The sequence below is a fragment of the Schistocerca serialis genome, chromosome 5 (genome assembly GCF_023864345.2).
Source record: "Schistocerca serialis cubense isolate TAMUIC-IGC-003099 chromosome 5, iqSchSeri2.2, whole genome shotgun sequence".
NCBI lineage: Eukaryota > Metazoa > Arthropoda > Insecta > Orthoptera > Acrididae > Schistocerca > Schistocerca serialis.
The window spans coordinates 700,811,536-700,883,624 of NC_064642.1; the positions used below are offsets into that span (position 1 = coordinate 700,811,536).

Consider the following 72,089-nt stretch of genomic DNA (forward strand, 5'->3'; position numbering starts at 1 on the left):
TGACACACACACACACACACACACACACACACACACACACACACACAACTCACACACACATGACCACAGTCTCTGGCAGCTGGAGAGAGACTGTAGTTGTGTGCAAGAGTTGTGTGTGTGTGTGTGTGTGTGTGTGTGTGTGTGTGTGTGTCGTCTATTTTTGACAAAGGCCTTGTTGGCTGAAAGTTTATTTTGTGACAGCCTTATTATTGCACCTACCTACAACTCAGCATCTCTACTATATGGTGAGTTGCAGCTCTCCTTTCACAATATTGTTACATTCCATCCTGGATTTTCCATTGTTGGATTTAAAACTTAGATATGCAAAGCAAAATAATAATCATAATGATAACAATAATTTTTGAAATCAATAATTTGAAGTGTATCTCTTGTTAAATAGTTCTCTGTTTATTCAAATGCTAAGGCATATAAATGTGTAAAATATCTTTCAACCACTCAGCACCTTACCACCACCAGCTCCATGGTCCCTGCCATTTCAGGAATACTGAAATATTTAATGGTTTTAGTGTTGTTTCATTTCTATTTTGTTGCTCTTTCATGTTTTTAAGGAGGTGATCAATTGTGGATGGTGTATACCCATGGAGTTTTAATCACCAAATTCATGCTATGCTATTGGATGTTCACTGTCCTATTATGTAATGAAATTAGAATTATATTTTAATACCTTCAGCTGCTACCGGGTGTTGATATATATCAACGGGGACAGGTGAAAATGTGTGCCCGACGAGGACTCGAATCCGGGATCTCCTGCTTATGTGGCAGATGCTCTATCCATCTGAGCGACCGAGGGCACAGAGGATAGCGCAACTGCAGGGACTCTCTCGCGCACACCTCCCACGAGACCCACATTCTCACCTTGTAGGTCTGCACACTACATTCGTAGTGTCCCACCCCAGCACACTCATTATTCGTGGAAGACATTTTTACCAAGTCCCGTAAGAATTCGGGGAATATGTGTGCATCTGCACAGAGGAAGGTCATGGTCGGTGTTACCAGAACCATATACTTACATAGATATGGTGTCTGTTCTTTCGGACATCTCTGAAAGAACAGACACCATACCCGTATAAGTACATATTATGCAATGGGTCATACTTTGTAAATCATCTTTTTACTTTTATTCTTTTGACTACAGAACCAATGGTAGTTTTATATTTCTGTGTGCAGTAGCCACCAGAAAGATCATGGGAGGCGTACATCGGCATGGCGCGTCACGGACAGTAGTTGGCACAAGTAAAGTCCCATCCACCAGAAGGCATGCGAGAATTCGCGTGACCTCTGCCAGCAGAACAACAACAACTCAGGCAGCATGGGCCGTGCCCGGTCAGTTCACATCGGGCATGCCTATCAGACAGTTCCCGGTGTACACTATGTGAAGTGCGACAGAAATGTGAATCGTGTTACTACACTATGTTACACTGGTATATATTTGAGACCCACATAAAAGTAACTGCACAGTCCAAACCGTACGATGGTGTATGGCAGATTGTTATCATTCAGAAAACAACACAGCATTGCCAGCACGATGTTATTAAATACTGTCATGGAACAGTGTGTGTTTCTGAAGCAATACATTTGCAGCATAACACTGTATGGCAATGAAATGTGGACTGTGTAAGCACCGTAGCATGTGATGCTTAAGAAAGTGTTAAAGAATAGGTGGACAGATATAATGTCATAATTCTGTTCGGTTAATGCGGTACTATCGTTAGAATTCAGCACCATTTCCAGATTACTCAGAAACTAAGGGTTTTCCAGCGTTAAGTTCCTCTTTTGTCTGTGTGCTCTTAGGGGCAGCTTAGCAGTTTGTGTCAAAAACAAATCAGTGTAAAGATGGCAGTAATATGAAGTTAGAGCCATTCTATACATGCTAAGTGTGTGTTTATCTACAGTACATTTATTAACAGTGATATGTGTGTGTATTGTATGAAAAACTCACTCATTCAACCATTGATGAACTTTATTGAATATGGTCACAGGAGAAACAGAGAAGAAATATAACTCTCCTGAGACTACAATTCGTAAGGTAATCTGCCAGGAACAGAACATTCAAGCAATCCTGTAACTAGAACTAAAGGCTAGGCACAGAAGATACAAAAACATTAAAAATGTGTAAATCAGAGATTGAACAAAACCAAAACACACAAACACTGAAGAGCCAAAGAAACTGGTACAACTGGCTAATCTAGTGTAGGGCCACTGTTAGCACACAGAAGTGCCGCAACACGATGTGGCATGGACTTGACCAATGTGTGAAGTAGTGCTGGAGGGAACTGACACCATGAATCCTGCATTGCTGTCCATAAATCCATAGGAGTACGAGGGGGAGTGGGGGGTTGTCTCTTCTGAACAGCATATTGCAAGGAATCCCAGATATGCTCAATAATGTGCATGTCTGGGGAGCTTGGTGGCCAATGTAAGTGTGTAAACTCACAGGGGTGTTTCTGGAGTCACTCTGTAGCAATTCTAGACATGTGGGGTGTCGCATTGTCCTGCTAGAATTGCCAAATTCCATCAGAATGCACACTGGACATGAATGGATGCAGGTGATCAGACAGGATGCTAACATCTGTGTCACCTGTCAGAATCATATCTAGACATATCAGGGGTCCCATATAACATCAAATGAGCATGCCCCACATAATTACAGAGCCCTCGCCACCTTGAACAGTCCTCTGATGACATGCTGGGTCCATGGGTTCATGAGGTTGTCTCCATACCTGTACATGTCCATGCACTCAATATATAATTTGAAATGGCAACATGTTTCCAGTCACCATGTTGACAGGTCCAGGCGAGGCGTAAAGCTTTGTGTCTTGCAGTCATCAGGGGTACGTAAGTGGGTCTTCAGCTTCGAAAGCCCATATTGATGAAGTTTTGTTGAACGTTTCAGTGCTGACACTTGCTGATGGCCAAGCACTGAAATCTGTGACAATTTATGGAAGAGTTGCAATTCTGTCACGCTGAATGATTCTCTTTGGTCGTTGTTGGTCCCATTCTTGGAGGATCTTTTTCCGGCCACAGCGATGTCAGAGATCTAATTTTTTACCGGGTTCCTGATATTCCCGGTACACTCATAAAATGGTCATACAGGAAAAGCACCTCTTCATCGCTGCCTCGGAGATGCTTGTGTACTAACTGTAACTCCATGTTCAAACTCATTTGGATCTCAATAACCTGTCATTGTAGCAGCAGTAACAATTGTGCCACACATTTGTTGTCTTATATAGGTGTTGCCGACCGCATCGCCATATTCTGCCTGTTTACAAAATGGTTCAAATGGCTCTGAGCACTATGGGATTTAACATCTATGGTCATCAGTCCCCTAGAACTTAGAACTACTTAAACCTAACTAACCTAAGGACATCACACAACACCCAGTCATCACGAGGCAGAGAAAATCCCTAACCCCGCCGGGAATCGAACCCGGGAAGCCTGTTTACATATCTCTGTATTATACACATGCCTATACCAGTTTTCTTTGGCATTCAGTGTAATACAGCTACCTATCCTTATCCACATCTCAATATGAGTCACACACTTTAAAATTACGACAGGTTATGGCCACAGTGCTTTAACATTATGAGTGTGAGAGTTCAACGGTACACTAAGTGTCAGAAATACCTTATGTTCTACAACAGTCAATGAAGGAGAAAACAATTCTGAATGATGGAACCATCTATGAAAATTGATTGCCTGCATAGCAATAACTATTTTGCATGGTTGATCCATATTCATTCACTGATACAACATTGAGAGGCAAGAGATATCTTAGAACAAAGGTTTGGAACATGTTATGATGAACTGGATGCAGAAAAAAGGAACAAAAATAAGAGAGCCTTGTTCATCATTTTCATGCTGGTTGAAGGCAGCTATCTAGAGACAACTGGTACTCTTAAACTAGCAAAGAAAGTGTGAGAGAAGCTCAAGAAGATACACTGCAACAATGGCATACTCCACACTATATACAAGAAGAGAGACTTGGTAAATTTGAAGATGGAAGAAGATGCGACTATGGATGACTATGTGATGAAGATGCTGGCTGCCAACAGGTTAGTATAGTGAGGGAGCTTCACATTTGATGATGAAACATGCTTCTTGAGCTGCCTCTGCAGAAGAATGAAGGGCACATTGCAAGTTTAGAATGAGACGAAGATGGATTGACCACTGACATTATCAACAACAGGTTACAAGAGAAATATCTCTCTCTCTCTCTCTCTCTCTCTCTCTCTCTCTCTCTCTCTCTCTCTGTGTGTGTGTGTGTGTGTGTGTGTGTGTGTGTGTGTGTTTATTGTCAGATATATCCAACAAAACGGGTATCACACATACATATATCGTAATATCTATGAGCATAGATGGCTCTTGACCTGTCAGCTATATATGATAGAATGGACACCACACATATATCTACGAGCATGCGCACTACACTCAAACTCCTATGGAACTCACAAAAAAGATGCGAGCAAAGGGTTAATGGACAGTGGACGCTACAAGAGTGTGACAATTTGAGAATTTGGGTAAGATGGAAAGCATATCTGGATGGCCGAGGTAGCTAAGGTGACGCTAGCATAAAGCAGGAAATCCGAATTCACGTCCCAATCCAGCACAAATTTTCACTTGCCACCACTGAATTTACGTCAGCACCCAATTGCGCATGATGTATTCATTTCTCTTAAAAACTTGTATAAGAGAAGTGCCTGAAACTAGAGTCCAAACCCACCAAAAGTCGTGAAGAAGGCAAAGTATATGCATCACAACGTAGAAGTCAGAAACAACATAAGTTTGTGAGGAGCCATAACAAACATCACAAACAAAACCAAGAAGATGAAAATAACACATTCAGCAGAACCAGACTCTCTTCTTCCTATGGTGAAGTGGACCACATCGCCAGAGAGTGCCCACAGTTCTGTGTAAAAGAAGCTAAGGCTGTGCTGAGCAAGCAGAATTTTCCCGAGAACCCACACGAGTGCAAGCTCAATAGTGCTAAAAGTGATACATACATTGAAAACTGACCAAGTGCAAGTGCGATGGACAATGATGGAAATAGTGGCTATGACAATGTCCAAACGTGGAGGAGATGCTAATGGAAAGGTGTTGGTTCTGGATTCAGGAGCATCTCAAGAGATACTACAGGACTTAGAGATGGGTAACTTTAGAGAAGTAAAACTGGCCCATGGGGAAGTTACTATAGCGACTGGTAAGAGAAGAGTTATCAAGAAAGCAGTAAAATCATGTCATTGTAAGTCAATCCAATTAACAATGTGCTTCTGGTGAAAGAACTTGATGGGAACTTGTCTGTTAAACAGATGGGCAAGAAAGGAATGTGTATTAGATTCAAAAACAGTGACATTAGTGTGCCTATTGGTCACACGGAAGTACTGAAATGGTGATGATAAAGCAGTGATGTCTATTTAGTGCACTGTAAATATTACAACGTGAATAATAGTACAGTGGTGCCCCAGAGTCACAAAAACCATGAATAAGTGGAAAATGAAGCCACAGCCAGATAGGCACAAGTTTTTTGGCACCACAGACTTGGACACAGAGAACCTTTACCCAAATCCTGTGGACGACTAGGTATGAAGAAAAATGTGTAGTGTGTGTGCAAGGAAAGGCCCAGAGACAGCATTTCAAACCAAGCCACGCTACAAGTAAACATGTTCTAGAACTGGTAAATAAGATACAGGTTATATTACACAGACTTCCTTGGTTGGAGCACATTATTATCCTACTTACCTGGATAACTCAAGATATCACGAGTGAAAGCGTTAAAGCAGAAAACTGATGTGTCTGAGTCTATACATGAGATTCAGGTACATGCAAAGTTTCCAACAGGAGAATGAGACCAAAGACATTAACAGCAAATTTGAAGAGTTGTTCAAGGAAGAGGGCATATCACATCAGAAAAGCACAGTTTACTCCAGCATGAGGTATTCCAAGGTGGTGTGCCCAACACATGCTACATCTGAAATAGACACCCAACAAGATTACTTGCTGTAAAAATCCCATATGAAGTCTGGAAGCAGAAAGAACGTGTTAAAGAAGATTTGAAAACACTCAGAGTGTTTGGCTACGCAGCCTGGACAAGTGTATCAAAATCTGATAGACTCGGGGACTGAGCATAAGAATGTGTGTATCTTTTCGAGTGGAAGCAGGATCAAAATAATATCATCTGTAGAGCCTTGGACAGAGAAAAATCCTTTTGAGAAGATATGTCATTTTTTACAATAGAGTATCCCCTCTGAAGGCTACGGTAAGCAAAGAACTGTGTCTTCCTGGGGAAGTAAACATGAAGCAGAGTACAATAGCTGAGCCACAAAGCAATGACGTGAAACAACACAGCATGTATGCAGTGCAGTTCAGCTTTTCAGTTCTATCAAAAGATGGTGACAACACACTTCCAAGGAACACAGAACCAGTAGCAGATGATGCAGCTGAGTCAACAACTGTTCAAGGAGACCCAATCTGAGATGTTGGGTACTCTGTCTCATGACTGTTACTATGATTTCCACTTCCGTTTCGTGCTGGGCACTCCATAATCGGTCGGCGCTGTGTCGTGTGTTCCGTCTGCGGACCGCGCCCGCCAGACGCGGCTACGTTGGCCCTCTCTGGTCGCTGGTGCTCCGACTGCCGTCAGTGCCCAGCCTGGCTGTCTTCTGAAGTCTAGTTCATGATCTGGGGTGTGTCAGATCTGGTCTCTAATGTCCGACACATCTGAATTCGTTCAACTGCTGCTCCAGGTAAATGCTGACAAACACAGGTGCCACTAAGGTAACCAAGAAAAAAGGTGTGTCAGAAAGTACCCAACATTTCTGGGTCAGTCAGACTGTCAGGCAGATTGTCTTAGATGGCTTTCTTAAGTGTGTGTCAACTGATGACAATGTAGCAGACATTTTAACTAAAGATCTCAGCAGTATTAAAACCGAGAGATTCAGAGACTTGTGAGGACTGAAGTATGTGTTACTTCCCATTGGACTACCTGCCACTTTAGTTTTGCATGATTTGTGTTCTTAGTTTTAGTGCTGGAATTTAGCAGAGTAAAACTATTAAGTTATTCTCTTCAGATGTCCACCGAGGAGAAGTGTGGCAATTCCATTTGATTAATGCAGTGACCATCATTTGAATTCAGCACTGTTTCTAGAGCACTCAGAAACCATGGGATTTCCAGCTGATATATCACTTTCTGCGTGTGTTCATTGGGACAGCTTAGTAGTTTGTCTCAAAAATATCTCAATGTAAAGACGATGATATGACATTAGGGCCTTTCTATAAACTGTAAGTGTGGGTTTATCTGCAATACATTTATTAACAGTGGTGATACGAGTGTTATAAACAAACCACCTATCATCATTCATGTCTTAATACACATTGGGCACTTTCAAATTACAACATAAATATGAAATTAAGAGAAACTAGAAGTTAAAATACGGAAACAAATTTACAGGATTCTTGCTGTAAGAAAAGACAAGTTAATGCGACATGTTAAGCATACCATGATAAGTTAACTGACGTGAGCAATAGTGAGGAAAAATTGTAGAACAGACATAGACAATACATTGACCAGAGTAAATACATGATGGGTATAAAATGTATTTGGAGATGAAACTTAAGCATACTTCAAAAATTGTATAAAACCAATCAAAACACAAATTACATGTGAAAGCTGAGAGAGCTTTTAATAAATTGTTGGCTTCAGACCATGTGTTATGTACAGAGAGATGATGATATTTCATATCCGCAACTGTTTTTCTCAGTTAAAGGAGTTACCATCAACATTTTCTTTTCTAATCTTAGGTAAATTTAAAAAGAAGTATACACAAAACAGCAAAACCCAACATTATTCATCTCAGTTCCAACTGTTATAAAAACTTCCCGACATGATGTGCCCTTCTTGGGAGTTTCTGAAATATTCATTTTCCATGGGAAAATTTCCACTCACATCAGCAATAAATTTATCAGTTTTGATGTATACAGCCTACTAAAAGTTAAATCCATCAATTTAGTACTTTTCATTAACACAAGGACGTGCATTTCATTTCATAAAAATGTTTTACCAAAATACTTTCTCACACAATTACAGTGCCATAGAGTCTCTCAGAGACAGTGGTTTGTGTGTGTGTGTGTGTGTGTGTGTGTGTGTGTGTGTGTGTAAGCATGTCCTCCAAATGGTGAGTGGCCATCTTTCCTTTTCATAACAATGTTGTCAAAAATGTTCAAACAGAGACATGATACATTGTTCCTGAAATTTTGATGCTGCTCCCAGATTCTATCCTCATTACATAGCTTTTGATAAACATGCAGCCAACACACAAATAGTTGGGGAGGTCCTCCAAAGACGAAGTGATATGAGCACAAAGATCTGTTAACGTAAGTACAGTAAAATCAACAACATTGTACATCAAATTTAATGTCCCCCTCACCCCCCCCCCCCCATCTATAATTTTCCTTTAAAACATATAACAACATAATAGCCTGTCAAAATTGTCATCAAATTCCGCCATCTCCTATAACCAAAATTAGCTTTTGTTGTGGCGTAATGTTTGTAGATGAATGTCAGTAGAAGTCACACTAAATGAATTTCAATTCTAGAGATAAGGAGCTCAAAGACACATCATTTTTCATGTAGAACTCTATGGTTCATGTTGATAACAGATGTGCAGTTACTATTTATCACTGCAGTTAATCTACCATTGTCCACCACAGATGTAAATTACTAAGCACTAAACAAAACTCTTCACATTGCAATATAATAACTTCAGCAAACACCTGTGTAGCCTACAGTATCCTGTTCTTGGATCTATTTCTTCTCCTCAATAAATCACACATAGATACTCAGTAAAATATGAATGATAATTTAATCTGTCAGTACATTGCTTTCTTGACCATCCAGTGAATAATGCTTGCAAAGATATTGCATAAATTTTGTGAAATAATTTAATTACCTGACATAATTATTTCCAATGAAATTACCAGTTTCAGCCAGCATCAGCAATACTCAGATCAAAAAATACAGGATGGAAGATGTCAGCTGAAACTAGCAATTTCATTGCAAATAAATGTGATTGTGCCAGATAATTAAATCATATTCAAAACAATCACCTTGGTCTCCAACTTGACAGCAACACTGTTATTTCTTTTAAGTAGGTGCATCATATTCTATCAACAAGATAGCTACAATTGACAGAGCGCTTTCAGAGTACAGCTGTCTATAGGGTTCTTACTAATCAACCATGGGAGTATTATTCTTGAATTCTTTTTTATTTACATAGCAGATCATACCACATAAAATTTGGAAGCAGCAAAAATGCTGGCTGCAGGGGTAAGTATATTACATTCCCTGTTCGAATGTTTCTGCTTTCTTAATCCATCATTGCATTTCACTTCAATCTAGTCAGCAGAAATCAACAGAATATTTGCTACAGCATCTCCTCACCGATTCATGAAATCCCACAATCCTGGGATCTAAATAGCAGCAACAACTCCACTGTCAAACATAATCAAACTGTTTATGTGGCAGCTGCATGAATCAAGTACGCCGTTCCCACAAAAACCAAGTTAGTGATAGATGTCTGCTTGAGAGCAGTCATTTTCTTAAGATGCTATGTGGATAATATGACACTGCTGAAATGACATGGACAATAGCAGATTTTTACAGGCACGGTATGAGGGAATGGCTGCTTATTGTAGTCAGAAGATAGGAACACAAGGGTTACGAGAACTCACGTACCTCTCCCAATTCATTCTCAACCTGTCTCTTCCTCTTTTCCCAGTCAGCTTTTGCATCACCTCTTGCCTGCACTCTTGGAGAAGGCCTACCTTGCTGCCCTCTTGGTATGACTCTGCTCCCTTTTTAAATTGCTTTACATTCAAAATCTGCTACAAGCTAAATCGTCATAATTCTCCATTCCACTACACCTAAACTAAACAGTTGTCACCAATTCTATGGGAGTCTCTCCCTTACAGCCTCGCCACCTGTGGATGCCGCAGCTGCAGTGGAAAGCAGGAATTGCCAAAATATGCCAATAACTTTACCCGAGCCTTTACTGACAGACAATATCCTGTCCTGCTCATCCTTAAACAGATCTCCAATGCCATCTCTTTCAATGACGCCAGTAAAACTGTTAACCAGCCACTGACCAGCTCTCCTCTAATCACCCAGTATAACCCTGGCCTTGAAAAACTGAACCACAACCTTCAGCAACGCTTCCAATACATCTCCCTATGCCCTAAGATGAGAAACATTCTTCCCAAAATTCTACCTGTATCAGCCAAAGCAGTGTTTTGCTGCCCACCCAATCTACAGAATATTCTTGTTCATCCCCATTCCAATCCTGCTCCCAGTCCTGCACCACATGGGTCATTCCCTTGAGGATGACCCAGGTGCAAAACCTGTCCCACACTCACATCAAACATCTCTTACCACAGTCCAGCCACAGGCATTTCCTACCCATTAAAAGACAGAGATGAAAGCAGCCATATTATGCATCAGCTAAGCTGTAATTACTGCGCAGCATTCTATGTGGCCATAACAGGTACCCAACTGTTTACTCGCATGAATGTCCAGAACCAAACCATGGAAAACTGCAAACTTGACCATCCAGTTGCCAAACATGTTGCACACGACCAAAGTCTGTCAACCTGGCACATGGGTACATTTTGCGTAATGTGTAACTTCTTGCCAAATATGTGCTCACTTTCTGACACTGCAAAAATGGGTCATTACATGGCAGACATGTTTTTTTTTCCAACAACAAAAAAATAGTTTACCCTGCTTACATTATGTAGCTCAAGTGTCTCTTCAGGGAGACAGCCACAATCAATGAGAAAGTACTCATAGCAATGAATAATTACACAAAGCAAGCATACTAATAGCCATAAAATTAACAATAGCCTCTGAAGATTTCACACTTGTCACTAATCTGCAAGTTGCTTAGCTTACACTCCCTCCATTACTCACTTTAAGCACAAATTTATTTATGGGGCAAAATAAAAACCATTTAAGAAGTCTTCTTTGTATTTAAAAGTGAAACAGTGTATTTAAAAACAGAATATTACTAAGTATTATTACAGAGCCAGATACATTGTTTAATTTACATTCCAAATCAGCTCATGGAAAGACGACAATTTTACTGTTCCAGACAGCCAGTTTTGCACCCGATATGCGACCTGCACACATCAGTTTTTACTGTGATTGAAAGACTCTGAAACAAACCAGAAGAAGGGGTAAATGGTGTAACAATGATTATCTGTCATAACTGTGGAAGAATTAGTTTAAGTTTTCTACAAATAATTAGATTCCAGCAGGATGAATATGTTATAAATATTTCAACACAACACTTTTTGAACACCCCCAAGTTTCTACTTCAGATATGATTAACTTTATCACATTTTCAACCAAAAGAATAATTACCTGCAATAGTTTCACTTAATAGAACAATGCTGCTTTTCCTCAGAATACAGCAGCTATGTTTCACTGTCCTCTGATTCATCATTACATCCACTCACTGACTCATTTTCTTCACATTCCTCTTCTTCCATGACTTCCCAGATGCCTTCTTCAAGGAACTTAATGTACACATCTTTTCCAGATGCTGGTACATAATGACCACCAGAATGCACCATTTTTATCGGATTTAAGTAGTAAGATGTCAGTTCCTCACTCATTTCTTGTAAAACAGAGGAAAGTTTAACATTACTTATTCAATAAAAGTGAAATTAAGTTGTTATTGAACACAATAAAACAATTTTAACAGAGAAAAATTTTAATCCAACCTTGTTGCAAGGAAAAAAAAACAATAAGAGTGATGAAAGAGCATAGAAAACTGAAAAATAGTTGAGACTTTCAAATTAACCAAGCCATGGCAGTGAATTTCATTTTTGGTTCGCAGGTCAGAGACCTGTATAATAGGACAAACATCTAACTTTAAAAAAAGGAAAAATGAAATGCAAAGATTTCTAAAATTTTAGACAGGTAACATTGCTTTGGCCCAGCTGTAAATAGTCAGTCTGTTGTGGTGCAACAAGTCAAATTGTCTTTAAATAATTTGCTCACACGTGCATTTCTGAAGAAATTTTTGTATGTAAGGCATAAAATGTCTAAAAGAAGGAAACCGTTTCTGTTGCCAGACACCCCATAATGGTCACATCAATGAGCAAGAATGCTGTGACCTTATTCCAAGAGTAGATGTATATTACCCTCAAGCAAAGGCAGCTCGTATGTGGTAACTGTGCACATGTTGCTTGCCTCACAATCAAGACAAGTTATTTTAACTTATGACACAAAGTCGCACAGGAAACCTACGGCATTTATGTAATACTGAACACATCATTACTGCTTTTTGGTCTCGAATAATAAAGTCCACTTCTCATAAAATTGTTGTAAACATGTAAATAAAGTTTAAACAAGAGAAATATGATTATTATTTGCCAAAGACATATGTTCAGTATTTATGACGAGTTACACTTGGGACAGACTGAATGCTTGTATACATGATATCCCAGACATCAAGGGCAAAACTATACAAGCAGGAGAGGATAATAAAATAAAATATTTTGGGATCAAGAACCAATGGTCATATACAGAAATTTCGTGCAGTATGGTGGGATTTTATGAGCAATAGTGTGAGGCATGTTGTTAAGAATTGTTTATATTTCATAGAAGACAAATGACTATCATATCAATGCTGGTGACAAAATAATGAAAAACAATACCTATTCATCTGTGATGTGTCCAATGTAGAATTTACCATTGTTTACTGCCCATCACAGTTTGTAAAAGATAGAACATTACTTGTAACAAGAACTTGCAGACACACAAGTAATATGTGGGAGCAGCAAAATATAAAACCTGGAAAGCTGAATGAATGCGCAAAGAGAGGTTCACAAAGGGAGCACCCAGGCTGGAAGAAATTTATCATCCCAGATCAGGCACAGCCCATAGGTAAAGGCTCTGAGGCACAGCTGCCACAAAGGTATATTAAATAACATATAATAAAGTAAAACAATGTATAACAGAATTTAAGTTATTCGGATGCATTTGGAATATTTGCCACATGAATTTAAATGACAGTCAACACTTTTCGGACTGTCGACAATGAGTGATGTTTTTCAAACATGTAGTAGCTAATATTCAGCTTGTACTTTGAAATGTCAGTTAGCTCTATGCAGCAGAGGAGTGGGGAATGGCTTCTACAGTGTACAGTTCTATGAGCTTGCTAAAGGCTCTGTTCATTCAGCCTAAGAGACTTCTACCAATTGTCGCATGAATTTTCACATTCCACTGCTTACAACAAAAGGAACTCAACAAAGCAGCTGAACCTTTGCTTTCAAATTCCTGTCTCTGTATGTATTTATTACACTTTTAAGGGTCAGTAATCAACAATTTTAATATTTTTAGAGCATTTTAAAGACAGTATTTTGTTTCTGGCACTGGTAATTCTATCCACTGAAGGAAAGGCATGCAAATTTTGTAAATTTCTCACTAGAATACAACTACATAAGTGGCACCACTTAGCAAGCATTTGAAGAATGATTAGAGGAAATAAACACATGAAACATGTCCATTACCTTTAATTGCTAAGTATTTCATTGCCTGACGATGGCTTTTGTGACATAATGTATGTTATTAGCAAAGTTTTTTTCTTTAGTGAATTGTGCTCAAGTTCCTGGGTGTTTTATTTCTTGTGAATAACTGTAGCATACCTGAGTCTGAAAACAGCACAATACGAATCCAGTGTGCAATTTGTTAAGAAAAACTCTGGAACATGAGCTTAGGGTGAAGTAGAGTAACCTGGTTTGCCCAGGTCTAACCTGAATATCAATCAAAAACAGAACTAGTGAGGATCCAAAATCAGAATAAACAGAGATACTTCAATCAGTAAAAATACAACTTCCACCTTTCTCTGTTAATGTTCCTTTACTATCAAACAGCAAAATAAAAAGAATTAAAAATAAATGTTTTACAATGTGGTTGTGCTGAGCCTCAAGCACACATACTACCTGTTTTACATCATTGTACTTAAGTAACTGCAGATATTTAACCACTCATATGTAATATGTGTAATGGGACACCAGGAACTTAAAATCAATGTGAGGATACAGTAGTCAGTAATAGATGGGCTCTGTAGATATATCATTCACTGTAAGTCCCCCGATCTTGTTACTGGTGCTGTATACTTTGTTTCTAGAGAGACTGGACTCACTGAGCACCCGTAGACATGACTTCCTTCTAGGCTCACTCTGACAAAGGTCAGCCATCACAGAAATTTGGGATTCATAATGCAAAAAGCAGTGGGAAATGCCCTCTGCCTGACCAACTGAAGGAACAGAGAGAAAACTTAAAAATTCCGTCAAAGAAACCAAAAGTTCATTGATAACCCACACTTGCATATTCTTTCAAGAAACATTCTGTATGGTCAAGCACAGAGGTTGAGATAGTGTAAAACAAGGTATGGGGTTTATAAATGCCAGACAACAACTTCTTACTGAGGTGCCATTAGTGCCTCTCGCCATACATCATCAATCTGAGGTGTCACTTTATTTCCAACATTCATCCTGGGTAATGTACCTTGACTTACATGAGTACAAAGTTTGCAGTCTGTCAAACAGGTGACAGTGAAAGGTACTATGTACACAAGAGCACAAGCACTGAAGTCTATTTCTCTATTGGAATTAAACAATGGAAAATTGCTACTCATTATATAGTGGGGATGTTGAGTCGCAGACAGGCACAACAAAAAGACTGTGAAACAAAGCTTTCAGCCAAGCAGGCCTTCATCAGAATAGACAATATACACACAACACACTCACGCAAACATAATCAGAGTTTATGTCTTGCCTTGGCTGCCAGACTGTGGTTTTTTGTGTGTGTATGTGTGTGTGTGTGTGTGTGTGTGTGTGTGTGTGTGTGAGAGAGAGAGAGAGAGAGAGAGAGAGAGAGAGAGAGAGAGAGAGAGAAAGAGAGATAGTTGCATTTTTGTGGGGGCGTGTGTGCATATGTTGTCTATTCTGATGAAGACCTGTTTAGCTGAAAGCTTTGTTTGACTGTCTGTGCCTATCTGCAACTCAGCATCTCCACTACATGGTGAGTGGCAACTATCCTTTTCATAGTATTGTCTCCATTGAAATTCCTACCCTGATAACAGACCTCAACCAGTCACAGTTTAACATGACAATTATGTATAGAGCTCTGTAACTGTTCACACATATTTTGTTGTTATTTATTAAATATTTTTTATTTTCTATTTTAATGTAACATCATGAAATAAAATGCTGGACGACAAATAAAATAAATCTTTTATAGTCTTTCAAGACAAATAATCCAGTTTACATCATTTTCCAACCCTATAAATGATTTCCAGGCCATTTCAGTTAATTTTAAACTAATAAGCAGGGAATTTGCTTTACCAGTTCCATATTAACTTTTTATAAAATAAAAGTCATTCAACCTTCATACAGAAAGTATGTGAAAGTAGTGTTTTCGATCAGAAATTCAAATACAATTTGAATCCCATATAATGTGTTCCACATTGTGAACAGTGTTTTGTGTGTGTGAAACAGAGGTTCTTTATAGGAAAGAATGTAAAAGAGTTTGCAGGTACACAAGAGAACTGCAATGCAACGCAGAGAAAAACATGAATGGATATCATGTTGAAGACAATCTGGGCTTTATGCAAAACATGTAAATAATGGTATAATTTTGTACTTTTGAACTCTGTGAAGAAATCATCAAAGGGAAATGCATATTTTACTGAATAAAACTTCTCTTAAGCCATTGCGCTACAAAAGACTCTGTGAACATTATGAAGCAAATTTTGATACAGACAGCAGCACTGGACTTCAATCAGTGTCTCTTTGTCCATATCAAATGAATCTGTTTGTTTACGAAACTGAAAGAAAACTTTACAAACTGTTATGTTTCACAACCACTTCCCCGAGTGCTCAATTTACAACGAGTAGTCTCTAATCCATGTTTCTAGCTGTGAACTTAAGCATCACTATAATCTTCCAAGGGAGCAAGTAAAGTATAGAATAAACAATGTGGTGTATAGACTGACATGAAATTCCCAACTTGGCATTGATTGTACACTTTTAAAAGAGGAGGAGTCAAAGCCACTGATATGGTTTAAACATTTTCTGGCAATGCAAACATTTGCAACACTTAGCAATTATTCACCAAAATAGACAATTTGCATTCAAATTGATGATGTAGACTTAGTACTGTGCTCATTAACCCCACCATGTAGCTGAGTGAGTACTGAGATATATCTGCAATACTTCCCCATTTTGTGCAACAGTCTACATTCTTTCATCCAACATTATTCCAATGTATTTGGTTGTGCTCTTAACGCTATATGACATAATTTTCACTATGAATACAATGTGAAAAATAATATACAAGTATATGAATAAAATGAAATAAGACGGCATCTCTTATGCCACCCTGGGAGTGTAATTGTCAACCTAAGACAGATTCACAAACTATGCAAAGAAAAATTAAAAGTCAAACTGGCAATTTAATACACTTGATGATGGAATATCTGCAAAGGGCAGTCAAATTAAAATGAGACAAATTGAAAAAAAAGTAATTAAGCCATTTATTATTTCAAAAGTGATCACTACAACCGTTAATACACTTATCCCACTGTAAGATAAGATGGTCAGTGTCTTTTTGGATAAATATTTGAGGTTGCCTAAAGGGACTATGATCGTACTTATGCCTGGCCACATGCCGCCAACAGACCACACTACAGAAGTTCTGCTGGGAAGCCCTTACACATCCTCTGTACCAGGGCCGGCCATGGTATGCGAAACTTCATGTGTGCCAAGTGTGCAGGCCACATGTGGGCCAAGGCTCTGTCTGTCTCCGCTTTGCTCGTTCCTTCCCAGAATTATTTGGTACAGTGTGACATTTCATTTGTATAGTGGTGTGGCATTTGTAAGCTAGCATCACTCAGTTCAGTTTGGCAGAATCATGGAGTCTGAACTGTTAACCCTTTGCTATTTGTTCATTGATTGAATGTTCACAGATCCAGTGGCTTTTTGCAAAAAAAGAAGCAGTCTAGCAATCTGCCATCAACAGCCTTTAAAAATGAATAGGAATGACAGAAGAGAGGGATGAGAATTCTCAGTATATGTTATGCAATCGCATAAGCGATGAATATTGCAAATTTGCTATGAAATGGTATTACAAAATCACACATGAAGAATTTAAAAAATTTAGTTGACAACGAAAGTGCAAAAAATTACAGTGATCGACAGACAGGATTCATTGTTCTGTACATGAAGAAGCACTTTGAGCTAAATTTGTAGGCACACAGAATGTGAAGGAATTGGTGGTAAGAACAACAAAATTTCTGAACTCGCACACTTTTTTTTCCTGTCAGTTGCAACTGTTTTCAATGGAACTGAATGAAGAGTATTACTGCAAAGTATGTTAGTTAAGTCAAGCAGCATGGTTGGAATTATGGTTTGTTTTAAAATTCACTATTGTTGAATATATGAAGGAAATAGGAGAGAAGGAATTAAATGAAGTAAATCTGGAATGGATTGCAGACCTCACATTTCAAGTGGACTTGATTGCACATTGCCCAATGTAAGACACTGCTAAGTGAGGAACAATTAATTTCTGATTTCCAGAATGAGATTTTTCACTCTGCAGCGGAGTGTGTGCTTTTATGAAACTTCCTGGCAGATTAAAACTGTGTGCCGGATCGAGACTCGAACTCGGGACCTTTGCCTTTTGCAGGCAGCAAGTGCTCTACCAACTGAACTACCCAAACCCGACTCAAAACCCGTCCTCACAGCTTTAATTCCGCCAGTACCTCATCTTCTACCTTCAAAACTTCACAGAAGCTCTCCTGCATACCTTGCAAAACTCCTGGAAGAAAGGATATTGCGGGGACACGGCTTAGCCACAGCCTGGGGGATGTTTCCAGAATGAGATTTTCACTCACCACTGGAGTGTGCGCTGATATGAAACTTCTTGGCACATTAAAACTTTGAGCTGGACCGAGACTTGAACTCAGGACCTCTGCCTTTTGCGGGCAAGTGCTCTACCAACTGAGCTACCCAAGCATGACTCACATGTGCAAAGGTCCCTAGTTCAAGTCTCTGTGCGGCAGACAGTTTCAATCGGCCAGAAAGTTTAATTTCTGATTTGTTGTAAATGAATTTAAAAAGAAATTTGCATTGTGCAAGGGGCAAATTCTGACAAAAAAACTACGTCCATTTCCCTAATCTCACAGCCATTAAAGAAAACACCAGGTTTGAAAAATTCATTGTTGCTTTCAAAGAATTGCGTGGATAATCTCGTAAATGTTTTGAGGATACTGCAATGTTACAACCATTTCTGAGTTGTTTTCGCGACTGTTTGCCATTTCAGTTGGAAGGGCCCCTGTGGAAGTGCAAACGTAACTAAATTACCTGCGAGGTAATTCCCGTTTCAATGACAAATCCTTTTCTGTTAAACTGTCCAGGACATCTACGTTGCTTTCCTCAAGTACAGCTTCCACGTCTCTGTACTGAAGGTTGCAAAAGTGCCACAATATTTCAATTGATGCATTTCTGTGAAAGACCTTTTTTGAAAACTAAATAAGTCATAATTACTTGGCAACCTGAACATGAAAATCTATTACACTGTTTGTACCTGTCGTATGCTGACAGTTTGAACCTGATAAAAATTATATTATGTATTCAGTGCACCAAACATTATTAAATAATACTGAAAATTTATTTATTTGTGATCTATGTTGTTGGGAAATGTAAATCATAAAACCAAGATGTATGCAGTGCAACTGCACTACCATTTAAATGTGGCATGTTCACAGTTTTCCACTGACTTCCTCCTTGCACTCAGACAGTGTAGTGTGGCAGTGGGGGAAATGTGCAGCAAGGCTGAGCACTATGGCAATCGTGCCCAGGCAGGACTCATGAGCCAAATTTTTGGCCCCCTTGCTCTGTGCAGTCTCAATCTCTCTCCACGTGATTTTTCATATTTTTGGAGCCCAGAAGAAAAATTTTCGTAGCTGTCAATTTGTTTTGGACGAAGAGGTGCCTGGGTAAAACCGTGGTTCCATAGGCAACTGCAAACATTTTTCCGTGAAGACACTGACCATCTTGTCTCACAGTGGAATAAGTGTATTAACAGTTGTGGCAATTACTTACAAAATAATAAACAGTTTACTTACCATTTTTTTATGTCTGTCTCATTTTCATTCAACCTCCCCTTATAAATTCAGAAGGAAATGCTAATAAAATGAAATACAGAACAACAATAAATTAATCACACATTCAACAGCACAATTACCTTTTGGAATTATCTGATCCGTTTCACCATACACATGTAAAGTAGGGATCTTCACTGTCTTCAGGTAGTTCTTGTAGTGAGGAGAACACAATGATCTGAAGCCCGCTATCAAAATCGCAAATTTGAAAGAAAATGACAAACCTGTAAAGAAAATGAAAACAAAATGAGTTATATTAGTAACTAAAGATTCCATTTGCCTGCTTTGTTTAACTCAAGATTATTTTCTTACTAATACAACACAATCTTAGTAATTTACAGTTTCTACAGCTACCACAAAAATAATAAATGGAGTAAAGCTGACCAACATGCATATAAATGTATATTGTTAAAAAGATTCTATAATTGAATCCCCAGCTTCTGGAATATTTAAAAATTCTGAAAGACAGAAATCGAATTGTCTTTTTGCTTTACTTCATGAATTGTCGGTCCAGGTCTGCTTATCCCTTCACTAGCAGCTGATAAAAAGACGTCCACAATGGTTTTAAAATTCATGTTTCCACTTTCATTTCCTACTAGATGTAAACTTGTTAAGTCATATGAATAAACATAGTTTATAGTCACTGCATCCACTGAAATTGTGCCTCGAGAAAGCCACAGTCTGCACTGGAGCACATTAACACATATAAATACAAAAAAATGAGTTCATTCAAATGATGAGAACTTGACAGTTAAAACAAATACATTCTGAATTTGTATCATCTGCGAATTAAATTCATTCACATTTATGCAGAGAAAGTAACTACTTAAAATGGGTAACACACAAGACTAGAATCCAAGTACCAGTCAGTCACTGATGTAACTACGGCAGAGCAGACAGGGATATGAAAGTATTAGGAAACAGCTTATCCTACAATGAGAGAGATAGAAATACGGAAAGGAAAAAGGAAAAGTTTTAGAAAAAAGAAAAGGAAGCACACATAACAGTGGAGAAGAAGTCAGTCACGTAAGTGACACAAAGAATAAAGTTACAAGCAAGCATGGAGCATAATTTTTCTTTGTATTATCATTTCAGAAACAAAGTCGCATAAATAAGTTTCCATGGAAAGGATATACTGCTACTCGCTTTGAAGATGACACATTGAGTTGCAGACAGGCCAAACGAAAAAACTGTTACGCATTAAGCTTTCATCCAAAGCCTTCTTCAGAGAAAAAGGAAAGAAACACACACACACACACACACACACACACACACACACACACACACACACACACACACACAAGTAAGCACACCTAACACACACGACTTGTAACACAGACACTATGGCCAGAAAACAATTGAGTCGCATAGAGCAGAAAAAGAATAACATGTGCGTTCATATTTGAAGGGAAAGTACACAAACAGATCTGCGGCACAGCAATGAGCACCTGAATGACACCCCCCTATGCCAACCCATTTATGGACTATCTAGAGGAAACCCTCCTAGCTTCCCAAATCCCTAAATCCTTAATCTGGTTCAGATTTCCTGTACTGTATCCCTACACATCCCCAATCCTCCCACCACTTCCAAGAAGTTGCAACAAAGGAGTGCCCCCTTTGTCACCCATTACTACCCCTGACTGGAATAGCTGACCCACATCCTTTGCAGGCCTTTGAGTATCTATCATTGTGCTGTTAAATGAGGGAAATTCTGTCCAAGATCCTTCCCACCACTCCTAAAGAGGTATTACATCGCCCACCCAGTCCCTACAACATCCTAGCCCACCCTATGCCACTCCCAATCCCAACCGCTAATCACAGGTATCATGTCCCTGTGGAAGATCCATTTGCAAGACCTGCCAATCAACCCTCCCAGCACTTCCCATTCCTGTCCTGTCACAGGCTTATCCTACCCAATCAGCAGCCAGGCCAATTGTGAAAGCAACCAGGTCATATACCAGCCCTGCTGCAATGATTGCACAGCTTATGATACTGGTACGACTACCAACCAGCTGTCTGCCAGGATGAATAGCTATCGCCAAACTGTGGCCAAGAGCAAATTGCACCACCCTGTGGCACAACATGCAGCTGCACATAACGTGCCTGATTTCAATGGCTGCTTCACAACCCGGTCCATCAGAATCTGATGATGGTCATTATAGACCAAAACTGGTAATCTGTTAACAAAAAGTTTGTGACCATAGACATAAAGTAAAGGAAACTTATTGCATATATGGGTCACTGTTTTATTCGCGATAATGTCGTAGCTTGTGAAATAAATGTATCATTTCATTCATACTGAAATGGTGGCTGACCACCTAGAGCTGAAGTATCAGTGGTCATAAAAGTTGCATGTCTTCATAGCATTTCATGGAAAGGAAAAAAAGGAAACAATGTTCTGAAAAATTCTTTTAGGCCTGCACATTCAACTACATCCCATTAAGACACATACTTTGAATTAATTATAAATTCTAGTATCATGCTTGGAGGAATTACAGCTATCAGTTGTGCACTGATGAGAAGGGCAGGTTTCAGGACTAACGTGTACATAAAAAACATCACAATCCTCTCAAGAACGATATTTTCTTTTCGGAAAACATGCACACTTTTTCTTTGGCATAGGAAGATATAGAGTAGAGAAAATGAAGTAAGGAAGTTTCTACTCACACCAAGATTGTCATAGGGAATGTTACTGAGTGGAGAATATAAACTCCTCTCATGCAATGCTGGCATCAAGAGAAATGTCTAGTGTATGGCACCTACAACTGTTAACACTGTCAAAAAGAACTAAGGACTAAAGAGACCAGATAATAATCCAGTAAATTAAAAAAGATAGGACAAGGGGCTCACTATTTAGTTTGGGAGGAATTGAGAAAACTTTCACACAAGAGCTGTAAATATTTATGTAGCAAAGATCATAAAAGTGTACACAGTGATGGTGCAAAAACTGAATGGACATCTCAAGCTCGAGGATTTTCTTTCCATTTGCAAAGACTGGCGATACTTGCTTCAAAAAACAAGGCTGATTTATTTATTTATCTATTTATTCACACACCATGTTCCACAATCCCCATCATGAAAGACAGTTGTAGGGATATAGAACCAATCAAGTTCACATTACACAGGCACAAGCAGCCACCACTTAGCTTAGTGCTAATCTACTAATGCTGCTAATCTTGGGAATTAATTCTACATTACTTTATATGTGCATATGTAAATGGAAAAAAATCTGAAGGTATGAACTTTACGCATAGTTTTTCACTAATGAGCAACATTCAATGCAAGTTAATTGCTCCTTATATGCCAAAGCAATATAACTGAAAACTCAGCATTGTGGCTCCAGAAGAATGCACTTTCTTGAATGTTTCTTCTTATCCGTTGATGTCTAGTGTCGTGTATGATGTGGCATACACTCTGTCCCTCTCATTTACTTTGGTTTCTGATGAAGAATGATAGGGAGTGGGCACCCTCACTGTTAACCAGGGGCTGATATTACACAGATATCCATTTAAATGTTGGGTGGTTTTGTGTTTGAGTAATGAAATTTGACCTGGCCGCACAACCCCATTGTGTAACTGCAAGTCCTTCCAGTCCCAGAGACAGCTGATGCCTATTTATATTCAATGTATGAAAATTGGGGGTTTGAGAAAATTTAAGGGTCGTACAGAAATTAGTAATTATATTACACTATATATTATCAACAGACTTTATAAACATCTTGCATGAGCACACTAAATAAGCAAGAATCATTTCTCAAGCTAACTCAGGAAATTCTATTTGCTTAACATAAGCATTCATTAGAAATTTAATGCATAAGTTGTTGTTAGCACACGACTTACATCCCCTTTCTTGCATGCCACACAACACACTGACAAAAGATGCGCCTTGTGAAAATCCAAGTAATCCATCAAAAGGACCATTTTCCTTAAAAGCATTGGTTATCACCTCCAAGCTTTTAGTGAAACCAATGCAAACGTCTGAAGGTTTCTTTGAATTAAATCCACTGTTCTCATCTGAGAACCACCAGCCATACTGTTCTGCAATGAAAAATAGCAATTTGAAACTACCAAAAGAATCAACAAAGCAACAAAATACAGAAAAAATTATATGCTGTAGGCAAATCAGTTTAACATAACAAACTAAATAATTACATTACATAAACTTTATTCTGGTCCGAGATAAAATGGCTACAGAGAGCAAATTACAGTATATTTTTCTTATTATTCTTCCATACATAAAAACAGGAGACTCCATCCACAAGCAATTTAATTACACACACCTAATTATTAGCATGAAACACCACTTTTTGCCTAGGTTACTGCAGTAATATATCATAATGCGGATTCTACAAGACACTGAAAGGACTGAGGAGCTATCCTGATCAAAGATCTCTCAACATCCACCCACAACTCACAGAGATTGGTCAGGGTGCGCCAATGGCACACTTACCACTACATATGCAAACCACTGCCATGTACACCAAAATCTGTATCACCTATCTTTGCAGTGGTGCGAGATTTGATGTAGACACCATTCACGAATCTTTACAACGGGATATTTCAAACAGAAATCCAAAATTTTTGCTTTGGCTTTCATACCTCCAGCTATGGTTGTTGTGCCACCTATGGATATCTGGACACTTATTTGAGTGCCACTAGCAGTCTTTACATATGACAGGAATTTCTGGGTTTTGTGAGAGGTCTTTTGATAGGGTCTGCTGCTGTTATCACTGAAGGCTTTACGTATTGTCCTTTTGACAGCCAAATGCATTTCCTGAAGCATCCCTGGTATATACTCCCATGCTTTGTTTTACAATAAGAACAGTTTCTTTACTGAGACTGTATACAGCTCAGGGTTACCCCTCACCATCACGAGCTGATGAACTGTTCTACTAGGTACATATCTGTCCAGTACTTGGTCAATTATTTTTCAAAACTTGAGCCATAGGTTCCCAATATACTATATTCAAGGTCCTCCTTCAGATATAACACTACTACCTCTTTATCTGATTACCTGAACACTTAAATCTTCCTACTTGTTTCACTGCCTGTTTTACTTCATAATTGGTGTTGTTACAACTGCCTCATGGTGACTGATGCCAGAGGTTTATTTGTTGTCATTACTACCAACACATTTCCATCATAAGTGTGCTTCTGTTCATTGAGTTTTTTGACCATGTGTGAGTATTTTTTAGACTTACAAGTCTACAGCACCAAATGCACTTCTGAAAAAAAATTGTTACCATCAAATGTAAATTTAAGTGTCAAGGAGTATTTTTTAGGGTATTTGTATGGAGTGTGCTTGAATGGGATGGAAAAATGGACGATAAGCAGTTCAGACAAAAAGACAATAGAAGTTTTGAAATTTGGTGCTACAGAATAATGTTGAAAATAAACTGGGTAGATTGAATACCCAATGAGACAAATTTCACGGGGGGAGAAAGAAATCTGAAGCACAACTTGACTAACAGAAAAGATTGGTTGATAAGACACATCCTGAGGCATCAAAGAATCATCAATTTGGTAATGGCAAGGGGTGAGTGACTGTGTGTGTGTGTGTGTGGGGGGGGGGGGGGGGGGGAGGGGGAGGGAAGGGAAGAAGGAGAGGGAGGGGGTAGGAGGGAAGAAGGAAGGTGTAAAAATGATAGAGAGGGATCAATACATGAATGCAGTAAGCATGTTCAAATGGATGTATGATGCAGTAGTTATGTAGAGACGAAGAGGCTTGCACAGTGCACAGGATATACAATAAAGGGAACAGCAACATATCGGTCTTCAGACTGAACATCAGAACACCAGCACATACTGCTAATACTTGTTTGTAACTGCCTATTTCTGTCAAATTATTGGTCAAGTTGCTTTGGAAAACTTGTTTTCTGCATAAACTAACCTACACTAAATCAAAGTCTACAAAGAAGCAATGGATTACCCAACAAATACAGGTACTGTATAAAACAAAAATTAACTCTATCTGTCAGCCAGAAGCAGCTCTATTGTTGATCCATTAGCCCATTACAAGACATACTGCAAAATACTGAAGACAATAATAGGGACATCAAACGCATAACAAAATAAAGATAATCACATCAAATAACAAGATAAAGACAATATGGGGTATAGTGAAGGTGGTGATTGAAAGACCCAGACATGAAAAGGAACAGGTAGCATTAAGAGTAAATGATACATTGATAATGTCTATGCAGTGTTGCAAAACTTTTTTTTTTTTTTAACAACTGTTACTGAAAAGATGGAGTTGTCACATTCAGTAAATGCTGCCATGAAATATCTCAGGCCAGTCAGTGTAAATAACTTCAGTACTATGAATAAAACCCTTACTCCACCAGTGCAAATAAAGTCCAGCATAAAAATCTTTAAAATCAGAAAAGCTCAATTGGTTATGATAAAATATCAACAAAGTTGATTAAAGTGCATTTTTGGGATTAGTAACTCATTAAGTTATCACTGGAACTAGTCTTTTAGCAGTGGAACTTTACTTGAATGATTTAAATTTGTCAGAGTTGACCATCTGTTTTAGATAGGAGATAAAGAAACACTGTAAAATTTCTGCTCAATTTGATTTTTACAAGCATTCTTTAAAATTTTCGAAATGCTACTATCAAATCAGCTTCTTAACCACCTGACAACAACAAAATATATTATCAAACTCACAGCTCAGATTTCTCATGGGTTCTGATATTGAGAAAGCTATCTGCAAATACAGCATGAATGTACTTAATTCATTAGACAATAAATTAGAAGCTACTGGTATATTCTGTGATCTGTCAAGGGCATTTGACTTTAAATTACAATTTCCTTTTACATAAATTAGATTATTATTGTGTAACAGGAAATGATGCAAAATGGAGCAAATTCTGTTTCTCTGACAGGAAATAATGGGTGTCATTAGAAAAGAGACATGTACTGAACTATCAGATTAGTTGGCTGATTTGGGGGAGGGGATCAAACGGTGAGGTCATTGGTCCCATGAGATTAGTGAAGGATTGGGAAGGAAGTCATCCATGCCCTTTCAAAGCAACCATTTGCCTGTAATGATCTAGGGAAATCACGGAAAACCTAAATCAGGATGGCTGGACACAGATTTGAACCGTCGTCCTCCCAAATGCGAGTCCAGTGTGCCACCTCGCGTAGTGAACTATAAGACATTATCCAACTAGGAACTAATTACATGTGTTATTACCCAAAATTCCATCTTTGTCACCTTTTTTTCTTGTGTATATGAATGACCTTTACCTGTGACATTACCAGATGCCAAGTTTGTTTTGTTTATATATTATACAGACATTGTAATAAATAGCGAATCAAGTGTAGCCTTACAAAGATCAGTAATAAAATTTTATGAACATTAATAAAAGGTTCCTAGCTAATTCTTTGTTATTTAACTTTGAAAAAACACGCTACCCACAGTTTGGAACTTGTTAGAGGTTTCCTGCCACTATATACCTAAATATGACAGGTAGAAGAAGTTGACAGCATTAAATTCTTGGGATTGCAGTTTTATAAGAAGTTCAACTCAGATGAGAATACCACAGAATTGGTGAAGCACCTAAACAAATCTCTATTTACAATGCGAGTGCTGTCAGACATAGAAGATATAAAAATAAAAAGCTAGCATATTATGCTTACTTTCATTCCATAATGTTGTACAGGATTATTTCTTGGGGTAACTCATCACACCAAGTTAAAGTTTTCCAGGTCCAAAAATGTATAATAAGAATTATTTATGGTGAAATCAACAACATTATGCAGAGGCCAGTTTAGGAAACTAGGAATACTAACTACTGCTTCCCAATATTTTTATTCTTTAATGAAATTTGTCATTAAAAATACCTCTCTTTTTCAAACCAACAGCTCAGTTGATGGGAATCAATACTATGAACAAGAATAATCTTCAGAAAAATTTAAAGTCATTTACTTTAGCCCAGAAAGATATTCATTATTCAGGAACAAACATTTTCAATGACTTGCCTGGATCACAAAAAGTTTAACTACAAATAAGGTTCAGTTTAAGAGGAGACTTAAGGACTTATTAGTGGGCAACTCCTTCTATTCTACTGATGAATTTCTTAGTACAATCTACTAATGCGTATATGTTACTAATAATGTCAAATAATATATTTATAAACATAGCATTCTGTATAAATTCATGGATTAATGTGATTTTTGTGAGTAAATGATTTTTCTGTTTCATGATCCATGGCTACAATACCCTAAGAATTACCATATGTGCCTCAATGTGTTGAACATTTACATGTTTTGTGACAAGTTATTTATTATCTTTTAAACAAGAATATGTTTAAGATTGTTTTGACTTATTCCTCATCCATAAGGACCATTTCACTCAGGATCTGTGTAAGGTATATTAGCATACTTGTTTTTCCTTTGTAAATATTTATTGAGTATTCTTGTTTTACTAGCATGTTCAACTGATCTCAGTACACACTTCACAAACTTGTGTCAGATTCAAGAAAGCTGTTATTCTGTCAGTTTTTGTTACCTTTGAAAACAATACTGTCTAGTTCTATAAGAAAATCTGCCAATTTGCATTTATTCCTGTCATTTGATTCATGGATTCCCAATATAGGATAACAAAATTTCTGCCACCAACCATAAAATAGTGAAAAAGCAGCTCTTTCAGTTTTTAGCTGTTATTGTTTGAATGGATAGTATAATTGAAATTATTTATTATTACAGGCTTAGACGGAAGTAATCACATATAATCATCATCTTCAGATCTTAAAATAAAACATTAATAAAGAACTACATAGATGACACAGAATAAAAGTTTTTAAAGTTTAAATTTTTTAGTTGTACCTGAATATGCAAATAACAGATTTCCAAAATTTAAAATTCTTAAAATTGTACCTGGTTATTCACAAGTTGTGGAAGGTCAAAATTCTTCAAAATGAACATAGCCAAAGCTGTAAAATAAAGGCAACAGCATACTTATGACAACATTCCATGGTATCTACTACCATTTTACTGTATGCACTATGCATCATAGAGTCTTATGCATCATGCATGAAGGGTGGGGATGGAGGAAGGTGGCAGAAGGAGACAAAAAATACAAATACTGGGTGCTATTGAAATGTTAAGAGATAACTGTCTAAAAGACGTGATGCAATTAATTTCAAACTAAGAAGAAATTTAGGTTATGCACCTAACATGAATACATGAAACATGTTAAAATTTACAATTAAATGAAAACATTGATCTAAAACATAAAGCGCAAGCAATGTTTTTCGCCAGAGGGTGTTTGAGGTGTGTTATGCATTGGAATCAGACTGCCTGTGGCCATGCTGCCACAGTGAGTGTAGTGAGCTGCTAAAGTCTTATTTTGCCAAGTGGAGCTGCTGAAAAGCTGGTGGGTTGCTGCTGACTGGGCTGTCTGAATATGTCAACAAAATTCTTGAAGTGTACCAAATTCTCAAAGTCTCATTAGAGATTGATTATTTTATGTGGTTCATTCAGGTGACATCCATATGCTTCAAACTGTTCCAAGATATTCAAGAAACACCCATTACATGATGTGATTAAAATTTCAAGACATCTCTCTACTGGCCCTACCAAGTGTTTAGTTTCATTAGATGATCTCCAGAGGCTGTCGTATCACTTTGTGGTGCACTGTGTTTATTACGCCGGTCTCAGAAGTTCTACCAGTCAGACCTATATACTGACTATGGCAGCCACTGCACTGAATCTTATACACAAACTATGTCAAAATTTACAACTTGATTTATTTGGAGCGTGTTTTCACCTAAAACAAAGAGATTAAATTGTGTGAACGCCTATTCCTAATCCAGTGGTCCCCCCCCCCCCCCTGCCCACTACTGTATCTTCACCCTTCCTCAATATTCTATAGGCATGAACACAGATTTTTGCACTTGCTGTTCCTATTTGAACAAAATACCGTATTTACTCGAATCTAAGCCACACTTTTTTCCCGGTTTTTGTAATCCAAAAAACCGTCTGCGGCTTAGAATCGAGTGCAAAGCAAGCGAAAGTTCTGAAATATGTTGGTGGGTGCCGCCACAACTAACTTCTGCTGTCGAATATATGTAGCGCTACACAGGCATGCTTTGTAGGCACAAAGATAAATAATAACACCAAAATCTCTGTGTCAGTAAATAAATTTTTAGAAAAAGGCAAAAGACGAGCTTTTTTCTCCGCCCCTAGTTTCGACCACTGCATTATCATAAATTATCCAACGAAGTAAATACAAATTCCATATCGTTCATCTTCGAATGTAGCAGCATTTCAATGTACTACGAAAATCCGACTGGCAAGACTGTTTGGGATGTTTGTCAACATGGCCAACTCTACATTCTGAATTTTTTCCTACCTGTGAGAAGAGATGGTTATTAATAGGAACTTTTATGAATTGTGAATCACATGCAGTATTCTCTTCACCATAAGAATAATATGAATATAAACATTTTTCCATGTATTGTTTCTTGTTTGCTGCTTTCTCATTTAAATCCTGTCTGCTAATAAACTATGAAACTAGAGTGAGACAACAGCAAACGTGGAAGAATATACATATCATGTCATGTTTATATTCGTATTTTTCTTATGCCTAATAGTGATACAATCAGAAATGAAGTATGGCAATTGACTAGATTTTTTAAATCTAAGATGACTCTAATTTCTGTGCAGAATGTAATGTACTAAAGAGGTGCCTGCAAAGATTTTCAAACAGAGAAAAATTTTCGCTTAACTCTCGTTCAGAACATCATCTATCATACGCGGTCTATTATTTGGTTCTTGTTGATCATTATCAAAGAAAGCAGCAGTGTAAGTAACAACAAATAGCAGTCTCTTGCCATTGTTTCGCTAATGAGACGATTCCTCTTTTCTTTTTTCTTTTCTTTAATTGTAAGCGGCGGTAGCGCCCACAAAAGCAAGCCATGCCGCGAGCGGCGACAGGCTGTAAACACGCACTATCAGAATGCAACAAACAAAGCATGACACAGTACAGTAATGCATTTTCAGCTTAGAGTGACGTAAACACCTATAACAAAGAAAACAGCGCTTATCAGATCAAAGAAAAATAAGCAATCAATTCAAACCAGACGAAGCACATGAAAAAGGAAGGGTACCCATATAAATACGAATGGAACACCTGACACATAGCAATGGCTACCTGGTAAAGCTTAACTGCTAAGGTTACGACTCGAACCAAACTACTGTAGCTGTATTGCCATTCATTCGACCTAAATTGTGTCTCATATTGCAATGGACCAACTTTGTTTCGATTTGGAGATGCGGCCTAAAACTTTTCTCTCCCCTTGACTTTTGAGTCTCAAATTTCAGGAGCGGCTTAGATTTGGGAAATTTTTTTTCTTTGATTTCGAGTCTCATTTTTCAGGTGCGGCTTAGATTCGAGTAAATATGGTAGTCTCTGTTCTCAATGTGTGGTTTGTTTTAATTTCTTGAAACATTTAAGTGACTACTTCAGCGTTTTAACCATTACTTGTAGCACTCTGCTTACGAATGGCTATTGATTATGCCTTTACATTTGTGTTCAACAGTAAATTCTACTTTGAGGTAAAAAGCTCTGTACTTGGCAGCAGTGTCATTGAATTCATTTACATTCACGATTAATAATAAAGTGGAATCATTAACATATCAGTAACAACATATTATTTTATTAGTTAACTCTAAGCATTCATCAAAAAAAAAAATCTGCTCTATATGATTCAAGAATAATCAAACAATGGAAAATCCAGGATGCAATGTAACAATACCAGAGAAGGAAAGTTGCTACTCACCACATAGCGGAGATGCTGAGTTGCGATAGGCACAACAAAAAGATACACACACACACACACACACACACACACACACACACACACACACACACACACACACTAATGCAAATGCAACTTGCACACACGTCTGCAGAGAGCTGAAACCACACTGCACTCTGAGACTGCAGATGAGACGTGTGTGTGTGTGTGTGTGTGTGTGTGTGTGTGTGTGTGTGTGTGTGTGTGTGTGTGTCTCTCTCTACTGCTGACAAAGGCCTTAATGGCCGAAAGCTATAATTGTGTGAATCTTTTTGTTGTGCCTATCGCGACTCAGCATCTCCACTATATGGTGAGTAGCAACTTTCCTTCTCTGGTATTGATTCACGAATAATTCCGCCATAATACCAGTGATTGTGTTATACTGCTGTCTAGTCCGATCTGCCAACTATCTTGCTAATGTTACAGTCGAGCATAACTTTGTTAGTTGACAAAAACTGGCACCGTTGAATGAATAAATCCAAGCTTAACTAATTACACATACTAGATGCTCTTGTGCAGTAAGAATTGATGGTTTGCAGGATTTACAATGTGTCAGTAAATCAAATCCACTTATATTATTCATTAAAAAGATGTTACTCCAAGTTTTAATTAATTGTGTTGGTACAACAGAAGCTTGGTAGAAAAGCACAAATCTGGTTCATTTTGCTGTAAGTTTGTAGGAGGGGTGGCCACATGGCAGGCAGCTAACAAACAAATGCAACATGATAACCAGTTACTGACCGGTGTTGGTATCGTAACAGAGTTACAGGCAGAACATGTCAAGAGGAATTGCTAGGAAGATAGTTCAAGGGAATTCATCAACATTGTCTTTTTTAAAGGGCAAAGGAATTATGGCAATTAAATATTTATTGTAAAATGTATCAATTTCTGACAGAAGGCAAAATGTATTTGAATCATTATGTGATGAACTTGGAAGATTATTTTACATTATGTTCCTTACAATGTATTTAATTATCACTTCTGACCTCTTAATGACTTACACTTTTACTCCCAGTTTTCATAGTTTTCTTATTTGTGTTTTTAAATGTATTTTTAATGTTTGAAAAATAAATAAAATCATGTATGTAATAGGCTATTTATTTACATTCCCAATTAAATCAAGCACAATTTAGTTTGAAAAACAATTCAATTTTAAATAGTTTTCATGGTTGTTGGACATAACACATAATAATCATACACACAATGTCAACGAATATGAATGCTAATATTATGTAACTTTTTATACTTGGAAACAGCAAAATAAATTTTCATCCAGATTCAAATTGACATGCTTTAAGAATACTGAGTGTCATTGAAATATGTTGTCCAAGGCATCCAGACAGCTCCAGAAAGTGTTTTTAGTTACTAATTTTTTCAACTGTTTCAATATCTCCCATTAAGACCACTTTGTGATCTATACCCTATTTACTGAGTTGCCCCCACCAATAATTAGTGCTGGTGACTCCTCTAGCTGTGAGTGAGTTGTTGCCTTCTCCTTGTTTTACATATAAAGTTACATAAATCCTTAGTATCAAGTATTAGATACATACATCAGCTTGTAACTAATGGCAAATAGTTAATTGCATTTTTCTATTAAGATTAATTGGTATTAGGAATGGCATAAAGCCACAAAATACATCCCAATATGATGACAGGCAACCAACAAATAAATGATAAATGCCATGAAACAGGAATATTAGTTTTGAAATCAGTTGATATATCAACTTATGATGAATATATATAGATATAACAAACATTAGTCAGAATCTGCTATGAAATTAACTTAGTTACTCAACAGCTAACACAAAAGATAACCATTTCAACAGTACAATCACCAAAATTTTCAACAACTGCATCTAATCTGATTCCTTCTGTTTCTTCCCTGATAAGAATGTTACTCTCTAGTAAAGGGCAGTTGCATATAACTAACCTAGATTAGATGATTCATCTGTTGTCTGTGGTTCACTTGTTTCAAGAGGTGGTACCCTCATAGGAGCTGTCACAAAAACGAATTCTGCATGTTTTTTTAACACCTTCCTGAGAGCTCCCGTTTTCTGCTTGAAAACATCACCGTTCTGTCGATACCCATGGATACATAAAATCTGTGGAATTCAAGCATAATATTTCAATACATTTATCAACAGGATGAACCAAATAAATTTATTGCACAAAAAGAAAATTCAATTGAGGAAAACTGTTAAACTACAAGAAGACAGAAAGAGTGACCAGTAGATCTACACCCAACTTATCTTCAGGAGGTGTGACTTCAATTACTACTGATAAAGACGGAATCAGAACATTAAATGAACTATTCCCAGCCTCTGGAACTCATATGGTCCTCCCTTAGTAAGAAAGAAAGAATTTGGTTGGGAAAGGTTGGAAAGGAGGGGCAGTTCAATCAGACTCAGACTCAGGGGACACATCTATTGTGAGGACGGGGATAGTCTCCCCTCATCTCACACCAGATGGGTGCCTGTCAATCTGTCTGTCTCCCTCCGCCCCCCCCCCCCCCTCTACCCCACCCTTTCCAGTAGTCCTCCCTGAGGAAAGAAGAGGAAAGTTTCACAAGCTAGGAACAGCACATTTTATTTTCTACTGGATGGTGTACAACATTCTTTATCAAAACACATTTTACAGACAACCATCAACATAACTGTGTTGTGAATTCAGCATTTATCATAATTTCCATACTTTCATTGGTAGTCCTCCTCCTGATACGTAAAATTCACTTTATCTTTCTGAAAGTTACAAGTCACTCACTGCCGATACATCGTGTAGTGACCATCTGCCATTACATAGTTTTGAATCACATGCACTGTATGCATGTGTTTACGAACACTGCACTGTCAAACCTTTCAACGCCAGACACTAGAGGCGCTGTGTTTCATACGTGTGTTTAGGATTTGTTCAATCTTTGATTTACATTTTTTATGTTTTAGTATCTTCTGTGCCTATTTTTAGTGCATAGTTAAAGGATAACTTGAATGTACCGTTTGTGGCAGATTACCATTAAGTTGCAAGTTGTATCCTCAGAAGCTGTTGTACTTCTTCAGCATTACTCCCGTGACCACATTCAATAAAGTTCATCACTAGTTGAGCAAGTGAGTTTTTCGTGTAGTCTGGTTTCACCGTGTTGAGATACACACAGTATTAAATCGTCGAACAGCGGCCTGCCCAGCTTGTATTGACACACTGTATCTCTACACAAAAACTCAGGTCTTTGTAACCAATATCAACAAACAAATTGATAAGAGCATGCACTTTGTAAGACTAAGTCATCACTTCTTATCTTAAGAGTTGTTAGCTTTTGCCACTGTGTGTTACGATCGAGGGTCAACTTAAGTATTTGATACCGCTTCACCACTTCACAACCAAATTGTCACCCTCCAACCTATCATCGACCACGGACTACACCACACCTCAGTGTGTCATACATCTAAGACTTCGTATTCACATTTGCTGGATTCACCAACTCTCAACAGAACTGTCACCTTCCAACCAAGCCTACACCTTAGGATATGCTACACGTGCATCTGTCCCACAACTTATATTTCAAAAACTAATATGGAAATGAAATAATTGTCATTGTTCTGTTCTCTATCTGCTTACACACATTTGATGTCAAATGCCACTTCATCACTACTTAATGAGGGAAGCTGACATTCGGTATCAGTAGACTTCGCAGACCTATGATCCCTATATCACTTAGCCCACTAAGATCATCACTCCCTAGGTTACAGTCCCTAGCCAAATTATGAGATGCACTGCACATTTTAAATGTTATTTGTAATAATTACATGTTGAGTAGTACATTTAATGTGATTAATTGGAAAATTTATGACAGTTATTCAGGGCACTTATTACATTGTTGAATTTTGTATCTATTGTTGCTACGTAACATTGGTTTCTTGACTTATCATGTTTTTTGTGTGTAAATTACAGTTTTGATTTTGTAGTGCTTTCTCATGTGTTGTTGGCGAAGTGAATAGACTGATTCTGTGACCTATGGTCGCTTGACACTGCACTTTCTCCGACTATCAAAACTGTAAGTTACACACAAAAAACATGATAAATATTCATTTCCGTTTGTAAATACATAATAAACAGAAAAATAAAAATAAAATTTTGCTGCTTGCAAATGAGAAGTTGTAGATTGTGCAGTAGAATAGCTACAAACATAGTCCAATAGCATCACGTAAGGTATGTAAACTACTGCATGCATCCACTCTTTTTGCCAGTCAAGCTATAAATAGAACTTTGACATAATGTTATAAACAACACACAGTGCATCAGGTCATTAATACATATCTCAACTGTGAACTTTGAGCAAATGATATACAATATTTTACAACAATTATTCATTCACAAATGTAAATATTATGTATCGGTACCAAAAGTTTCGCTAAATGTTAATATGTAACAACAATTTTACAGTAAGAAAATAAAAAATAACCCACTGAAGATAGCACAAAAAGTGCCGAAACATGTCTGGGGAAAACAAAACGGAAAAAAAGGTGTCTTGCATAAGGCGGAATTCCTTGTCCTATTTTCACAGCAAGCATGGACATAAGAGGAAGAACTACAACAACACAACATGATTATAAAATTATTTTTTAAGTAGGCTTTGCCTCCTTGTTTAGGGTTAAAAATGAAGTTACACACTCAGATGGTATGATATTCAATCAGCTCCCATGTAATAAAAAACAGTCTACCTCCATCTTCATAGCTCAATTGACAGCACAGCCGACTGCCCTGCAGGGGACCTGGATTCAGTCAAGGTGCTGTTTTGGATTTTTCCTTTGTGGGAGGATTGACATGGAGTGCACTCAGCCTTTTGAGGACAACCGAGGGGTTACTCGACAGATTAATAGCAGTTCAGTGTCCAGGTACCCAAAAACAACCAGGACAGATATCAGTGTGCTGACCACATTCCCTCCACACCGCAACCAATGACGCCACTGGCAGAGGAGGACACAAGATGATCAACCGGGCCCAATTGGCTTGTCGAGGGCCAGAATGCAGAAAGTTACATTTTTTACCCAACATGAAACAAGAAACTGGGAATGCCTACAAATTCAAAAGAAAATTAAAAACATAATTCATTAGCCACTCTTGGTAAAAGTCTAGAATAGGACTTGTGGCATACTTCTGTGTTTTCTTGCAGGAATGTTGTTAGCACTAGCCATGAGATATGATGGGAACAGGTGTGCCAGCTCTTTGTTACACAGAGCCAGTGAGGGATTAGCATGCAGACGACGTAATAAATTTGGAAGAAAGGATGAAACATTGTTGTACATGAGGATTATAAATTTAATTGTTTGAAGATTTTAAATTTAATTGTTCCTTGTTTGAGTGTAGCTATTTAAACTGTGCTTGTACCTGAAAACCAAGGACTCCATTGTAACACAATATATTCGATATTCTCTGCTCTGTGTTGCTATGCAATCAATCTGCATGAGCACACTGAGTACACAGATCAATGTTATTTATTTAATGCATCGGAGAAGGTAGGTGGATCAATGCTTTTTAATTAATTCATAGGGGAAGGTAGATGGATCAATGTTTATTAATATATCGGATAAGCAACTCTATATTAATAAACATTGATCCACTTACCTTCTCCCATGATTGAATTAAAAAAATGTTCATTCATTTAATCAAAGTTATGTATTTTGCTGCACTTGAAGATGATTTCATCCATGAAAACTTTTACTCTTAAGAATCATTTCACCATCACATTTGATAAATTTTTGTATCTCTGCAATTAACCCATGAGGCAGGCACCAACGGACAATATTGGGATGCAGGACTAAGCCACTTAAATCAGTCCACTTTAGAGAACTTGCTGCCGCAATCATAAAATCTTTCTCTTGAAATTCACTAATACACCAAAAAACATCAAACAAGACAATGGTTTCAATTTTGGCACTAGAAACACGTTTCCTCTGTTTCTGCCTCTGGTTATGTCACATAAATATCCCACTGGTTACATGAAACTGATGCGTTTCCAACCTATGAGCAGCAGATAAGCACCACCATGATTGCCGCTGGACCTGACCTAGATTTAAGCTGCTGCTCTTTCTAAAAAGTATCCAATTAGGCTACTAGATTCATGGACAGAAAAGTTCTGTGAGCTCCATGGCAAATAGCAATGTTAGTTAAAAATCTACATGACAAATAATAATTTACTATAAATTGGACCCAGTACTTAGACTTAAAAAATATGTTCTACAAAACATACCACTGCAGTCAAGGAAATGTTAAGCCACTAACAGCAGATAAACAGCAGCTATATAGTAAAACTGAGGATGCAGCAGCTTTTTGCTGAAGTTGCAGCTTTTTAATAGAGTTAAGTTACTATGATGTCTTTGTCTTTTGTTAATGTTTGTTCTACATCCTTGAAGTTTTTGCTCCTTGATAGGATCTACTACAGGAATCAATGGATAGATGAATGGATGAATAAAATTGCCCAACTGTATAAACACATTAGGCAGTAAGAGAGTGGTCAGTTTAATCATTGAATATACTACTTGCACACTGGTCCCTTTATTTATTACGCATTATTTGGCTAAAAATGTATTTAATACCTGCATCTCAGTTAAAATGCTGATCATCAAAGACTTCAAATGAGCAATAAGAAAATGCCTGATGCAAATACTACTGCATTGTAAACAGATGTTCTCAAACTGTGGTAGATCAAATCAAATTTTATTGTCATTAAACAACTTAGTGTTGTAATAGACAGCGTCAAAAAATACAAGGAAAGGCACCAAAACACAATACAATACATACATACATGTATTTTAAAAGGTACCAATTATTTTTTAAAAAAATATACAGAAAAGAAAAGTATTTACAGTTATACATCTCCTTGGATCAAATTTGTCACAGAATATGATACCGCCTATATTTTCACTACATGCTATAATCATCATTCATTCTGCAGGCGTCTCAAGTTTTTTTCGAATTCCAGAATGTTGTAGGTTGTATTCAGTTGTTCTAGGGGTCTATTCGCAGACAGTTGCACAGTCCCTTATAGTTAAATTACTTACGAAAATGGGGATATATACAAGACCTATAAAATCATCATCTGGAGTCTGAGTGATGAACAAACTAGGCAAAGATGTAAATAAACAATCAGCTAGTAACAAATGACTGTATAAGAAAAGTGAGCAAAACTGATGTGCTGCTACAGAAGAATCCAAACCTTCCACTTCGCGAAGATGACACTATTATTTGTACACGTGAATATCAAGTCTTTAAAAAATGAAACTAATGATCTCAGTATTTTGTTAGGAGTGAAAAAGATTGTTATATTATATGTTAATGAACACTGGTTAAGTGAAGATCAAAAATGGTTCAAATGGCTCTGAGCACTATGGGACTCAACTGCTGAGGTCATTAGTCCCCTAGAACTTAGAATTAGTTAAACCTAACTAACCTAAGGACATCACAAATATCCATGCTCGAGGCAGGATTCGAACCTGCAACCGTAGCGGTCTTGCGGTGCCAGACTGCAGCGCCTTTAACCGCACGGCCACTTCGGCCAGCAAGTGAAGATCACCTGCAGTTATATGTACCACCAGGTACTGACATAGTAACCAGGTTGCTATGGACAAACACAAAACTATGATGGGCTGGATGGGAGGGGGGGGGGGGGGTCATAAAATATATATCTGAAGTAGTAGAGACACGCATTACAGTTGTTTCATTTATACTATCATCATCTGAAATGAGATTATATGTTAGTGTTATCCTTGTGGATCTCAACAAGGCATAGCCACAGAATACTGCTACAAAAACTCTACTGCTATGGTTTAACAGGCTCAGAGCTACCTCTTACCAGATCCTACCAGAATGACAGAAAACAAATTGTTCAGTTCAACAATATGAGGTCTTATGTCTTGAAAATCATGCAGCGCATGCCACAGGGTTCTGTGTTATGACCTTTGCTCTTCATAATATAAGTACATGACTCACCGAGCATTATAATGTGTAAATCCACACTTTCTGGATATGATACAACTTTTGTTACAGCTGACAAAGACATAGGAACTTCCTGGCAGATTAAAACTGTGTGCCAGACCGAGACTCGAACATGGGACCTTTGCCTTTGGCAGGCAAGATCACTTGCCCACGAAAGGCAAAGGTCCCGAGTTCGAGTCTCGGTCCAGCACACAGTTTTAATCTGCCAGGAAGTTTCGTATCAGCGCACACTCCGCTATGGAGTCAAAATCTCACTCTGGAGACATAGGAACATTAAAGCAGGAAAGTAAGGGTCATCTCATCTACATCAATACTCTGCAAACCACCTCACAGAGTGTGATGGAGGGTACTGCTAGTATCACTAAGTGAGCCCCCCTTCTCAGTTTCACTTGCGAATGATCTGTGGAAAAAATGATTGTTGCTAAGCTTTTGTATCAGCTCTAATTTCTTGAATTTTCTCATCATGGTCATTTTGCGAGATAAATGTGGGAGGAAGCAATATGTTGTCAGACTCTTCCTAGAAAGCACTCATTCAAAATTTCAATCGTAAACCTCTCCGTGACGTACTATGCTGCTATTGTAGCATCAGGCACTGGAGTTTTTTGACTATCTCCGTAAAGTTCTCTCTCTGACTAAATGACCCTGTGACAAAACATGCTTCTCTTCATTAGAACTTCTTTATCTCTTCTATCAGTCCTGCCTGGTAAGGACCCTAGATTAATGAACAAAACTAAAAAAAATCAGTTGAACAAACACCTTGTAAGGCACTTCTTTAGTGGATTAATTATATTTCTTTAACACCACAAGGACCGTACCAGTCAGTCTGACCAGGGAGCATTGTTTAACATTTAATAAACAGCGTATGTTTTAATTCATGGTCCTCATTTTTCACAAGTTTTAATGTACTTTGGTGATTTATAATTTCTGTAAAAGACAAATGTCTATTACAAAACCTGAATGAATTATAAACATTTTTACCTCAAAGGACAGCAGACGGTCAGTATGACCAGTGAGATATCTTTTACAGGTGAGATATTTTCTTATGTTACATGTCTGTAAAGGTGCAAAAATGGATTTTTTTATCCACTTAGCTTATTTTATTTCACTGTTATGATCACATTCTCTCTCTCTCTCTCTCTCTCTCTCTCTCTCTCTGCATTTTACTTGATTTCGTGGAGGAGTGGACATGCTTTAGTTGCTGTTCTCTGTCAATACGCTGTTGTGCTCAATAGAAGTTTAGCGCTCCCCCTCATTATTGTGGCGCACCAGTGTTTTCATTCAGATGAAGGATTACTGAATTGCATGAACAGCTTTAACAGAAGAAGATATTTTTGAATGTGATGAGGTGGATGATGAAGATTATAAAGTTGACACAGAATATCAACCCCTTGAAACAAAACAAGGCCAATCGTCAGACTCGCAAGATGAATTTTCAGAACAACATGCAAATAACTCAAAGCTCTCACTTTCGATTCTAGTGATACTACTAATTCCTACTTGCAGCTGAGGAAAACAATGGAAAAAATTGCATCCATCTCAGCATTCAGAAGTGCAGAGACTGCAGCCGACAGAACAGTGTGGACTTTAACTGCACCAGGGCATGCACCTGGAAAATTAGGGCATCACAATGTGTTACTAGAAACTCCTGGGCCACCACATAATGCTAATAGGCAGTTTCACAAGTGTATGGCATGTGTCAATAGACAATAATATTCTAAAGAACATAAAAAACTTCACAGAAATTAGACGCCAAGAAATTCTCAAGGACCACAAACGGATACTTGATATTGCCCAATTAGAATATGCCATAGGTGTAATGCAGGCAAGTGAAGTGTATGGAGGAAAGACTTTCCCCCTGAAACTTCTGTGGTTCCAAGTGTAGGGACCGCCATTTTTTTCTCATACTGTGGGAAGAAATAAGTTCACAGAAGCCATGCTATTTTTAAGTCTGATGACAAGCACGCTTATGCCAAAAGACTCAAGACCGAAGGCTTTGCGGCAGCTACTACGGTCAGAAATTAATTTTTAGCTAACTGTATCCACAACTATAAACCAGGTGCATTTATAGCTGTAGATGAGCAGCTCTATCCAAGCAGTGATCGGTGCTGCTATGCAGAACACATGAGTAATAAACCAGACAAATTTGGTTCGAAATTCTGCCTTGCAGGAGAGGCCAGTAGTAAATATATGGTGCATGGATTTCCTTACTTTGGTAAACAAAGTAAGAGACCCACTAATATACCTGTTGCAGAGCATGTTGTTACATGTCTCACGCAACCTTACACTTCGAAAGGAAGAAATGTAACATATGACAATGTCTTCAGAGGCAAACACCTTGCACATCACCTGAAGCATAGCGACACAATCATGGTGGGTACATTGAAGAAAACCTTAAGAGAAGTTCCTCCATCAGTGAAGAATGCTGCCGGATCTTTTTATGACTGGTAACACAAAAATTATTTCAAATCAGGCAAACACCAAGAAAAATGTTCTTCTACTGAGCACAATCCGCCAGTCAGTTGCAGTGGATGAACAACACACAGTAGGAACTCACTGAAACTGTGGGCTTCTACAATTCCACTAAATTTGGAGCTGATATTCAGGACTGGATGTCTCATCTGCACACTGTCAAGTTTGGCTGCCGCAGATGGCCTATGCACATGTTTTTCAACATATTACATCTAGCCTGGATCCTTTAGAGAGACAACAGGAGAAAAAGTTAGTTGGCAAATGTTTCTTTTCAAACTAACAGAAGAACTCTCCTTTGTGTATGTACAATCAAGGAAAGGACCTGTTCATACATTCACTGTGAACACTGAAATATGTAAGGTACTGGTACGGAAGATCTGCCATATAGGAGGATGCAAAAGTTTGAATAAAACTAAAAATCTGTGTGAGCAGTGCAAGAAGTTCATACGTAGTCCATGTGCTGGAAATGTTCAGTACATGTGTGCAAAGTGTTTTGACGAAGATGGTGGCCTTGACTGAAAGTATGTCACAGAGAAAAAATGTTATTTTCTCATTATTGGTACAGCAATTTGTGTTCATCTTTCTTTCTTTTTGGTACTACATATATGTATATCACCTGTTGGGGCTTTGACCAAGTGCAAGTTGCACAGATAAAAAAAAATGTTAATACATTTATTTGCATTTGTAATTTTAGTTTAAATTGGTATTCTTTACTTCGATCTTTTTTATTTAATTAGATGCACTTTCTGTACAAGTTTTTAAGCATAACACATTTGTACGACATGCATAATACAGTACTGACCAATAAAGACAACCTGCTGAAGGTCGACCGAAGCATCCGATCCCACGAGTCGGCTTTGACCCGCTTGCTGTTGTGGTGTGTGACATCACGACGGTGCAGAATTTAGTTTGTGAGAGTGGCATGTTTGTCGATGTTGTTTTGATGTGATTGGTGGTGCTCTCTGGTGGTATGTTAGGTGATGTTTTTGGTTTAGTTTGCGTGTGTGGCGTGTTTATAGGTGGCGTATTGTTGCGGTCAGTGGTTCTCTCTGGAGGTGTGTTTATGGGTAGTGTGTTATGTAGCATATGGGGTTCATTTGCACGATAACATTGCACGTGTGTGGTATTGAGACTGTGCTTTTAGCGGAATATTTTTCAGTGATTGGACAATCTTAGTTCTGTTATTTTGACGTTATTGTAGTTTTTTTCTGTTCATCATGTGTGAATTTTGGTAAATTGCTTTTTTTATGTCTTTGGTAGGTATGGATATGACTGACAAGGTCAACAGTTTTTGGTTGTCAGCGATGACAGGGGACAGTGCGTTGTCTCTAATAAAATTTCTTCAACTATTTGGATTTTTGGATGAAGTCGTGAAGTGTTCAGTATGTCGTGAAGAAATGAGGCTTACTAAAGTTCCAGCGCCTCGGACCAGGGACGGCTGTATGTGGAGATGTCGTAAGGATAACAGGTCAAGGGAATTGTTCAATTCCAATTTGCTGTTTTTTGAGGTAGTGATGATTATGGACATGGTTGTAGTTTTGGGTTTTATGATTTGATATCGGTAGTTTCTGTTGACCTATATAGATCAAGGGAAGTGTCCGGTTCCAGAGGATATTGTGTTTAGTGGAATTTGGGGAGTTTTGTGTTGGTTTTTTTCGTCGTTTTGTGTGGTTTGGTATGGTGGTGTGTGTCTAAATTTGTTTATATTTACTTTGTCTCCACCCAAAACCCCCAATTTCCCACGCTTGTCCTGTTAGTTTCATTAGGTTTTTTGTGGAACGTGTGTGTGTTGGTTTTTCAATGTACTTTCGTGTTTGTGATCATGTTTACGTAATGACGTCATAGCCGCCATATTGGAGTCGTAGTGTACGGTCATTTCCGCCATATTTGTGATGTCATGGGTCAAAGCAGATGGGTGGAAACAGACGCTTCTGTATTTCCCCTGCTGATATAACTTAAGCACATTGTAAATCGTGGCCTGGAGAGTTACATGTCTAGTAAATGGATAAAGGCGACCCACCATGGTTTAATAATGAAATTCGTAAGATGCTGAGGAAGCAGACGCTGTTGCACTCTAGGTTCAAAAGAGGATGCACAAATGACGACAAGCGAAGGTTAGTAGAGATTCATGCGTCTGTGAAAAGATCCATGTGCAAAGCATAGAACACCTATCACTGTCACGCCTTAGCAAAATAACTGGCAGACAATCTGCTTCCATTCAGTCCCTTGTTGACCAGTCTGGTGAGGCAGTTGAAGATAGCAAAATGAAAGCCAAAGTTTTAAATTTCACATTCAAGAAATTGTTCACACAGGAAAACAGTACAAACATACCATCATTTGACCACTTGACAGACTCTCACATGGATGACATACAAATGAGTATACCTGGCGTAGAAAAGATACATAAAGATTTGAAAATAAATAACTCACCACGTTTTGATGGAATTCCAGTTTGATTTTACAAAGAGTACTTTACGGCATTGGCCCTTATCGAGCTCGGATTTATCACGAATCTCTCACCCAGCGAAAAGGCCCAAGCAATTGTAAAAAAGTGGAAGTGACTGTAGTATATAAGAAAGGTAAAAGAACGGCCCCACAAAATGACTGACCAATATCCCTAATTTCTGTTTGCTGCAGAATCTTTGAACACATTTTCAGTTCAAATATAATAAACTTCCTTGATGCTAAGCAGCTTATGTCTACAAATCAGCATGGTTTCAGAAAGCACTGCTCGTGTGAAACTCAGCTTGCCCTTTTCACACACGATATACTGAGAACTATGGATGAAGGGCAACAGGCAGAGTCCGTATTCCTAGATTTCCGGAAAGCCTTTGACACGGTGCCCCACTGCAGTCGGTTAACAAACATACGAGCATATGGAATAAGTTCACAGATATGTGAGTGGCTTGAAGACTTCTTAAATAATAGAACCCAGTATGTTGTCGTCGATGACGAGTGTTCTCCAGAGACAATGGTATTGCCAGGAGTGCCCCAGTAAAGTGTGATAGGACAGCTGTTGTTCTCTATATACATAAATGATTTGGCAGATAGGGTGGGCAGCAGTCTGCGACTGTTTGCTGATGATGCCGTGGTGCACAGTAAGGTACTGAAGTTGAGTGACTATAGGAAGATAAAAGATGACTTACACAAAATTTCCAGTTGGTATGATGAATGGCAGCTAGCTCTAAAGTTGTAAAAATGTAAGTTAATGCAAATGAGCAGGTAGAACAATCCTGTAATGTTTGGACACAGTATTACTAGTGTCCAGCTTGACACAGTCAAGTCATTTAAATATCTGGGTGTAACATTGCAAAGCAATATGAGGTGGAACGAACATGTGAAAACTATGGTAAGGAAGGCAAATGGTCGACTTCAATTTATTGGGAGAATTTCAGGAAAGACACCGCATATAGGATGTTGGTGAGACCTATTCTTGAGTACAGTTCGATTCTTTGGGATTCGTAGCACCACGTCGGATTGAAGGAAGACGTGAAGCAATTCAGAGGAGTGCTGGTAGAATTGTTACCGGTAGGTTTGAACAAAACTTAAGTGCTACAAAGATGCTTCAGGAACCCAACTGGCAATCCAGGGAGGGAAGGCATTGTTCTTTTCAGGAAAAACTATTGACAAAATTGAGAGAAACACCATTTGAAGCTGACTGCCAAACAATTCTGCTCCCGCCAACATACATTGCACATAAGGACCACGAAGAGGTGATACAAGAAATTAGGGCTCCTACGGAAGCATACAGACAGTCGTTTTTCCCTCACTCTATTTGTGAGTGGAAATGACAAGTAGTCGTACAGGGTACCCTCCACCATGCACCTTACGGTGGGTTGCTGAATACCGATGTAGATGCAAAACTGAAAGCAAAAAAGAAAAAGTTAAACGGTCAGAATGACCGGTAGCAGTCCTAGATAGTTCGCTAATGCCGGTCCTCCTAGTCTTAAGATTCTTCCTATGAATCTCAGTCTGGCCTCTGCTTTTCCTCTATATTTGTATTATGTGGTCATTCCATTTAAGGTCACTCTGGATATCTACTCCTAGAAAATTTACAGTACATACTGCTTTCAGCAACTTGTCATCAACAGTGTAATTGTATGGTAGTGGATTTCTTTTCCTATGTATGTGCTGAATGTCACCTTTTATTATTATTATTATTATTTTACAGTCACCTGCCAGAGCCTACATCACTCATCACTCCTCTGTAGGTCATTCTCCAAATCGATACTGCCTTTGGGCATTTCTGCTTTCTTACAGACAACCGTATTATTACCCGTGAACAATCTTAAGGACCTTGCAACAGTTTCTTCTAGACCATTTATGTACACTGTAAACAGTAACAGTTCTGTCACCCTTCCTTGGGGAACTCCTTTAAGGTCTATTGGTTTTGTTCCATTAAGAATGACATGTCAAGTTCTATCTGCAAGGTAGTCTTGAATCCAGTCACAAATCTGGTTCGATACTCAGTGAACTCTTCTTCCCCCCCCCCCCCCCCCTCACTAAACAGCAATGCAAGACTATGTCAAATGCTTTCCTGTAGTCATAGAACATGACATCAACTTGAGTGCTGTTGTCTATAGTGCTATGAACCTCATGGAAGAACAGAGCAGCTTTTTAGATTATGTTTTAAAGAAACCAATGACTGTGCTTCAGCTAAACTTATTGGCAGCCATTTTGACTAATTTAATATGGAAGAGTCATACTGACAACATCTGGACTATGTTAGCATGTGTTACATATTTATTAGGTAAACTTCGGTCATGTTTTAGTGATAAGCTGTAGTTCAATGCATACTATCCCTTCTTCCACACCCATTTGACCTACCCTATCTTGTTATGAGGGAATTCCCACAAGGCAAAGAAAGTTCTCATATGTCAAAAGCAGGCAATCAGATGCATCCATGGAGTCAGAAATAATGAGTCTTTTAGTCTATATTTTAGAAAACTTAAAAAATACAGACATTTATGTACCTGTTTATACTATGCTGTCTAACACATCCAAAAGAAAACCAACACAGTCATAAACTATGATAAACCGTCCATCAACATGACACACACCTAAAACAGCATATCGACATCACAATTACTACACTGAAGACGACACTAAATAGTTACAAATAAAGGGGTATAAAACTATTTTGCATGGTGCCAGTACAGGCACACAATATGTCGCTGAGTATGTTCAAAAACGTCACACACAAATGGCTTGGAGAGAACGCATTTTATACACTGAAGAGTTCAAAATGTGCCATAAAGGCCACCTTAAACACTAATACTGTTTCATTTGCACTTACGTAAGGTGATATATTGGCAATACTATGCACAGTACGAACGTCAATTCTGCAGTTAGACAGTAATGATCTAAACTTTTACACCATGTATGTTGTTGGCTTAATTCTATATATGTAGGCGTTCATGTATACCAAAGACGACATAAGTTGCATTTTTAATGCTTAAACGTGGATAATAGTCAATACATAAATAAATAAATATAGGTACTTAAATCACATCCAGTAAACACTTACTACACTAGGATCTAATCAAGATATTAGGATTTAATGAAATGTTGATTCCTCTGTGTCAATTTTCTCTCCAAACAGTCAGATTTACACCCGTAAACAAACATCTAATCAATATCACCATTTAAAATAAAGAGAAATGGTGTTGGTTTTCCTTCAACAAAACTGGGGTCTAGTGTAGCAGGGGATACAAGCCGTCGGCTTTGGACAATGACGTCACAAGTCGCCAGAGAGCAGTTTACCATTTTCGCTTTTGCTGTTATGTTTCAGTTTCGTTTTTTTACTGATTGCTTAATAAAGTGGATCTGTTTATTGTATCTCGTGAGATTTTTTTTTAAAAAGCCAAAAAACACTTATCAGCCACTGAAGGGGGCTACAACACTAAGAAGAATCGCTTCTCGATTGGCGACTTGTGACGTCATTGTCCAAAGCCGACGGGTTGTATCCCCTGCTACACTAGTCCCCAAAACTGAACTGGAACATAAATTTTTCGAAAGTGGCAATACCACGGCAAACAGGACTACTCAAAATCAAATGCCACTGTACTGCTGAAAATTCTAAAGATACAAGTAAATACCACACATTTTAACGACTCACTTTCCATTTATTGGTGTTTTCCTGTGACATCTTCTGTTTCTTTTTCGGAGAGTGCGTAGTGGCTGACTCTTCCGTCATCCTTCGATGTTTGCCATACAAACAACTGTCAGCACTACAAATTCGTAAAAAAGCACGCCTTGCGGACTTATACAACAGTTTAATTTCTTACTAAAAGTTTCTGTTACACTCCTTATCTCTCATGCTATCTACATCCTAATGTTTTTAAGGTTTTTGTTTACAAATAACATGAACTACGCAAAGAACTTCCACAAACTCTATGTTGTCCCTTACTGTGACAAAGAAACTGGAGCTCCAAAAACGAAAAAGCCCTCTGAAGCCTTTAAGGGAAAGAGAATTACAAACAGAAATAAAGTATTATTACATAATTTTACAAAATTGGTAGGATTATAATACATTAGTTATTCTTCGGTAAGTTTATTGTAGCCATACATGGTTATTAAAACGAGCTATATTCGAAATTGAAGTGATGCCATTTATCGCCGAGGGATCGCACAGTACGCCACAAACTCCGTAGTGGAAAAGTTTTCAATATGCCCTCAGAGCCTATAAATATAATAGTAAGAATGCATTAGTTTCACATGAGACAGCGCACAGCGGTGACACCTAGCAACTCGAATTGATATCTATATTTTGATCGCTAGCGCTTAATACACGCATGAAATGATGTACGAGATGTCTTGGATATGGCTCTCATACGTAAAGTAATGAGCAGAAGGCGGCATTTAAAGAATCATAAGTTGGGACTCTTGGTATAAAGAAAATATTTTTGCTGTGGAATAAACAATTTTATTTGTCAGATAACTGAATGTGAGACTGTATCACTACTTACAATTGACGTCTTACAAAAGTTATTGCATCACATATGCATTATTTTTGGCAGTTTGACATGTCTTGCGGGTCTTGCCTTTCAAATGACAAGCACAGAGGTGCTTATACATGTGTATTTGCCCTTTGCGACGTGTGTCCTTGTAATATAATTGTAGTTTTCTTTTGAGTACACTGACCAATAATTGTCTCAGGAATCTGCAGAGATTAAAGTAAAATTAGACTAAATAATGACCACGTCTTTAACAGTAAATCTAGTCACTGAAGGCAGGTACCCTAGGAATTCCGTGTCACTCTTCTGGCAAAAAGACATTTAAAATTAAACCTTTCATTTAGTTCTGACCACAAGGGCTTTAGAGAAGTGATATTATCAATCCAATCTTGAACCACCATGGATTTTTTTCCATTATTCAGCACAAATAGCTGCTTTAAATTTTCCCCGATATCCTACAGTTTCTGTAAATTTTTAGAACCACTCATAAGTGAGTTTCTATACTGTTTGGTACTGCTACATTTTGATCAACTGAAAGTGTCAAATACGTTATAAGACATTTCAGTAAATCAGATGTAACAGCAGCTGAGGGTGGCAAAGAACCAAATCTCATATGTACTTGAATACCACAAGCAACAGACTGACTTAGGGTTCTCACTGTAAAACACATCCTCATTGGTGAGAATAGATTGAGTGTGTTGCATAGTTTTGTGAGCTTGGGGCCAAGTCTAGGTATAACTACTGAGTCTTTTTAATGAAATTCTCCTATGTCAGTCCAGCTACAGACTTTTCCTTTCGACTAAAAGTCGTATTTCTTGAGATTATTTCTCAGTGACTTGAGTAAGTGGCGAGTATCACAGGAAAAAAAAATACATTTTCTCCATTCACTTCAATAGATTTTCTGAGCTATTCACTAAGAGTTTTCACATTTTTACATTACTTGTACCTTGCTCACAAACTACAGTTTAAGGTATTAGACCACTACCCTGAATTTGAACCAAAATGTTTATCAACATATCTTTTATTATTTTCCCTGACATGACTTCTCAGGACAAATAATAATCAATTATCTGCTTAAAATTGACCATCACTAACATGGCTTCATCACATAACTGGCGCTCTGTTAACTTTGAATCCCTACAAATTTCTACACCAGTGTCTCCTAAAACCTTCGAATAAGTCTTTTTGTGCACTGTAGATCAACAGTGACATTTCATCAAATACTACTGATGCATTTTTTCCCTCTAGTTTCATTTTTTCAGCTTTTAGTTGTAACAGAACAAGCACTAAGTTATTAATACCTACTTTAACCTCTGAATTTTGTAACTAGATCCTCACTGTTCTTGGAGTAGCAAAAATCTGTACAATTTTGGTGAACACAACTGAGGAGCCAAAGCACAGCTCCTGTCTTGTTCTGTTTACCTCCTTCCCTTAGGTTTCCTGTTTTTCATAATTTCCTGTAGATTGATAATCTTGCTTGTCACATTTTAGCAGTGCTTCACTTCATTACTTTGCATTTTAAAATACACCACCTGGATCTCACAGCACAAATCACTCCTTTCTGTCTCAATATTCTTTTCTGCAACATTCTACACTTTAAAATTAATGGAAACATTTTTAACACTTTTTTCCTGAACGTCAGGGACTGATTCTTGTTGCTCCACTTCCTCTTCTCGCTTTCTCTCCTTTGGACTTGGTCTGAAATTACTTTCCTTTCTATTGGGCAAAACTGACAGAACAGAGCCAGGCCAAATACTCAAACGAGGAGTAAAGAATGTTATATATAACAGCATTACTGTAACAAATCACTGGACCAGTGTTAAATATGGCCGTTTTATTGCTTTACAATCAGTTCTTACTCTTAGCTTAGTAAATTCTCGTTTATACAAAATGATCAGTGCATACTACATGACTTCTATTTAAATGCTCTGGCCCTTCTTTTCTAAATATTTCATCAAGATTTGCCCTCATACCACTAATAACCACTGTTTATATCTAAATATAACAAAAGCCAAGTTAGAAATAATAAGTTTCTCAATTGTAATAAGTACAACTAACTCACTGAAAGACAAACTTTACATTAATACTTTCATTTCTTTTTTTATCAGGAATCTGTAGAAAGACTTTCCATCACTTTGTTGCACGTAATTATTGCAATCACTGTAAGATGGATGAAGTCATTAAAGATCACCTAACTCACGTTGAGCGAACAGTAGGGCTGAACAAAATGACTGACAAGGCACAATGCATCTTGTAGAGGGTATAGTATGGATGTAGTGGAATAATTAATGTCGGGTGATGGTTTTAAAGTAATTCACATGACATGAAAACTTTGTGGAAACGAGTCGATTTACTGGACAGTAGTTTACCCCAAAGAAGTATTTAGAATTGACCGTGGCCGGATGGGGAACGGCGAAGGGAAGCGACAATAGGCAGCTTAGGGTGGCTCAAGCTCTGAGAAAGCGGTAACGCGGCGCGGCCTCCAGGCGCCTTAAGATGAGTGACAGCATGAGTGGTTGACCTCGACCCCATGCTGATGTACTGGGAAACAGACGGAGAACTTTACGTCTGTTGATACACGTCCGTCGTCCCGTTTTCTGTGAAACATGCAAGAAAGCCGCGCAAAGCTACGGTGGAGCGGTCAACAGAGGTCAAAATATGCGTGTTCATGACTATAGCAACTTCACGGTGAATTCACGGTCCGCAGAGCCTGAAGTAAATCAGGTGAAGAGCGACAGCATGAAATACGCTGGCCTCCGATGGGAACATAGGACCAAGGAATTTGAAGTACTCTCCTGGAAGTCAGAATTCCAGAAAACTTGGTGTTTGTGCAGGCGCTAACCTTGATGGATGGCCTGGGAGGAGCTATATAGCAGAAGAAGGGAAATTTTGTGGGAATTTGTTCACTTCCCAGAGCAGGCATTGGTCGGCGCTGGGAAGCGACACGTAATTAATGCGACTTGCGCTGCAATTGGCGTAAGTGATTTTGCTGGAGGGGAAACTGAGGCGAAGAGTGGACTGTGAGAAGTCTCCGTAGAAGTCTTCCCTTCCCAGTTTGCCTAGAGTGCGGACGTGGCGTTCTTGACTCAGCTTGCCTGAGAAAGAGTGAGCATCTCTGCAGTTTAGGACTCAGCAAAGGGAACGATTGAGCTTGGTTCAGCTATGTACTGAGCAAGATAGCTAGGAGTGAATAGACGAGCGCAGCCTTGCAGCACCACGAGGTCGGCCGACGTCCACACAACGACGACGCTCTGCCACGCTGAATTCGGTGATATTGCGCCCGCTCTGGCCACTGATTAATTTGTTGGATCACGTCGGCAAAGTTTCCATGAGGGTTTCATGGGCCATGTATTGTAGAATTCTTCTTGCACTTCGCATTACGCCTGGGTCAGTCGATAGGAATTACTTTTGATTTATCGCGCTTTACTCCACGCAAACGCAATTTATTACCACTGCCTGTTAGGAGAGTCATGTAATGTGATGATTGAAGGTCGTGAGTTAAAATAAATCTGTGCTAATCGACTGCATCTGTTTTCAATCAAGTAGTTGAAATCCCAAATCACTTTCTTAATTGATTTTATGTTCAACATTTGCATCTGGTGTTCAATAGCTGAATATAACATCAATGTGCACCCCTTTTTAATTAAAAGGGATCAATTCTGAATCAATTAATGTCAACACTGCCACAACAGTTCAATCAGGAGTCACAGGGCCTTATTACTTTCTTTGCATTATCCTATGTTGCGGCAGTTTTGCACTCTCTATTGATCTGTTAGTCAATTACCTGGGGTGAACACACACCAAAACCAGATAAGTGACGGGTGGGGTGTTACATCATGTATGGCACAAACGACACTTCGACTAGTATTTTGCAACTCATGAACAAACAATAACTGTCATTCAAGTAGTATATGTGAACTACTTTATTACTATCATCACCCAGCAGGGGGGGGGGGAGGGGGGGGACATCGAGGAGCGATCACTACGCCTGCTGAGGGGAGAGGTGGGGTAGGGAGGGGAACAAGCTCAGTCTCCATGTACTGCACATGCACAGTGCAGGCAGCAAAAACGTGTTTCTTTAACTTCCACAAAAGCAGCTTGTGTAGGACAGAGTTAATCGTCAGTAAAATTCTTGATGCAATCAGAACTGAGATCACTGTTTGTACTAAATTAAATGTCGTGGGACTAGGGCCTCCCGTCAGGTAGACCATTCGCCATGTGCAAGTCTTTCGATTTGACACCACTTCGGCGACTTGCGCGTCGAACTGTTTGTACTGACATATTAAATAAAGACATTAAGGTCCCACGTTATCAGTTACCGTATTAAAATAAAACACGGAATTCGAAGTAGGTAAGAGAACAATTTACGACACTAGGAATGGAAGATAACTTACTGTTTTTGTTTTTTTAAGTTGTTGGATGCCACACAATTCAGCAAAGCTATAATAACGTTCAACACAAATGTATATTAAAACAAGAATGAAACAGGCCAATTTTGCTGAAGCTTCTGATAATTACGATGCACTAACAGTTTCACTTTCGCACATAATCGTTTTCTCTTACTCGTCACTGGTATCTGAAATGCCGACGTCGACAATGAGATTGTCAATAGCTATTTCCATCACTCCTGTTCAAGCTGTTGTACCATTCTGCAATAAACTTTCCAGTCTTCCTCAGTAACAGCCTGAAAACAAGCCCTTAAAAGAGTCAACAGACTTTCAGATGACATGTCACCTGTAATGTTGCACTCCCGAAAGAGTCTTTTTATTTTTGCCCTTACTAACTCAGTGGCATTCAAATCCCAATTGAATTACTTTGCGGCCCTTTCATGTTGACAGTTATGTCAACTGCGACAACTTCGTTGCCGCCCTATTCTTCCGAATCCGGGCGTACAGAGCCTCCTTTGTCATACTCTGATCACGCTGGATTTTTCTATTCTACAGCCACTGTATCATAGATACTTTCCTATCGTATTTGGTGGGCCATTTGTTGAGTTGTCTGCTGTGATAACGTGCATTGTCCATGATTACTACAGAGTGTGGAGGGCTATTTTTCGAAATTAGCAGAATTCACCTGCCAGTGGTAATCTCCCTGGGTTGATTTGGCCCAGAACTTTAAATCCGTTTTTAGAACACACACTTCCAACTATTAGTCTTGCGAAAACGCTCCCCAACGCAGTAACACCCACAACATTTTTTTTTTCAGCATTTGCCGCCCACTGGCCTCCTGTCCATCCAGGATTCATCCAAATAAATTTCTGTGCCATCCTCCCTCACATTTTTCAGCTCGATGAGGAACTGGGACAGCCAATGCACAATGTTGCCACTTTCCAATAATAAAGTCCTCTTGTTTTCAGCCTTTCTCCAGACGAAACCAATGGGCTTCAACACTTTTCTGAGAGATGTTGTACTCGATCCAATCAATCTTCTGGTCAAGAACTGGCAGAAGTCTTTGCACAGTGGGCACAACGTTCTGCACAGTGTAAAACTCTTCTGTTGTGTCCCTGATGAATCTTTTATTAAAGTCATCAACAACTGCTTCAATTTCCCCGCTTTTTCTCCTAAGCTGAAGTAAATAAAACGCCTTTTTTATGAACTGAAATTGCATTCGAATATTTTCAGAAATGGGTTGAAGTGTACGATTAGTCATTACTATAAGCGTATGGATTTCTACTGGCTCTATCAGTAAAAGAGCACACATTTTAAATTAATTACAACCAAATGTGGAGCTATTTAGAAATATTCTATAATAGGATTATAATTGAAACTACCCTCTTTTTGCCAGGAGTTCCTGGGGATATGTCCAGCTTATTCCTGACAAATTCTCTAACCCTCGCAATACTGTGCAGGCTCTTCCCAGTGTACATCGCAGCTCTGAGGAAAGACTGCCAAATCGGGTGTAACAGTGAGGTTTTTTTCCCATCATTGCAGAACTTCGCCACATTCATCATCAGTTTACGACAAACACTCCGTATAACCGGATTCTTTTTCCGAACTGGAGTCGACGGATCATCACTCATTTTTGAAACAGTGAAAAAGCAGTTACTACAGACTGACAGCAACAGCACAGCTAAGCGACTGACATATCAGGCAACAAAGCAGATGACAAATGCAGTCTACGCTGCACAGTTGACAACATCTACAAATCGCTACACCACGCCAGGCCACGAAATCTCCCGACTGCTGCCGATAGTTCCCGATCCAAAATTAGGGGGCACCCATGAGAAGTTTTACTTCTCATACTAGTAAACTCTCCTACGTGTGTTTTCATACTCCAGTCTGTTATTATTCATTTCCAACCACCAGGGTATGCTGCAATCTCTTTCAGACACTCTTGGCCAGAGTTTCCACTATTATCTATATAGGTTGTTTAATGTGCCTCAAATTATTCGGCCTGGTACTAATGTTATGATGCAAGTTTTGGCATTAGAGTTGAGGCAGAAGTTCAATACAAGGACCAGAGAACTCAACTAAGGCAAAAGTTCAATACAAGGACCAGAAAACTCAAATACTGAATCAAAAAATGGATTTTAAGCAGGACTAAAATGCAGGCAACAAACACACTTATTGCAGAAATAACACAAGAAAATGAGAGTGCTGTATATTATGGCAAACCACATGAGACTAGGTTTGTAACCAGCCTCTGCAGATGCTTCACTATATCAAGTTTTTAGAATTTTACTGCCTGCTAGATCTGACTGACTTTACCTTTTTTCCATTTGTTTGGTGAATAGGAAAAAATCTACAGCTAATCATCTCAGTTGTATAGCATCCTATTTATTCAAAGTATATCTTATAAGTCACATTTGATATTTTCCTTTCAGATACAAAGACTAGTAATTTTTGTGGTTGTCCAACATCTTATAGGTATAGGCTAATTCATAATTAAGCCTGTAGATAAAACACTATTGAATGCTGAATAATTACATTACATGACATTAATACTTGTTCCATAGATCATGAATACAACATTTTGTGATGATGTGGAACATGTCAGTTTAACATAAGTTTTGTCTACACAACATAATTTTTTTGCAATTACTACTTCATATCTAAAAATTTATCTATTAAGTAGAAGGAGCTGTCACTCAGAATTTTTTAAAATCTGTTTTTAAATGTTGGTTGGTTATCTGTCAGACTTCTAATGCTATTTTGCAAATGACCAAAGATTTTCGTGGCAGCATAGTGAAGATCATCCTCTCTTCTAGTGTTGTAGCTATGGACTTTGCTATTATTTCTGAACTGGAATGCATTATTAATAACAAATTTCGTTAAGTGAAAATACGTATTTCGAAGATGCTACAAATATCCTGAATTCCTTAAATAAATGTCTGCAAGGTGTTCTTGGGTGGGCTCCAGCTATTATTCTCGTTACACACTTTTGTACAACAAATACTTTTTTCTTAATGATGAATTACCACAAAATATGATGCCATACGAAAGCAATAAATCAAAGTAGACATAGTAGGTCGATTTACTGATACACTTATAACCAAAATTTGCCATAACTCTAAAAGCATCAGTAGTTGAACCTAATCTTTTCAGCTGATCATTGATGTGTTTCTTCCAGCTCAGTTTCTCATCACTGCACAAACCCAGAAATTTTGAATAATCTCTCTTAACAACAGACTTCCATTGAAAGTCTATATTTATAAACAGTGTTAAGCAATTTACTGTACAAAATTGTATATACTGTATTTTCTCAATATTCAGTGAGAGTCCATGTGCCATGAACTACTTATTAATTTTCTGAAAGATATTTACAATTTCCTAAGCTAATTCTTGTTTGATTGGTGTGATTACTATACTTGTATCATCAGCAAACAGAACTAGCTTTGTATCTTCATGAATATAGAGTGAAAAGTCATTAATATATATTCAAAAACAGTAATGGACCAAAGACCGAACCCTGTGGGGCACCATTCTTGACACTTCCCAAGTTAATGGACTCTGCTGATTTTTGTAGATTATGTGTAATGTTAATTTAAACTTCTTCATTAGTCCAGATAAATATGAATTAAACCATTTGTGCTCTATCCCACTCATACCACAATACTTACCCTTATCTAGAAGAATTTCATGATTCACAGACAAAAGCCTTTGAGAGATCACAAAATATCCCAATGGATGATGTTCCATTATTCAGAGCATTTAATATTTAATCAGTGAAAGCACATATAGCTTTTTTTTTTGGAAATGCCTTTCTGAAAACCAAAGTGACATTTTGTTAATACTTCATTTTTACAAGTATTTGAAGCTACTGTTGAATACGTTAATTTTTCACAAAGTTTGAATAAAGCTGTCAGAAGCGAGATTGGACGGTAGTTGTTAACATCAGATCCATCGCCTTTTTTATGCAATGGCTTAACAATGGCATATTTCAGTGAGCTAATGCATATGTGGCTTAGAATTCTACTTATCTGTTGGGAACAAGATTTTAGTACTCTGTTTGGAAATGCCATCAATTCCAGCTTTTACTTTTGAGTGAACTTATTATTTTCCTAATTTTAACAGGAGAGATGGGTTGAATTTCATTGTCATGAAACTGCATAGATATTGCCTCTTTCGCATACAGCCTAGCTTTTCTAATGAATAACTGGATTCTGTTTTGTCTAAAATACTTAAAAAATGATTATTAAAAATATTTTCTAGTCCTGACTTTTTGTTAACAAACTTTTCACTGAGTTTCATAGAAATACAGTCTTACTGTACTCTTATTGCCCTGTTCCCCTTTTAACAATATTCCAAACTGTTTTAATTCTGTTATCAGACATGCTGACCTCAGACAGAATACACATACTTCTGGACCTTTTAATTACTTTTCTTAACACAGTGCAGTAGTTGTTAGAATGTTTGACTGTTTCTGGCTCATTACTCCTTCTAGCTGTAAGATACATTTCCCTTTTATGTTTACAAGATTTTTCATCCCTTTAGTAATCCATGACCTTTTAGAGAGTTTCTTACAATTATGTTTCACTGTATCGTTTGTGAAACTGTTTTCAAATACACCCACAAAGGTATTGTGAAACAGATTAATTTATAAATTATCATCAGGTTCCCTGTATACCTCAGCCCAGTCTAACTGTTGCAAGATTCCCCCCTAAAATTTACAATTGTTAAATCATTAAATATATGCACTATTTTGGAGGATTGTTTTGTATTACTGTATGGGGCTGTCATATACTGTAACTAGCTTTTCGTCATTATCAGACAGATTATTCTTAACAAAAAATTTTTTATTTGATTAAATTTATCTTGGTCTATAAAAACATTATCTATCAGTGTGCTGCTTTCCTCTACTACCCGAGTAGGAATATCAATAACTGTCATCAAATTGAAAGAACCAAGTAATACTTCAAGGTCAAGTTTTCTGTCAGTCTCTTCCAGAAAACCTACACTGAAATCCTCACTAACAATAATTTACTTCCCTCTGTCTGACAGACAGCACAACAAAGAATCCAATTTTTCAAAAATAGCTGAAAATTTCCCAGTAGGGACATATACACAGCTGTAATTGTAAAAGTACCGTTATTTAGTTTAAGCTCACATGCACATTCTTTTATATATTCCTCTACACAACATTTTTTAATTTCTAAATTTTTTACACTGTGATAAATTATAGCATATATAGCAACTCCTCCTCTCTCCATAGTGTCTCTACTTATAAGCGCTGAAAGCTTATATCCACCTTTATTTACCTTCTCCATATCTGTTACTATATGATGTTTATGATACTCTTGTTTACAGTGGGAAAATAACTTCACAGCAAGCAGTTGTGTCTGTAGAAAGCACACATGCAGGCTTAAACCGTTCCCATGTTACTGTCAGAGGCCAGACGATGTAGTCTATTTGAATCACGTCTTCACTGTGTTTTAACATCCAGGATGTCACGAGTATGGACGTTGCAGTGGCATACATGCAGCATTGCTTCACAACATCACAAGCGAGCATATCGCAATGTCCCTGGGTACAAATACCTTACAAATTCCTTGAAGTGATACCGTTGTTGGGTGAAGTTTGGCTATTTTCATCTTCACTTGCTGTAAAACGTATAGCAATTCTGGTTCATAGAAGTCTGTTCCCCTGAAAATAATTCCAATTTCTCTGTAAACCATTTCAGTGGTCGACGCCCTAATGTCCAGTTTATCTCCTGTGTGTGGGACTGACAAAACTAATGGCAGCTGTTGTTCAATAAATATCATGACACATAAGTGCAGCCTTCAGAGTTTTATGCCATCTCTCCACCATTCCATCGCTTGAGGGCTCACAGCTTGTGGAATTGTGGGGCTGGAATCCGCCTAATTTCTGCAGCTATAGAAATAATTTTGATTCAGATTGTCGCCATTGGTCTGTTGTGACACGTGCAGGACAAACAGATCAAGAAATCCACATAGTAATGAATGCCCTTATTGACATATCCACTGATGTATCCCCTATCGGAATGACACCTACATCTACATCTACGTCGATACTCTGCAGATCACAGTTAAGTGCGTGGCAGAGGGTTCATTGAACCATCTTCACAGTAATTTTCTATTATTCCACTCTCAAACATTGAACACTAAAAAGTAACACCTATCTGATTTACCCTATTTTAATACGATTATCATTTTTCCCCGTGCAGATCGGCGTCAACAAAACATTTTTGCGTTTGGAGGGGAAAGTTGGTCACCGAAATTTCGTGAGAATATCCCGCCGCAACGAGAAACGCCTATGTTTTAATTATGTTTACCCAAACCCTGTATCATGTCGTTGACACTCTCCCCCTACTTCTCGATAAGCCAAAACGTGCTGATCTTCTTTGAACTTTCTCGATGTAATCCATCAATTATTTCCTGTAAGCGTCCCAGACTGTGGACAAACTTAGTGTAGCCAGTCTCTTTAGTAGACCTGCTGCATCTTCTAAAAGTTCCACCAATAAATCGCAGTCTTTGGTTAGCCTTTCCCACAATATTTTCTGTGTGTTCTTTCCAATTTAAGTTGTTCATAATTGTAATTCCTAAGTATTTTACTAAATTTATGGCCTTTAGATTTGACTGATTTATCGTATAACCGAAGTTTGAAGGATTCCTCGTAGCACTGATGTGGATGACCTCACACTTTTCATTGTTTAGGGTCAACTGCCAATTTTCGCACCTTACAGATATCTTTTCTAAATCGTTTTGCAATTTGTTTTAATTGACTTTACTAGACGATAAACGACAGCCTTATACGCAAACAACCTAAGACAGCTGCTCAGATTATCTCCTAAGTCGTTTAAAATAGATAAGGAATAGCAGATGGCCTATGACACTACGTTGAGGAATTCCAGAAATCACTTCTGTTTTACTCGACGACCTTCCGCCAGTCACTACAAACTGTGTCCTCTCTGACAGGAAATCACGTCTTCAGTCGCATAACTGAGATAAGATTCTATAAGCACTCAATCTGATTACAAGCCACTTTTGAGGTACAGTGTCAAAAGCCTTCTGGAAATCTAGATATACGGTATCAGTTTGAAATCCCTTGTCAATAGCACTCAACACTTCGTTTGAGTAAAGAGCCAGTTGTGTTTCACAAGGACAATGTTTTCTAAATATGTGTTGACTGTGTGTCGGTAGACCATTCTTTACTAGGTAACCCGTAATGGCGGAATACAATATATGTTCCAAAATCCTGTGCATATCGAGGTTAATGACATGGGCCTGTAATTTAGTGCACTCCTATTGACTTTCTTGATTATTAGCGTGACTTGTGCAACTTTCCAGTCCTTAGTTACAGATCTTTCGTCGATCGAGCAGTTGTATATGATTGCTACATATGGAGCATCAGTATGCTCTGAAAGGGACCCATCTGGTATACAGTGTGAAGTGGAAGACTTGCTTTTATTAAATGATTTAAGTTGCTTCACTACTCTGAGGATACCTACCTCTAAGTTACTCATGTTGATAGCTGTTTTTTATGCAAGATGGCGGCCGTGACGTCAGCTGGTGACGCAAGAACCGTTATCCATGCTCACCCTCTAGTGGGTAGTTCAAATTCCATCAGGACAATTGAACATCTACTAACCTAAGAAAATCGAGGGAAAGAAAGGTCACTTGAGTTACCTCCACTAACCTGAGTTATCCGACCGCCACCTCACCCTAGGAAATGGTGGGAAGTTTGAATTTTGTAGGTAAAGAAAGGTCACTTGGGCTATCTCTGCTAACCCGAGTAAATGGTGGGAAAATAGTTCAATTGGGCTACCCCCACTAACCTAAGTTATCCGACTGCCACCTCATCATAGGAACTGATGCTAAGTTTGAATTTTGGCTGTGAAATAGGTCAATTGGGATACTTCTACTAACCTAATAAAATGGCGGGAACGAAATGGCAGTTCGACTAACCTAAGTCACCCGACCACCACCTGCACCTAGTAGGGATTCGTGGGAAAAGGACTAGACCAGTGCTGGACATAAGTCTTTATTTTGCATGCATCAGTCTTTATTTAAACAATATCATACAGTACAGCTATCCAGTGTGTTCACCACGAGGTCCGGACTCCAACTGACCTAGTACATGCTACCACCAGCAGAGGGCACTGTTGTCCAAGATGAGAGGTATGACATCAGTGGATGATGTGAGTACCATTATCCAATATGGCGGGAAACAGTGTGTTCACCACGAGGCCCATGTGGTCTAGTACATATTACCACCACCAGAGTGTGCTATCATCCCTCTCATCTGTTCGACTGCTTTCTCTCCCTCGCAATTCTAACGGAACACGTCTGACGCATATAGCCTGCATGCGCATACTGACAACACAGTGTATAGCCCGCATGTGCATATTGATGTCACAGAATGTGCTCTATAAGAAGTCTGTTCCTCTCCCTCACGATTCTAATGGAACCCATGTGATGTGTATAGCCTGCGGGTGTATGATGACATCACAGATCATGCTCTAGAAATCTGTTCCTCTCCCTCGCGATTCAAACAGGGTACATGTGACTCATCGTGTGCTCATAGCTATGTACCACTGCAAACACAGCCAACAACGTTCTCAGTGTTATACTAAACTCACATCGCTATCTAAAACAATAACCAAATTGAAATCTCCAAAATTGTATGTTGCATCAGAAATTCTTTATGTCCGCTTCCTTGACATCTCAGCTTGTCTACATAAAAAATGGCGCCCTAACATTACCTGTTTACCAAAATAGCTCATAATTTCATCTTTTCAGCTGTACACAGTTCCTAAATACTAAAAAAACTATCCATTCTATCATCTCAAGACTTTCTAAACGAGATGCTTCAGCGTTTATAAAACTAAGCTAAATGTAACAGAAACTAGTCTTAATGCCAGGAAGCTAGAAGTACACCTACAAAGCATTCACGTTCGAAGAGATCTCTAAGCTCACAGACTTTGAGTGAGATGCATAAATCCATGATCAAAAATATATCTACTTGCATTCTCCATAAACGAGCTCCAAATTCAGATGTTGAATTGAAATATCATCCAACTTGCATTCCAAATAGCATCTTCACTCATAGTATGAATTATTTTGGTGTAAATCCATAAATTATCATAGCCTCAGGTCTCCTCAAGGTTGGAAGCATCTGGTTAGTTCAGCTTTCAGCCACTAGGAGTGCTAGTGAGCTCATCCCCACACCCGCAAAATGTTCAACACCCATTGGCTCACGCAGAGATCGTATGATACTACATCATCACATCTATGTAAGGAACCGCTCTCCATCAGACTTTCTCACTTGTCAGTTGTTCATTGCATCGTTCATTCGTTCATGTGTGTATTCACTATTTCTTTTATCTCTGCAAAGACAAAGAGGAATGGAATGATTCTGTTCACAGTTCCCATGAGATCAAGCGCGTCCGCTCATCCGAGGCACACCATAAGTTATCATTATCTTTTTTTATGTGTGATTAATCTTTCGCACTTCGAACTGGAAATTGTTTCAGTTCTTGTGCGTTCATCTCACTCAAATTTTATTTATCTCTCTTCTACACTATATTCTCTCCTTTCGTTTCAGCATTCAGGCCAGACATTTCAGGAGAAATAAATCCGAAGGTTATCGAGAAGATGAGGGGAAAAACAACAACAGTCTTCATCATAATTTCAAAACCATGAGTTTGAATTTATTTATCTTCTTATATTGTTATTCTGTCTGTGCATCCTACTTTATATTATATGTACAGACATCTGATAGAGATGGCATAACCTCCTCAAGTATTCTTTATAACATGTTTGTTTAATGAAATTCCTTTCCTTAATTCAGGCATTTCATGTTACACAGTCTGTAGATCCTCGTCCATCCTCCTCACAAGTGCCTGAATGGTTGCACGAAATGGCCAAGGAGCAGATGCAGTCCTGGGGCTGGCTGAATTTGGTAATTACCATTATTATTATTATTATTATTATTATTATTATTATTATATAAACAAGTGTTCTATTCCTAATATAATATCGATCTTACTAATCATCGCCTCTGTCTTATCTTTACAGAACCAGCTTCTCAGCACAAGGTGTGTACTCCTGCAGCCTCACCAGATGCCACAGGGTTGGGAAAGTGACAGGTCCCCGCCGCCACGCATCACTGGCTCGCACTCCCTTGATCACTGCTCATCAGAGGTTGCAGGTGGCTCCAAGAACCTCTGCAAGTGGCTGCGGGCTAAGTGTCAGTAGCACAAGTCCACCAAAAAGACATCACGTCCTCGCTGTCAGCGAAAGATGTGTACCACGGCGCACACCTCTCCCTGCAGAGATGCACTCTCACCAGCCCAGTCGTCGACAGGATGGACCGCTAGCTGTAGCATTATTATTATTATTAATATTAATAGTAGTAGTAGTGATAGAAGTAATATTGATTATTCAATGGCTAGTGGTAGTGCTCTCCCCCGTCCTATTGATAGTGAAGGACATTAGAATAAAGGTATAATGACTCCTCTAGAATACTCAGCTGTTGCTAGGACTTTTGAGGGGCGTGTCTCACTCACATGGATTGAGAATCCAGGAGGGAGATATCGCGACCCTGTTGGGTTTTTAGAAGAGTGCCTCCCTGTCTTGGAGACCGATCTCCTCAAAGTCCTAACCGATCCGAGATTTTTAACGCCATTAAATGCAGCGCAGTACTCTGCTGTGAGCTGAATCACTCACCTAAACATCCTGGTGATGCAGTGGCTACAACTCTGCACTATATATAGGGTGATAATGGCGTCATTTCTCGGAGCATTTCCATTGCTGAGTGGTATCATGAATCCACCTTGAGTGCCATTATGGCCCAGTTTTCTGAGGTGGAAGTTCGAGGATCTGCTAAAGCGCTCAGCAATATATCACACCGTGGTATATCATACCCCCTAGAGATATAGTTAACAAGAAGGCGTGCATTAATGTCGGAAATCGATATGATAATTCTTGTTTTTGCATGGTCAATCCTGACTTGTGAAAGAAAGTACAGTTACAGAGATAATCCTGAGCATCTGAACAGTTACAAAGTCCGTGGTATTAAGACATACTATAACTTTGATAGTATAGAGTTCCCCATAAAGATCCAGGACATACCTAAATATGAGGCACAGAATACCGGAATATCGATTCAAGTTTGTGGCCTGGAGAAGAATAACGACAAGTCAGATGAGCAAGACAAGCACACCTTCGTCAGCCCCCTCCATTTCTCAAAATTTGCAGGTGAGCGTGAGCTGTATGTAGACATGCTGCTCTTCTCTGAAGGTGATAATTATCACTATGTTTGAATCAGACAGACTCCTTTCCTCCTAATTATCAAAAAATAACGATAAAAGCATGTATGTTTAAGGTGCATGAATTATTTTTCATCAAACTAGTTACTAGAAATACATCTATTGGAATGTGCTTCCAAGGACCTGGTACGTGTTATTATGCCCTCAGAGGAAAATAACTTCATCAAATTTCAATACGCTCGCCACTAGCAGCGATGTCCTTTTGTAGTGTACGCCGACTTTGAATGTCTGCTGGCCCCTATTACTCGCTGTGAAGGGAATCCCCTAGCCTCACACACAAACTTCACACAAAAACACGTACCTTATGTGGCAGCATTCCAAGTTATATGTGGATATGATCCTACAATTAACAGCTACGAGTCTTATGCCTGGGCGAACATGCGGTTTGGCTTCTCACTGAGCTTCAAAAACTTTCATGGGAAGTTGGCCAACTCTACAGCACCAACATTTCCATGACCAAATCAAAGGAAGATGATGAAGTGTATGAAAAGGCGGTTAATTCTCACATTCGTGGGCAGCCTTTAGATAGAAAAGCGGAAACTCCCTATAGAGATCATTACCATCTTACGGGAAAATTTCACAGAGCAGCTCATAATGCATGCAATTTGAAGTATAAGTTAACACGGTACACACCAGTCTTTCTTCATAATTTGAGTGGGTATGACGATCGTTTTCTCGTTGAGCACTTCTAATTTCGTTATGAAGAATGATTAGGTCAGTGTCCTGCCTGAAAGTGTTGAGAAGTACATTTCTTTCTCAAAACGAATGACGCCAAAAATTGCACTCCACTTCCTTGACTCTTTACGATTTATGCAGACTTCACTCCAGAAACTCGTTGAAACTCTACCCCAGAATGACATACATATCACTCGATATCCATTTCCTGATAAGGAAAAGTGCCAACTTGTGACTAGGAAAGGAGTTTCCCATACGAGTAAGTTGATAGTACGTAAAAACTCGATGAAACTAGGCTTCCCGACATATCTGCATTTACCAGTACTCTCACAGGTAATGATGAAACTACAGCAAATTATGAGCATGCCGTGAATGTCTGGCAGGAATTCAACATCCCCAATTTGGGAGAATATGCAAGACTATACATCGACACAGACGTGCGTTTGCTTGCAGATGTTTTCGAAAAGTTATGGAGTATATGTATGGTAACGTACTCTCTGGACCCCGCCTTTTATTACGTGGCACTTGGGTTGTCCTGGGACGCTATGCTAAAAAAAATGGGGCGCAGCATTGAACTTTTGACTGATGTTGCAGTGCTTCAATTTTTTGAGCCCGAGATCCATGGGGAACTTTGTCAATGCGTCCACAGGCATGCCAAGGCAAATAACCCATGGATAGGTGTCGGGTTTAACTCATCCCTTGATTCGAGTTACATTATTTACTTAGATGCGAATAACCACACCATGATGCAGCCACTGCCGGTTAATGTGTTTCAGTGGGTGCCCAAAGACGAATTGAAGTGATTAGGTGGAAAAATAATGGGTCTTGCTGCCAATTATGATGTTGGGTATGTACTTGAGGCACACATCACATATCCTAATAATTCGCATGGAGAGACAAGCGACTTGCCATTATGTCCAGTGCAACAAATTCCGCAGGGAAGCACCGTCCCTAAACTGTTGGCTACTGCTGGAGATAAGCAGAGGTGTAGCATTCCTTATCGTAATCTCCAGCAGTGCCTCAGCTTAGGGATGAAGCTTGTTAGAATCACCCGGGCTATCTCCTTCAGGCGATCCCCCTGGCTGAAGGAGTATATTGAACTAAATACCGAAACGAGGGCGGTCGCTAGTAATGATTTTTAAAAAGATTTTTATAAATTAATGAACAATTCCATTTTCGGGAAGACTATGCAGAATGTAAGAGAGGAACGTGATATTTTGTTTAGAACCGCATGGGAATGGCGTTATAGCGTGAGAAAGTGTACCGGCAGGCCAAATTTTAAGCGTTCCACAATCTTCAATGAAAAATTTGTTGCTGTGGAGGTGTCGAAGACTGCAGTAGAGTTTATGAAGCCTATTTATTTTAGGATGTGCATAGCGGATATCTCAAAATTCTACATGTACCGATTCCACTACGAGTTTGCGAGACCTCATTTCATAGAACCAAAGTTGCTTTATATGGACACAGACAGCTTTACCTACTGGATCAAGAACTGCCACCCATATGAAGTAATTAAGTGGCATGGTAAAGAATTCGACATGTATTCTTACAAGGCTGATAATCCTTATGGTATTGTTCCTAAGAATAAGAAGGTTATCGGTCTCATGAAAGATGAGGCAAATGGTTTACTGATTGTAGAGTTTATGGGATTGAGGTCCAAAATTTATGCATATTGTACAATAGACACGGGCAGCCAGAGGTCTGCAAAGGGTGTTCGACTTGCGACATCTCGCGCCCTCACGGTGGAAGACTATTTGCAGTGCCTGTACAGTTGCAGCATTCAAGGCACTCCTCCGAAAATCGTTCAGCAAACTAGTATTTGATCGCGAGGTCAAGAGGTGTACACTGCACTGCAGTCTAAAGTCGGATTCTCTTCTCATGACGATAAAAGAGTCATTTGTGAGGATGGGGTGGAAACCCTCTCATACTCACACTGTTTACTTGAAGCGAAGTACTGGTGGGGGCTATGATTGAGAGATAGAGAGAGAATGAGTGTGTGAAAGGAGTGGGGGGTTTATGTATCAAATAGTATGGCTCTTTTGTCAAGGTGTAATTATTGGTTGTGTATGTGATATGTGTGATATGTGTGAGTGTAAAATATCTATGAATATGTAAATACATCTAGTTTTATATATATAAGCACCATGTGCTCAAAAAACCACAAAAATTATTTCCTTATTTATATGTGCTGGAAAATAAAAAATTATTGCGACTTTAAAAGCACAATGTTCTGAAAAAAATAATATGATTGTCTCTCTTTCATTATCCATGTGTGTGTGTGTGTGTGTGTGTGTGTGTGTAAATAGAGTAGTGTTTAAGCTTCACCTACTGCTAGCCATCCAGTCAAAGTAGTTTTATTTCCATCCAAATAACTTTTTTCTTTAGTACAGTTGTTTGGGTTGGACACTTTAGAGCCATGCAATTAATTGTTATTATGAAAGTATTTCAGATGTCTGTGGTGGAAAATGTCTAGAGCCACCCAGTTCAAAAAAATATTTACAGCTGCTCAGTTAAGTTGGAACCATCCAATTAAACGTTGTTCTTATTAAAGTATTTGAATGATAAATGTGTATTTCAAACATATATATAACTTGTCTCGTTCAGTTGGAGCCACTCAATTAATTAATTATTTCATGGAAAATGTCTACTTCAGAACAAAAAAATTTAGAGCCATCTAGTTAAGTAGGAGAACGTTAATTCACAGAGCGGCTCCATTCAATATAGTCTGTTTGAATGGAATTTCATTAGTAACAGTATTTAGCATGTAAGTAAGTCAGTCAGAATTTCTGCTTTAGTTTTAAGTATGGTTCTATAACCGACATTCTCTTCGAGGAATCTCTAACATGTGTTGGATTCTAGCAATAATAATAAGTTAAGAAGATCACTGCATTGAACTGAAATGTATCTCAAGAACTATATATATATCTTGCACATCACGAACTAAATTGTAATATCGAGAACTGAATTGAAATGAATAAAAAATTCGTTACCCTACAACACTATTGTTATTTAAAAAACCATAATTATTATGTTTTTGCTAAAATATATATCTGAACATTCTGCAGTTACATCTGCTTTGCACGTGCATGTGCAGGCGATGGGCAAGGAATGTGAAAGTGCACCTATTAATGGCATAGGTAGCGCAACTCCCCAGGTGACAGCGTGCAAAGGCTGTGGTAAGTTGGTCTGTCAGTGCCAGTGGAATGCAGGTATAGATGGAGGCAGGTATAGTATCATGATTAAACTTACGCGATAAGGACGTAAGTCTCAAAAAGAAAAAGTACACATGGATTGTTAGGGAAGAAAAATTATTCATTTCTCATCCAACTTAAAAGTAATTTTGCATTTCCATAAGCAGATAGAGTAGCACTTTTTTGATACATGTTATTGAGTCGATGGATAGAAGGACAGCCATAGAATTCCAGGTCTTGAATAGACGCAAATTTAAAGATTCGGAGCATCCAAGAGATCTTCTCCTTCCCCTTCACGTAGACGGTGGTGTCCATGTGATCGAAGAATTTAAGCACAGTAACCATATCTTTATACAGTATGCCGGGATGATCACAGTGAATTTCGTGATAGAAATGTGTCAACCACTTTGCACTCTTCCGTGTCTTAGCACACCTCACTTGCTTGAAAGATCTTGTTGATGCAGTGTTTACTGAGAATGTCTCTATTATTCCAGAATCCTGTGTGTACGCTACAAATGTAACATCTTTAAATACAAACTGTCCACGCTCATTGTCATAGAAACCCTGAACATCCGCAATGATGTTCACACCATGACACATCATCGTGAAATGCTTTAGGTATGGTGCAGCACCTGTTCATTTATACAGCTCGCTGCACAACACTGGTGAGTGGCCAGTAGCTGATCAAACCATCATGTAGAACTAGAGTATACACGGCAGTGTGTTCTGGGAAATTTGTCGATGATTGAAATTCAATTCGCACATCTAAAGGTCCATATTTAATTATTTATGGCACTCTCATATCTCGAAACGAGTCACCTTTCCCGAACCTGGCTGCTACAGTAAAATTCCAAAGTGATTTTAGTCACCCCTAAGCATCTTGCAACTGCTCCCATTTCTACAGCTTTCTGCATGTGATTGTTTCAATATAAGTCGGAACTGAGCATAAGTTGGAGAAAGACATATCCACCACCTTCTGCAACCCATGTAGAAACAGAACGACCTGAGTTACTGCAACAGGACCGTTTTTTCACCATTCGGTGGAAATGCGCGCAATGTGGTATGTCTCCAAACTAGATACAGATACTAAAGCCCGAAGAAGATCCACGTCCATTCAAATCAGTCAGTCCAACGTGCTATCATCATTATTCTCTACCCACCAACAGAGAAAAATTACGAACTATAAAAGCTCAACTGACTTCATCCGAAATAGAAGTCACCCTGGCACCGATGCTGGTGCGATGATGCAAATCTGCAGTGATGCTCCAGCACGGAGAAAGAAATTTCACAATGCTCCCCAGAATAATGCAGCGTGCATCCATCCAAGCATTCCTAAGAGTATACACAGTCCCTCACCGAATTTACACCTCAAACTGCTGCTGCTGCTGCCTCCTGTGTCGCACACTCCTATTAAATATACAGTCACTGCAGAGGCCACTTTTATGTTTGATCTCCTATACTCTAGGTGAAAGATCGTATCCCACAGACTGTACTAAGTCGCAAAAGACGCTCCCTCTGGTCCTGTTTAGTTGTTTGCAACACTGTTTTCTAACACGCTTTTGTACAATGCCAAACACTTCGTTTTTCTGCCACGACTTCGAGGCCTGTGCCAGGTTCTAAACTCACATTAAGAAGTTCTGATCCACGGCCTTTTGCAAGAAACTAGACATTGCACAGTGTAAATCATGTTCTTGCGGCAGATATCATAACACACAACACATTGGCTGATTTTAGATAAAAGACACGTACAACATAAGGAAACTGGAAGAGTTGGCTTGAGTTGTGTAGAGTCTCCAAACTACAGTCCGAACCTGATTCATGAGCTCTACATTTAGACTCGTCTCTCAGACTGACGGAAGAGCTGATAACTCTACGTTATGTGTCAACTGATTCCTCATATTGAAGCAATGTGCGCGATCACTGTTTCGGTGCAACCCGCCCCAGAAGGTATAGCCCAACCGCCAAAACTCTCTCTCCAACTCAAACAAGCGATGTCAGTCAATCATTATGTGGTGACCAATAGCGTGCCAGTGTGCGGATGGGATGGAAAAGACACCATAAATGTACTCTAATAAAAGGCATCACAGTTGATAGCACGAACAATTTTAGCAATTTTACAGTAACTTCAATACCTGCCAATGATGTGACAGCATGTTTCCTCCAATTTCAGCATCATAGCTAAACCCCCCCCCCCCCACTTTGCGAGTATCATTGCGAACATGAATAGATGACTGTGCAGTACGTCCATTCAGTGTTAGTTCTCCAACACATAAGTCATCAAAGTATACCACACAGCACTCCACATATTTTTATTACATCGAGCATAGATTTTAATGTACGATCTATTTCTCTGCGTATGAGAATCACAGAACATTCTGGGTGTCTTAGGGTAAAATTAGAGTGTGAAAGACACTCCTCACACTGTCATTGACCAACACGCCCTGCAGCACCGTTAGCGAATTAATCTTCAATTGATCAGAAGTATACGCTACTCTCCACATCTCGTGAATGAATAGTGCTTTCCGATCCCTCACCCATCCAAGTACATGAATTTTCTCCCATTGCTTTTCACGATATATATAAATGACCTAGTAGATAGCGTCGGAAGTTCCATGCGGCTTTTCGCGGATGATGCTGTAGTATACAGAGAAGTTGCAGCATTAGAAAACTGTAGCGAAATGCAGGAAGATCTGCAGTGGATAGGCACTTGGTGCAGGGAGTGGCAACTGACCCTTAACATAGACAAATGTAATGTATTGCGAATACATAGAAAGAAGGATCCTTTATTGTATGATTACATGATAGCGGAACAAACACTGGTAGCAGTTACTTCTGTAAAATATCTGGGAGTATGCGTGCGGAACGATTTGAAGTGGAATGATCATATAAAATTAATTGTTGGTAAGGCAGGTACCAGGTTGAGATTCATTGGGAGAGTGCTTAGAAAATGTAGTCCATCAACAAAGGAGGTGGCTTACAAAACACTCGTTCAACCTATACTTGAGTATTGCTCATCAGTGTGGGATCCGTACCAGATCGGTTTGACGGAGGAGATAGAGAAGATCCAAAGAAGAGCGGCGCGTTTCGTCACAGGGTTATTTGGTAACCGTGATAGCGTTACGGAGATGTTTAGCAAACTCAAGTGGCAGACTCTGCAAGAGAGGCGCTCTTCATCGCGGTGTAGCTTGCTCGCCAGGTATCGAGAGGGTGCGTTTCTGGATGAGGTATCGAATATATTGCTTCCCCCTACTTATACCTCCCGAGGAGATCACGAATGTAAAATTAGAGAGATTAGAGCGCGCACGGAGGCTTTCAGACAGTCGTTCTTCCCGCGAACCATACGCGACTGGAACAGAAAAGGGAGGTAATGACAGTGGTATGTAAAGTGCCCTCCGCCACACACCGTTGGATGGCTTGCGGAGTATAAATGTAGATGTAGATGTAGATCTTAGCACTCCTTATCGATGTATAGTAACAGATTTCAAAGTGTCAATATGTAATAGCATACATTTAACAAAAACAAGAAACGAATGTTTTTTATGCGCGATGGATCTCCAGACGGATGGAGTTCGACGCATTTTTACTTAAATCGACCAAGCTATCAACTCTAAAATATTGTTCTAGAGTCTAGGATCGGTGCCTGGACGGTATTGGTAAGAGAGAACATAAACACACACACTCCTAAGGCTACAACGTTCTGCACTTAAAACACCCTATGATGTTAGATCGCATGCGTTTCCAACCTATCAGCTGTATGGAATATAGCGCTGTTAATATTCGAATGAAAGAAATACACTCCTGGAAATGGAAAAAAGAACACTTGACACCGGTGTGTCAGACCCACCATACTTGCTCCGGACACTGCGAGAGGGCTGTACAAGCAACGATCACACGGACGGCACAGCGGACACACCAGGAACCGCGGTGTTGGCCGTCGAATGGCGCTAGCTGCGCAGCATTTGTGCACCGCCGCCGTCAGTGTCAGCCAGTTTGCCGTGGCATACGGAGCTCCATCGCAGTCTTTAACACTGGT

At 38.7% G+C, this 72,089-nt stretch overlaps 1 protein-coding gene across 1 annotated transcript; it reads right to left on the bottom strand.

The window, feature by feature from the left end:
- Nucleotides 1-11,017: 11,017 nt before the first annotated feature.
- LOC126480951 (esterase OVCA2) lies at nucleotides 11,018-47,896 on the bottom strand. The gene is made up of 6 exons (XM_050104378.1): nucleotides 47,624-47,896; nucleotides 32,981-33,152; nucleotides 23,084-23,281; nucleotides 19,328-19,468; nucleotides 11,432-11,687; nucleotides 11,018-11,222 (listed from the first exon to the last, which is right to left on the bottom strand). The coding sequence occupies exons 1-5, from the start codon at nucleotides 47,699-47,701 to the stop codon at nucleotides 11,485-11,487; spliced, it is 792 nt and encodes a 263-aa protein (XP_049960335.1). The 5' UTR covers nucleotides 47,702-47,896; the 3' UTR covers nucleotides 11,018-11,222; nucleotides 11,432-11,484.
- Nucleotides 47,897-72,089: the final 24,193 nt, after the last annotated feature.

Excerpts from the sequence above, each read along its gene's own strand:
- LOC126480951 (XM_050104378.1), bottom strand. The coding sequence starts at position 47,701 with ATGACGGAAGAGTCAGCCACTACGCACTCTCCGAAAAAGAAACAGAAG. Across the intron at positions 33,153-47,623 it reads AAAACACCAATAAATGGAAA|ATTTTATGTATCCATGGGTA; the intron begins GTGAGTCGTTAA and ends TGAATTCCACAG. Across the intron at positions 11,688-19,327 it reads GGATCAGATAATTCCAAAAG|AAATGAGTGAGGAACTGACA; the intron begins GTAATTGTGCTG and ends CTGTTTTACAAG.